This window comes from Loxodonta africana, chromosome 11 (assembly GCF_030014295.1).
Source record: "Loxodonta africana isolate mLoxAfr1 chromosome 11, mLoxAfr1.hap2, whole genome shotgun sequence".
In the NCBI taxonomy this organism is placed as follows: Eukaryota; Metazoa; Chordata; class Mammalia; order Proboscidea; family Elephantidae; genus Loxodonta; species Loxodonta africana.
In genome coordinates this window covers 12,857,704-12,929,792 of record NC_087352.1, presented here as the reverse complement: position 1 = coordinate 12,929,792, position 72,089 = coordinate 12,857,704, and the positions used below count along the sequence as shown (strand labels likewise).

At 45.7% G+C, this 72,089-nt stretch overlaps 1 protein-coding gene across 1 annotated transcript; it reads right to left on the bottom strand.

Annotated features, from left to right (window-relative positions):
• Positions 1–15,114: 15,114 nt before the first annotated feature.
• LOC100654766 (melanoma antigen preferentially expressed in tumors-like) lies at positions 15,115–71,627 on the bottom strand. The gene is made up of 3 exons (XM_064293123.1): positions 70,387–71,627; positions 15,945–16,065; positions 15,115–15,291 (listed from the first exon to the last, which is right to left on the bottom strand). Exons 1-3 carry the CDS (start codon positions 71,625–71,627, stop codon positions 15,115–15,117), a joined length of 1,539 nt encoding a protein of 512 aa, XP_064149193.1.
• Between the last annotated feature and the right edge of the window lie 462 nt (positions 71,628–72,089).

Here is a 72,089-nt window from a genome sequence, read left to right as displayed (position 1 = left end):
TAGTAGTCAAGTGCTTAACCCTTTGTGCCACCCAGGGACTCCTTTCTCACTGGTTGGTCGGGCAAAGCTTGGCTGGGTCCTCTGCAAGGCTGCAATCAAGGGCCCTTGTCAGAGACCTTCCTCGGCTGCCTCTGCTGCACCCTCCTTGAGAGGGGGGAGGGGAAGGAAACTTGAAGGCAGTTTTCCCCACTGTGACTCAGTAGTCAGTACTTTTTCCTCCACTAGCCCTTCCCCAAGGAGTCCCGGTGGTGCACAAGAGTTAGGCGCTCAACTGCTAATCAAAAGGGTGTCAGTTCAAACTCACCTAGCTTTTTCAAGGGAGAAAGACCTGTCAGTCTGCTCTTTGAAAGATTGTTGTTACTAGACGCCATCGAGTCAATTCCAACCCATAGTGACCCTCTGTACAATAGAATGAAACACTGCCTGGCCCTGTGGCATCCTCACAATCATTGCTATGTTTGAACCCATTGTTGCAGCCACTGTGTCAATCCATGTCATTGAAGGTCTTGCTCTTTTTCTCTGACCCTCCACTTTACCAAGTATGATGTCCTTCTCCAGGGACTGGTCCCTCCTGATAACATGTCCAAAGTATGTGAGATGAAGTCTCACCATCCTCACTTCTAAGGAGCATTCTGGCTGTACTTCTTCCAAGACAGATTTTTTCGTTCTTTTAGCAGTCTACGCCATAGTAAATATTCTTCGCCAACACGATAATTCAAATGCATCAATTCTTCTTCAGTCTTCCTTATTCATTGTCCAGCTTTTGCATGCATATGAGGCTATTGAAAATACTGTCGTTTGGCTTAAAAAAAAAAACCTGTTGGGGTTAGGTGCGTCCTAAAGATTACAGCCTAGAAACCCTATGAGGCAGTCCTACTCAGTTATATGGGGTCACTGTGAGTTGGATTCGAGTTGATGGCACCTACCCACCGACCCTTGCACTCTCTCCCACCTCCAATCCTGAAGCCATAAAACCTCAGGAGCCTTTTGTTTGGGGTTCCCTCAAGAGTAAGACGAACCCCATCTGCACTGATCGACCTGACCCTCACCTGGGCACTGTTCCTGGGGAAATATGGAAGGGGTAGGGGGAACAGTGCCTTCTCTCTGGATATCTCTTGCTTGTACTATTTATTGTAGCAAGTGATTGAAGGCTGGAGTCCCCAGGTGGCTCAAATGGTAAGCGCTTGGCTACTAACTGAAAGGTTGGTGGTTCAAACCTACCCAGAGGTGTCTTGGAAGACACCTGTGGCCGCTGAGTTGATTTCAACGTTTTAGTTAGCAGCCAAGCCCTTAATCTCTGCACTACTAGGGCTCCGCCTTGGAAAATAGGCCTGGCGATCTACTTCCAAAACGTCACAGCCATTGAAAACTCCGTGGAGCACAGTTCTATGCTGACACTCATCGGGTCATCATGAGTCAGAACTGACTCGGCAGCTGCAACTGTTTCAGTTACTTTCACTTTGGCTGTTTTCTTAACTGGTTACTCAGACATCTGGCAGTTCAGCTCTGCTCCCTGATGACTACAGTCTTGTGTAACTTAAAACCCTTTCATAACTATTGGGGTATACAGTTGTCCACCCTTTTTTTTGACCTCTCAGATTCACTGAGAAGCTGTTTTCCCATTGATAAAGGATGCTGCCAAAATGTACAGGCCTTTGTGACTGTTTGAAACAAACGAACAAACAAAAAATGGGTAAATACCACAAATTACTGTTTCTACAGGGGATTGTAGGAGGTCTGTGCATTTTTTACGGGAAACATAGAAATTCTGAAAATTTTTCTTTGGGACACCAATGTCCCTCTGAACTCCAGGGGACACTGGGGGAGGCATAGAGTTAGTGGGACAATGTATGTTCCTTGGGACTCAGATGGCAGAATTGTTGGTGAGAGCAAAAAAAAAAAAAAAAATCCATACTACCTGTCATGGATGAATTATGTCCCCCCAAAATGTGTGTATCAATTTGGCTGGGCCATAATTCTCGGTATTGTGTGATTTTTCTATATGTTGTAATTCCTGCCTCTATGATGTTAATGAGGGAGAATGGATGGCAGTTGTGTTAGTGAGGCAGGACTCAATCTACAACACTGGATAGTGTTTTGAGACAATCTCTTGAGATATAAAAGGAAGAAGTGACCAAGAGGCAGAGGACCTCATACCACCAAGAAAGTAGTGCCGGGAGCAGTGCTTGTCCTTTGGACCTGGGGTCCCTGCGCAGAGAAGCTCCTAGTCTGGGAGAAGATTGATGAGAAGACCTACAGAGAGAGAAAGCCTTCCCCTGGACCTGACACCCTGAATTTAGACTTTTAGCCTGCTTTATTGTGAGAAAATAAACATCTCTTTGTTAAAGCCATGCACTTGTGGTATTTCTGTTACAGCAGCACTAGGTGACTAAGACACTAAAAAAAAAAAAAAAACTACACTACATATCAAAAATTCAACAACACTCAAATGATTTAGCATGCTTCTATTAATGAAAACACATAGTATCAACAAAAAATTCAAAGCAGAAAATACTTAGGTCTTGAAAGAGATAATCGCGTGCACACAATGCTGCCCATTTTGTCATCTTTGCCCTCTCCTGTTGGTTAGAAGCTAGTCACAGGTCCTGCCCACACTCAAGGTGTGAAGACCAGGAGGGGGATAGAGGGAAGCACCATGGAGTCTATTCCTTGATCACAGGGATAATGAGAGGACCCACGTCACTGGGCTGTTGTGGGGCCTAAAGAAGGGGCACTGGTAGCTCAGTGGTTAAGTGATTGGCTACTAACTGAAAGGTCGATGGTTTGAACCCACCAGCCACTCCAAGGGAGAAAGATGTGGCAGTCTGCTTCTGCGAAGATTCCAAACCAAACCAAACCCATTGGCATCGAGTCGATTCAGACTCATAGTGAGCCTATAGGACAGACTAGATCTGCTCTATAGGGTTTCCAAGGCTGTAATCTTTACAGAAGCAGACTGCCACATCTTTCTCCTGAGGAGCAGCTGGTGGGTTTGAACTGCCGACCTTTTGGTTAGCAGCTGAGTACTTTAACCACTGTGCCACCAGGGCTCCTTCTGCAAAGATTACAGCCTTGGAAACCCTAATGGGGCAGTTCTACTCTGTCCTGTAGTGTCGCTATGAGTCAGAATTGACTAGAAGGCAGTGTGGAGTGCCCAGAACATTGAACTTGCCCAAATAATGTTGTTCTTAGTAAGACTCATTAACTGTGAGTGAAGCAGCCAGAAGGGTTCAGCCAAGGATCTCAGAGACCTGGAGGGTCACAGGTACAAATGTCCCCAAGCAGAGGAGATGCTGTGTGGCCACCATGATGAAAGAGAGGCTCCTGGTAGATGAATAAGACTGCTCAGAGCATGACTCAAGCGAAGCAGTTTCTGAGCTGAAGAAGAGGAACTGCCTTGTCCTAAGGGCCCCATGCACCAGGCCCTGGTCATGTGTGTGAGCTCACTCAGTTCCCATGACAACCCAAGTATCAGCTCTTTTGTACAGATGCGGAAACTGAGGCTCAGAGCAGCATAGTCACTTGTTATAGTTTCCAAGCGCTGTTATAACAGAAATACCACAAGTGGGTGGCTTTAACAAACGGACATTTATTTTCTCACAGTTTAGGAGGCTAGAAGTCCAAATTCAGGGTGTCAGCTCTAGGGGAAGGCTCTCTCTGTCTGCAGTGAGGGAAATCCTTGTCTCAGCGTCTCTAGCATTCTTTTCTGTGTTCCTTGTAGATCTCCACATGGCATCTGTCTTTCCCCCTTTCCTGCTTGCTTGCTTCTATGCCTAATCTGCTTCTTTCATATCTCCAAGTAATTGGCTTAAGACACACCCTGTGCCGATATGGCCTTATTAACATAAAATAAACAATCCTGTTCCCATTGTCCATTTCAACTCATAGCGACCCCATAGGACAGAATAGAGCTGCCCCCTAGGGTTTTCAAGGAGCTGCTGGTAGATTCGAACTGCCAACCTTTTGGTTAGCAGCCTGAGCTCTTAACCCCTTCATCAGCAGGGCTCCTTGTACTGTATAGTGGGTGTCATTGTTTCTGACAAGGAGCCCTGCTGGCTCAAAAGGTTAAGTACTCAGCTGCTATCCAAAAGGTCAATGGTTCGAACCCACCCAGCAGCTCAGAGGGAGAAAGACCTGGAGATCTGTTTCTGTAAAGATTACCCCTGTTGCTGTTGAGTTTGTTCCGACTCATAGCAACCCTACAGAACACAGTAGTACTGCCCCATAGGTTTTCCAAGGCTGAATCTTTACTGAAGTGGACTGCCACATCTTTCTCCTGCAGAGTGGCTGGTGGGTTCAAAGCGCCAACCTTTTGGTTAGCAGCCGAGCGCTTAACCACTACGCCACCAGTGCTCTTTTCCCCAGGTATAGGGGTTAGGATTTATAACGCATACTTTGGGCTGGGGGGACACGATTCAATCCATAACACTTGCCCAAGATCACACAGCAAATGTCTGGCAGAGCCTGGCTGCAGACCCAGGCCTGTCTGAGTCCAGAGCTGAGCTCTCAACCAGCCCGAGAGTCAGCTCAGTGCTGGGGCCTCTGCTGGCTCACCCACCTTGCAGTGGAGGGAGTGTGGTCAGACCAAGGAGAGGCCAGAGGAACCTCTCACTGGCCCCCTTTGATGGTGCAGGTGCAGTGGAGCCTACTGGGCTCCTCAGCAGCCCCAGTGCCAGGAACACTGGGCAGGATGACCCTCATAATACCAACAACATATGGTCAGTTTGAACAACTTTAGGTCCAGGTAAGGCCCAGGAGGAGCCCTGGTGGTGCAGTGGTTAAGAGCTACAGCTGGTAACAAAAAGGTTGGCAGTTGAAATCTACCAGCCTCTCCTTGGAAAACCCATGGGTCAGTTCTACTCTGTCCTATAGGGTTGCCATGAGTCAGAATCGACTTGATGGCCGTGGTTTTTTGTTTGTCTTTTTAAGGCCAGGAATGTTGGATGTCAACAGTACAAACCATTCCTCCATCATGCAGATATTTATTCAGAAGCCAGGCTTGTGGGTGGAGGAGAGTGCCCCCATGTGGCACGACCAGTTGGACAACTGGGGGCTGAGGGGTAAGGGGAGGGAAATCAGTGGCTGCGAGGGAGACGCTGGGGGGGAGCGGGGAGCACCTGCACGTCCATCCATCCGGCCCAGGGGCACATCACTGGGAAAGCTCCCGAGCGAGGCGGCACACACCCGCGCGCCGCTAGCGCCCGAGGCACTGGACGGGTGCAAGCAGAAAGCTGCACGAGCTTGTGGGGGCGTCTGGGACGGCCCTGGCCCACTGACACTAGGCGCGCCTGGGAGAGCCGCACACCTGCGCACGCGGCCCAGGCTCTCCCTGTTCCCACCGCCTAGATAAAGCCCAGGTAGTGGAAGGGAGCGTGATGCACAGAGGACTGCAGAGAGGCCTGGGGGCTGAACCACCCAAGGCATAGGGAGTGAGTGGCCAGGGCCTGACCTCGAAGATCCTCTCTTGTCTGGAGTTCAAGACCAGGTGCAAGGGCAGGACCCAGAAGACAAGGGGCTGAGGAGGGGAAGGAGACATCACTTGTTCTGAGCCTGTATGTGTTTAATTCCCAGACCTCGGGGCCCTGGTGGCACCGTGGTTAAAGCACTCAGCTGCTAACCAAAAGATCAGTGGTCCAAACCCATTAGCAGCTTCATAGGAGAAAGATGTGGAGGTCTGCTTCATGTAAAGATTACAGCCTTGGAAACCCTATGGGGCAGTTCTACTCTGTCCTGTGGGGTCGCTGTGAGTCAGAATGGACTCGGCTGCAGTGGGTTTGTTTTTGGTTTTCAGGGTGCCTCAGATTTTTTTAGAGTTCACAAAAGGGCCTCACCTGTGCTCAGAGCCACGCTATCCACTAAACGCACTGTGTGTGGCACCCTGTCCACTCAGCTCCCTGGGCTCATCTGAGTGCTTCAGGACCAGGAAAGCCCTCCTGGGCCTTCTCTCAGGGCACAGAGAGCCCTGGGTTCAAATCCTGTCCTTGCACTTTCTCAAGGGGCCAAATGAACTGTTAACAGGCAGCACATTCATCTCCCTGCATAAAGAGGAAAATTCGGTTTTCAATGTCTGACTGACGGCTTTCAGCCCATGCTTCACCACCTTCTGCCAGCATCTCAGTCAGCCCCTAAGAAAACCACATGCTCCCTCCCTTGATGGCAGAGGCAAGTTCAAACCACCCAAAAAACAGCCCTTCTTCCAGTGCTTGCCCCCTTCCAGCCAAAACACAACTAGTGTCAGATACCTGGCTTCCCACTCGCCACTCTCTGGATAGGACTCAAGCCCTTCTCCTTGGGGAACTCCTTGCTGGTTCCTAGGTCAGTAATAAACATTTCGTATACAGTGTGTGCCTGGGTGTCATTGCCCCTGACATTCCTAACAATTCCCAGAGGGAGTGCTGCCCAGTGTCCAGCAGGGCCACCAGGGCCCAGTTTTAAAAAAACTACAAGTCACCGTCCCAGCGATTCCTGCACCGAGTTGTCACTGTCTGGAGAGGCGTCTGGACATAGAGGTCTGTGAGGCGGGGATCGGGGCTGGCTTGGTCAGCGCCATGGACCCTTTTATTGGGAACTATGTCTTCCCATGGCCAGAGGACGCTCAGGGTTGCACTGGAGATAACACTATACTCGAACCCCCATTGGTCATATTCTCTCAGCCCAGCTCTCTGAAGGTCAGAAAGAGCCTGGCACGAGGCCCCAGTGCGGGTCACTGACACAGTCTGCAGTGGACCCAGGGAGCCTGACTTCCAGCCCAGGGACCTCCATCCACCCCTGGCACAGCCCCTCCACTGAGGGTGGCAGGTCCAGATCTCAGACACCCTGGACAAGCCCCAGGTGAGCTCCTCCTGGGGCTCCTGGGCAGAGCTGGGCCCCAGGAGTGTGCAATCAAGGAGGACGCTGGCATTTCGTGCTCTCATGGGCTTCCCCGCTGGCTTCCCTTTGCACCAGGAATAAACAGGCTGATTCTCTCCTGGCAGCGTCAGGGTGTGATTTCTGTCTGCTCTCAGGAATCACTTCCCAGGGACAGGCAGGAATGTGGTGGAATGTCAGGTCTGTGGGGAGAGGGTCAGGTATGTGTAGACCCCTAAGGAGGAGGAGCTGGGGCTCTCCAGTGCCAGAAGGGCCACCCTGTGCTTGCTGACTGGGTAGGGGAGGTTGTTCTTTTGCTGAACTTGCACACCACGGAGTTTTCTCGTTGATCTCTGCTACCTGCAAGGGGGCCTTAGGTGACTGATAATTAATGGGTGGTCAGTCCAGATCCCTCCTCTGCTTAAAACGTTCTGCAGCAGCAGCAGCATCTACAGCAAACAGAAACCACACATGTAACTAGAAGGGCTTTAGTCCAGGGTAGGAGGAGCCCTGGTTGCACAGTGGTTAAGAGATCTGCTGCTAACCAAAAGGTTGGTTAGTTCGAATCCATCAGCTGCTCCTTGGAAACCCTATGGGGAAGTTCTGCTCTGCCCTGTAGGGTCCGTATGAGTCAGAACCGATTCGACGGCAACGGGTTTGGTGTTTTCATTTAGGGCTGGGTGTGCTGGCTTCATGGTGACATACCAGATATGCCCCAAAACAACACTGCTGGACTGGGAAACTGTCATTGTTTCAGTTAAAATAATACAATTAGAATCTATCCAGCAAAAACATAGAGATTCTACCCAATAGGTGAGTCATGTCACCTTCCCATTTCGGTCACCGCCACCACCCATTGCTATCAAGTCAATTCCAACTCATAGTGACCCTATAGGACAGAGTAGAACTGCCCCATAGGGTTTCCAAGGAGCAGCTGGTAGATTCAAACTGCCAACCATTTGGTTAGCAACTGAACACTTAGCCACTGCACTACTAAGGCTCCATCCCATTTGGGTGGGGAACCACAATTAGGTACCAGATGTAGGTAGAGGATAAAACGTGTGGATGTGTACAGGTGACTGAGTGTCCCTATCTTGAGGACAGATATTGAAGGTGGTCACATTATGTGCTGAACCGGGTGATCCCCACTATCACCATCTTCTGAACAAGTGCCAAGTCTGTACAGAGACGCCAGCTCCCTCTTCATAGAGGGACATCCCACTGCTGTAGTCTTTTCCCACTGATAGCGACTCTATAAGACAGAGAACTGCCCCATAGGGTTTCCAAGGCTGTAAATCTTTACGGAAGCAGACTGCCACATCTTTGTTCCATGGAGTGGCTGGTGGGTTTGAACCACCGAACTTTTGGTTAGCAGCTGAGTGCTTTAACCGCTGTGCCACCAGGGCTCCTTACTGCTGAGCGTAAAACCAAAAAACCATACCCACTCCCTTCAAGTCAACTTCAACTCATAGTGGCTCTACAGGACAGAGTAGAACTGCCCCATAGGGTTCCAAGGCTGTGATCTTTATGGAAATGATGGTCACATCTTTTTCCCACGGAGCAGCCAGTGGGTTCGAACTGCTGACCTTTTGATTAGCAGCTGAGCACTTAACCACTGCTCCACAAGGAGATACAATTAAGAGGGAACAGTAATGTAAGAGAACACAGGCAGAGAACGACCTCTAAGAGTTCAGGAAAAATCTTCTGGAGCCTTTAGATAAGCTTGGATCTTTATTAACTTCAGTCCTATGTCTGTAATTTCAGCATATTCTTTTTACAATCCCATGCACATATGTTTTATGAGAGAGTACTCAACTGATCCAGGTTGTTGGTGAGACCTCAATAACTTTAAAAGGACAAGAAATTGAGGAAGTTACACACATAAAGTAGAGCCCTGGTGGTGCAGTGGTTAAGAGCTCAGCTGCTAACCAAAAGGTTGGCAGTTCAAATCCACCAGCCGCTCCTTGGAAACCCTACAGAGCGGTTCTACTCTGTCCTATAGGGTCACTATGAGTTGGAATCAACTTAGTGGCAGTGGGTTTGAAACAGTAGTTCTGGAGCCTTGGTGGCTCAGTGGTTAAGAATTTGCCTGCTAACCAAAAGGTCGGCAGTTCAAATCCACCAGCCGCCCCTTGGAAACTCTATGGAGCAGTTCTACTCCATCCTATAGGGTCACTACAAGTCAGAATCGACTCAATGGCAACAGATTTGGGTTTTGTTTGTTTGTTTGTTTGTTTTTGGCACACCCATAAAAGGTACATCTGGCTAGAAAATGAATGAATGGGAGGATTACTGTGGTCCTTGATCTCTCACAAGACGTGACACTAGCTCTTGTCCTCTCATAAGGTGTGTCACTGGGGGAAGGGAAGAGATGTAGACATACCAAAAAGAGCAAGAGAAACAGAGACAAGAGCTGATGGTCAGAAGACGCCCTGCCCTGTGAGATCTACGCTGACTCTGTAGCCTGGGTATCAACAAGCCAGGATTAAGAAACCACCATTAGATGGACTAAACCAAAAGCAAAGAAGTTTCCTGAATAAACTGAATGCTTCAAAGGCCAGTGTACCTAGGGTGGGGGTTTGGGGACCATGGTTTCAGGGGACATCTAAGTCAATTGGTATAATAAATCTATTAAGAAAATATTCTGCATCCCACTTTGGAGAGTGGTGTCTGGGGTCTTAAACGCTAGCAAGTGGCCATGTAAGATGCATCAATTGGTCTCAACCCACCTGGAGCAAAGGAGAATGAAGAACACCAAGGACACAAGGTAATTATGAGCCCAAGAGACAGAAAGGGCCACGTAAACCAGAGACTACATTAGCCTGAGACCAGAAGAACTAGATGGTGCCCAGCTACAACCGATGACTGCCCTGGCAGGGAACACAACAGAGAATCCCTGAGGGAGCAGGAGAGCAGTGGGATGCAGACCCCAAATTCCTGTAAAAAGACCAGACTTAATGGTCTGAGACTAGAAGGACCCCAGTGGTCGTGGTCCCCAGACCTTCTGTTAGCCCAAGACAGGAACCATTCCCAAAGCCAACTCTTCAGACAGGGATTGGCCTGGACAATGGGATAGAAACAGATACTGGTGAAGAATGAGCTTCTTGGATCAAGTAGACACTTGAGATTATGTGGGCATTTGGAGGGGAGATGAGAGTGCAGAGGGGGTCAGAAGCTGGTGGAATGGACAAGAAAAGAGAGAGTGGAGGGAAGGAGCAGGCTGTCTCATTAGGGGGAAAGCAATTAGGAGTATATAGCAAGGTGTATATAACTTTTCGTATGAGAGGCTGACTTGACATGTAAACTTTCACTTAAAGCACAATTAAAAAAAAAAAGAAACCACCATTAGACAGTGAAGTATTGCAATGCAATCTGGACAAGAAGAGAACACAGAGCATGACTAAGTTTCTAGAACTTGATCTAACAGCTGGTTTCAAGGATTTCTCACAGCAGGCGAGAGGAGGGCATCACAGAGAACTTCATGAGCATGTTGAAGACGGAAGAACAGGTGGTACAGGTGATACAACTATTTTGGACAAGGTAATCACAACTGATTTATGTCCCCAATGGGTTATATATTGTCTTAGACATCTAGTGCTGCTATAACAGAAATACCACAAGTGGATGGCTTTAACAAAGAGAGGTTTATTCTCTCACAGTTCAGTAGGCTAGAAGTCCAAATTCAGGGTGCTGGCTCCAGGGGAAGGCTTTCTCTCTCCGTCAGCTCTGAAGGAAGGTCCTTGTCATCAGTCTTTCCCTGGTATGGGAGCATCTCAGCACAGGAACCTCAGGTCCAAAGGACACGCTCTGCTCCCAGTAATGCTTTCTTTGTGGTATGAGGTCCCCATGTCTCTCTGCTTGCTTCTCTCTTTTGTATCTCAAAAGAGATTGATTTAAGACACTACCTAATCTTGTAGACCTCATCAACATAACTGCCGTTAATCCATCTTATTACATCGTAGTGATAGGATTTATAACATACAGGAAAATCACATAAAATGGTGGACAATCACACAATACTGAGAATCATGGCCCAGCTATGTTGCAGGTATTTTGAGGGGACACAATTCAATCCATGACTCAATATTGATACCTTTTGGGCCATAACAGGAAAATAGAAGCCAGAATATTTCATTTTATTTTTATAACACGGAAAACTACTTGGACACTATCAAGCAGCATTTTTTACTAAATAAAACTACTCTTCCAGAAGAACTAAATAAATGGAAACATATCCTATGTTCATGGATTGCAACGTTTAATATTGCTAAGATGACAATACTCCCCCAAAGTTGATCTACTCATTCAAAGTAAACCCAATCAAAACACAGCTGCCCTTTTGGCAGAAACTGACAACCGGATCCTAAAATTCTGCGAGGGACCCAGAAAAGCCAACACAATCTAGAAAAAGAAGAACAAACTGGGAGGACTCACGTTTTCTGATTTCAAAAGTTCTTACAAACTACAGTAATGAGGACAGTGGGGTATGGGCATAAGGATAAACATATAGACAAATGGAGCAGAACTGAGAGGTCAGCTATAGACTCTTACATTTGTGGTCACTGAGCTTTCCCACAGGTGCCAAGACAATACAGTTAGAGACAGAATAGTTTTTGTAAGAAATAGTGCTGGGAAAGCTGGCTTTCTATATGCAAAAGAACAAAGTTAGACCCAGACCTCATATCACAGTGAATTGTACTCAAAATGGGTCATAGAACTAAATATTAGAGCGAAAAGTATAAAGCTCTTAGAAGAAAACATCAGAATAAAGCTGGAGTTGGGCAACAGTTTCTTAGATAACACTAAAAGAACAAAAGAAAATACATATACTGTACGTTAAGCAATGTTTTTTAAAAATTGCATTTCAAAGACAACTCACCGTTATCTGTGAAACTATTTTCAAATCATATACCTAATAAGGAAATTGTATCCAGAATATAATAACTCAGAATATAACTCAAAAATAAAAACCCAAATAACCAATTTTAAAATAGGTAAAGGATTTAAAGACATTACCCCAAAGAAGATATACAAATAGCTGATAGGCTCGTAAAAGATGCTCAACATCTTTCTTGTTTGTCAAAAGCAAATCAAAACCACAGTGAAATACCATTTCATATCCACTTGTAGCCAAATATTCATAGCTACATTATTCGTAAAAGCCCATAAGTGGAAATCCCAAATGTCTATCAACCGATGAATGGATAAACAGAACGTGGTATATCTATAAAATGGAATACTACAGACAATTAAAAGAAAATACTGATTGATGCTACAACATGGATAAAACAAACAAGCCTGTTGCCGTGGAGTCAATTCCTCCTATACTGACCATATAGGACAGAGTAGAACTGCCTCATAGGGTGTCCAAGGAGCGCCTGGTGAATTCGAACTCCTGACCTTTTGGTTAGCAGCCACAGCTCTTAACCACTAAGACCTTGAAAACATGATGCTGAGTGAAAGAAGCCAGTACCAAAGACCACATATTGTCTGATTCCACTTAAATAAAGTGTCCAGAAGGCACATAAATGGAAACAGAAGGTAGATTAGGGTTTGTGAAGGGATGGGGGAGGGGAGAATTGGCAGTGATTTTTGGAGTCAGGGAAGTTTTCTGGAATTAGATAGTGGTGACGGTTGCACAACACTGAAAGTATATTTTTTAAACCACTGAAATGTACACACTAAAATAGTTAAAGTGCAGAATACTAGTACGAATTTTATCTCAATTAAAAAAAAAAAAAAAAACTAGGCAGAAAAAAAACCCTAGATGGCGCTGTCATCCAAGTTTCTCAGGACAGACAGGCACCTTCAGCTCAGGTGCCCCAAAGGAAAAACTGAATCCTCCTGAGCTCACGTGCACATTTTAAAAAACTGGATTCCTAGTATATGTACGGTTTTATATCCTGGTCCTTTTTTACTTTAACATTATGTGGTGAATATCTTTCATGTCATTAAAAAGACTTGGAAATTTTTTTAAAAATTGGTTAACTCAGTATTGTTGCTTTCGGACCCTGCAATAATACTCAGCCATTAGAAAATCGGAGATGGATCTATAGACCCTCATAAAGAAATAGTTCCAAATGATTATGTTGAAAAGACAAAACATTGACAGATATTTCTAAGTTAAAACAAGCAACGACAATTTTAATTTCAACAAGCACTTGCACGATGCTTAATACACTCCAGGCACTGCCCCAAAACTTATACAAATATTAATTCATTTTATCTGGATTTCTTCACCATTTTACAAATGAGGAAACTGAGTCATGAAAATAACTCACTCAGGGTCAGGAGGGAAGCTGGGAGCTGCAGTGCAGGGTTCCTGTTCTCCCTGCACCTGCTGCCTCCCATCGTGGACATGCAGGCATGCTCATGGGTGCACCAAAGCCCCTGGAAGGTCAACCAGGAACCAGACAGTCTATTCCCTGAGGGGAGGAAGATGAGGCCTGAGCCTGGGGAGGATCTTTGCTTTTCACTGCATTTCTTTGCCGTTTAAAATTTTTTAATACACTTATCATAAATATAATGTAAAAAAACAACAGAAAACCTCAGCCATGCCAAAAGGAAAAGAATGTAAGCATTAAAAAAAAAAAAAGGTTAAAAATAAAGCACTAAGTACTATTATAAAAGAAATATAAACGGACCGTTAAGATAACAATTTTGGGGAAAAAAATCCCATAATGTATGAACAATGGGAGTAATCCAACGACACTGTGACAAAAACCTCTATAAACTCACTATCCAATGCAAGATTTATGATATTAAACGTTTTCAACGAAAATTTTGTATGAAGACGTTTTAAATGCTTTTTTTTTAAGGTTTTTAACTTAAAAATCATCTACTGAAAAAAAATCGTCTACTGTACAAAAGTAGGAGCATGAAGATAAAGAAATGGTGAGAGACCTATCTATGTTTTCACAATTTACAAGTACTGTGGACGTTTGATACCAATAGTTTCAACATATTCCCTACACAAACCCGTGCATCTATAGATATATTACTGTTGAAAAGCAAACACCCCCCCAAAAAATATGAGAGCCCCCAAATGTTACTTTATAACTCGCTTTATCCCCTAACACGGACCATGCAAGGTCGCTGTCTGCGCGCGTCCCCGCCCGACCCGCTGCAGCCGGTGTCATCGTCTCCTTCGCGCCTCAATGCGGACGTTTCCAAATGTCCGTTTTCACTCAAGACCACGATGGAAACACCGTCCGCGCTCCTGGACCCACTCCAGGACGATGCACACGGAGGGAACCCCGGCCACAGGGGGTCTGCTCTGAGACGCCCGAGGCCGAACTTCCCGAAAGAGGGACCTGGGTTCCGGGAGGGGGAGACTCGGGAAGCCCTGTCGGTCACTCGGGAACAGGCGGCTCAGAGCCAGACACAGAGCACAGCCTCCTCTGGGACAAGAATCTGAAAGACACACAGATCCTGCACCAACCTGGTGCAGTCCCCACACTTGGGCATGTATGGACCCCCCAAGCCGTCACAGCCCCCCTCCACCCGCATGCCTACCCCCACAGACTACCAGCTCAGACCACCAGGCGGCCCACATGGCCGGTATAGACACCGGCCTGAAGGCCTTGCAGGAATACATGAACCGGCTGGACACTTGGTTGTGACAGCACAGGGAGTGCTACCCCACCACTCACTCAACTCCCGCTGGGGTACTGCGTGGGGGTGGGACCGGGTGGCCTTCCAGCCCCCCCAGACCTAGCCCCTCCTGGTGCTTGCGGGGGTTCACCAGGTATGAGGCCTCCTCCTACCTGGTGCTGAGGGGGTTTCCAGGTGGGCCCTCGCCTTCCTGCTGCTGGGGGAGTCTCCAGGTGTGATGCCTCGCCCCTCCTGGTGCTGGGGGGCCTCCAGGTGTGAGGTCCTGCTCATCCTGGTGCTGGAGGGGCCCGAGGACCCCGAGCTGCTGTTCCCGACGCCGGGCCGACTCGGTGCAGATTCCTGGGCTCTGACCTGAGACCTCTGGGTTCTGAGCTGTGATGTGGGTTCTGAGCTGTGATGTCGCTTCTGAGCTGGGATCTCCGGGGTCTTGGTTCAGGGTCGGGTCCTCTGGGTTCCGAGAGCACCCTGGAGGACCATGCTGGGGGCAGGGGCAGGGCTGCGGTCTTGTGGGCAGGAGAGAGGGAGGGGAGGCACATGGTGGTGCCAGGAAGAACACAGTTTGAGCTGCACCTTTATTGGAGGAGGACACAGTGGGTGGGCTTTCCGACAGCGCGGGGAGAGGAGCGGTGGAGGGGGGAGTCGGCAGGCAGGGCCTCACTCGCGGTAGTGTGGCCAAGTCTGGATGATGTTGTAGAGCTCGTCGCCCGGGGACGTTGCCTGCTGCACATCCCGGTGTCCTTTGACCTCGTTTCGGGGGCTCAGGGCACCCGATGCCGCGCCGCAGGCCAGCTGATTCTGGGCCGCCCTGAGGGCCCGGGCCGGGGGCACCCGCTCTGGGGGAGGCAAAGGCAGGGGTGAGGCCGGGGTTTCCATGGAGGGTGGAGGCTCAGTGTGTGTGTGTGTGTGTGTGTGTGTGTGTGTGTGTGTGTGTTTCCGGGGGGGCGGTTGGAATCAGGGCCCAGATTAGGGCTCTGCCACTCCCTAACAGTGATTTACCCTTTCTGTGCCTCAGTTTCCTCATCTGTGCCTGGCACAGAGTAAACCCCCACCCGGCAAGCATCATAATGGTTATTGCTCCTTCCCCCTCTTCAGCCTCAGACCTCTGGGTCCCACCCAAAATAATAGCTGACATTTAACAAGCACTTTCTAGGTGCCTCACCTAAAAATAAATAAATAAATAATTTTTTTTTTTTTTTTTTTTAGGTGCTAGGCTGCTAACAAAAGGGTCGGCAGTTCGAATCCACCAGGTGCTCCTTGGAAACTCTTATGGGGCAGTTCTACTCTGTCCTATAGGGCCGCTATGGGTAGGAATCCACTGGACAGGACTGGGTTTGGTTTGTTTTTTTTTTTTTCATCCAAACGAGGAAAGGAGGCTCAGGAAGAGGTTGCAGAGCTTGTAGGTGGCAGAGCCTCTCCACCAACACCCCTGCTGCCGCCACCCCCCAGGCCCCATGGCAACCCCCTGCCCTGCCCCAGTCACTCACCCATGAAGTGCCCATGAAGCTGATGCCAATGAACATGGGGTTCCAAGTGGGTCCTGAGTGGGCGCCCTTGATGTTCCAGCCCTGGCCCTTGTACAACAGCCTATCTTCACCAATCAGGAAGCTGTGGGGGTGGGGAGGGCACAATTAGGGGTCAAGGAGGGCTTCCTGGAGGAAGATTCCATCCCCCTCCTCCATTCATCCCCCTGTTCGTGCCGCTCACACACAATTTCCCCAGCACCCCCCTTCTCATCTCCTAATCTTCCATCCTACTAATAATGGCAGTGGCCATTTGAGTCCCTGCATGTGTCAAGTACGGCCCTACATGCACCTTATTTCATCCCCATAGTCACTACGGCCTCCATTTATAGACAGAATCAGAGAGGTGAAGCCACCTGCCCAAGGTCACACAGCCAGGCAGGGGCAGAGCCAGGACTTGACTCCCACCCACATGGTCATATTTCTTGCTCTTTCCTGCCTCCAGGAGGATTTGTTCAGCTCTGATTTTGCTGAATCGTCACGCAGCTGCCCTCTAAGGTAGGTACTGTTGTTATCCCCATGTTAAGCTGAGGAAGAGGAGACTCAGAAAGTGAGGGGGCTTGCCCAAGGTCAAACCACCCGGAACTCTTCACTGAGAAGCTCTGCCCCCCTACCCCAGCCTGCTTCCTGGCCTCTGGGTCCACCTGGGTGATGGCATCGGGGCCTCAAGGGTTAGGGTTGCACATTCCATTTCCTCCTATTCCTGACCCCCCTTCCTCCTCTGTTGCTCCAGGTAAGTAGACAGCAATTGTTGTGCCTTGGAAGGCTGCTTGCAAGCTCTTAGGATCCCAGGAACTACCCAACATACTAGGAGGTAAACAGAGGCACTAAACATGTTATTAGCCCAGCTAACTGGGATGTCCCGTGAAACCATGACTCTAAACCTCCAAACCAAGGAACAAAATCCCATGAGGTAGTTGGTTGTGCATAAGCAGCCTCAGTAGCTACTCTTTTTTTCTTTTTTGGTCATTGTTGTAAATATGTCTATCACACAACTTTGGCCACCTCACCTTTTTACAGGTGTACAATTTACTGACAACACTTAAAATAACTGACTATGCAATCCTACCCTTAATCAATGTGATTTTTCTATCACCATAAACCATAACTCAGTACTCCATAGGCAATAACCCTCCCTTTCCCCCTCCCTCCCAGCCGTAGTAACCACTAAGAAAAGTTGGTCTCTACATATTTGCCTTTTCTTGTCTTTTTGTTTAAGTGAGGCCATAAAATATTAGCCCTTTTTTGATTGACTTATTTCCCTCAGCATAATGCCTTCAAACTCCATTCATATCGTAGCATGTATCAAGACTTCATTTTTCCTACTGGCTGTGAAGGATAAAATCCTGAGCTGGAAGAGCTGTGAATACCCTTGGAGGCATCTGAACTTCTCTGAGATGGGTTTTCAGATTCCCGGGCCCCACCTTAGCCCTACTGAGCCAGCGCCTAGAGGTGGGGCCAGGGAACCTGCATTTTAAATAAACTGTCCAGGTGAATATGATATTCACCAACGTCTGGGAGCCTGTAGTGTTCCAGCTTCCCCTCCCACCGTGCAAACGCTTGTGCAGGTCCCCAGCCTACTGCACAGAAAGGGAAGCTGGTGGGCGTGGGCCCCAGAGGCAGATCTGACCACCTGGCCGATGTTTGGGCTCTCACCTCCCACATGACCATCAGAGGGCGCCTGTGAAAACCTAAGTCAGTACCCTCTCAAGAATTAAAACCTTAAGTCCTCACCATGGTCCACAGACACTTGGACACAGTGCCCCCCCCCCCACTTGCTCCTGGACATGATGTGAACCCAGCAGGCTGAGGTCTCTGCACGCTGAACAGCCTCCAGAGCGAGGAGGGCACAGGTGAACAGCGTACAGCTGCTGGACATGGCGGGCAAGGCACCCAGGGATGGTCAGGAACTTGCCCTGGCCTGGCCACCTTCATCTGCTGAGGTGGAGCAGCCGGCTGCAGGGGGGTCTTGCTTCACACTCTGGTGGGAGTTCTGGATCAGGTCACCCTGGAACCAGACTCCACTTCCTGCTCTGGCAGGGCCAGAATAGGATGTGGTGCGGTCAGGTCTGGGTGTGGGGGCAGGGAGGAGCCCATGAAAATGCCAGGGGGCCGCTCACCCAAGGTGGGAATGGGGATGGGGAGGAGCGCACAGGCCTCTTGTCACTTTGCCCTGTGGTTTCTGGAAGACCCAGGGCCTGGATTCCCACCCTCTATTCTCTCTTCCATGGGTATGGATTGGACAATTACCAAAAACTTACCACAGAGAGAGGCCCAGGGCATTGGAACATCCCCTACTCTTTCCTAGGGGAGCTAAGGTGACAGTGGCTCCCATTTCTAAACACTTCTGACATGTCCAAGCCCGATGTCATTTAACCCTTGCAGCAAACTGAAGAGGTGAGAATTGGGAAGCCCATTATGTAGCTGGATAAACTGAGGTTGGCAGAGGAGAAGTCACATGCTGAGATGGGGAGGAAGTAGAGCCTGGTGGTCCAGAGCCAGGCTGCCTGTGTTTGAATCGGGCCACTTTCTACTGTGTGAGCTCCCTTAAATGACTTAACCTTTCTGTGCCTCAGTTTCCCCACCTGCATAATAGTAAAGTGTCCAACTCATAGAGTTGATGTGGGGATTTAAGGGGTTGACAAGGGTGGGGTCACTTAGTGCCACATCAGCACCCCTGGGACTCGAACTCCAGTCTGTCTTTGGTATTAAGCCACTAGCAGTTCCATTCTGCAGGGAGAGAAACAGGTCTGGACAGGGACAGCCACTGGCCCAGGGCCACCAAGTGGGTTGGATCATCTGTTGGGGCAGAGGGCTTTCCTGGGGCTTCTGCCCCGCCCAGGCCCCCTTTCCCAGTCCTTCCTGCAGCACCACGATGAATACAGACCCTGAGTCCCAGATCAGGGAGTACTGATTTATTCTTCTTTCTACTTTAGTGGATTAAAGAAAATGACAAAAGTAACACATGCTAGCTGTAACAAGTGGGATTGATACAAATGTTCATCACTTGTGTCCCACCCCTCTAGCCCCGCCCGTCTGAGGTAACCAATGAGAACAGTGCGGTGTGTTTGCTTGTATGGTATTTTCCATGATCCCGTAGATCATGCTCATACTTATGTTAGCAGGGAATGGTGCACCAGGCATCGGCATCTCTAAGCCCTTTGTATAAACCTCTCATCACATGCTCACAACAAGCTTGTGAGGTAGAGGTTATTATTAATCCCCTTTTACACTCAAGGAAACTGAGGCCAAGAGGGTTATCACACCAGGGGAGGAAATGGAGGAGCCAGGATGTGGCTACAGACTTCCCGGTGTCAGAGATTAAGCTCTAAACCATATCCTGCTTCCTACAAACTTATATAAGGACATATCTTTTTTAAAAAAACAAAATCAGAACCATGCTCTGCAATTTACCTTTTGTCACCTAATATTTGATGGACATCTCTCTAGGTCTACATATTTAATTTTAATCTACTTTTCTAAGTGTTGTTCTTGTTAGGTGCCATCGAGTCAGTTCCAACTCATAGTGACCCTACGTACAAAAGAACGAAACCCTGCCTGGTCCTGCGCCATCCTCACAATCTTTTCTATGCTTGAGGCCATTGTTGCAGCCACTGTGTCAATCCATCTCGATGAAGGTCTTCCTCTATTCTGAAGACTCTCTACCAAGCATGATGTCCTTCTCCAGTAACTGGTCCCTCCTGATAACATATCCAAAGACTGTGAGATGCAGTCTCACCATACTCGCTTCTAAGGAGCATTCTGGCTGTACTTCTTCCAAGACAGATTTGTTTGTTATTTTGGCAGTCCATGGTATATTCAATATTCTTCACCAACACCACAATGCAGAGAGGTCAATTCTTCTTCCGTCTTCTTTTTTCATTGTCCAGCTTTCACATGCATATGAGACAATTGAAAGCACCATGGCTTGGGTTGGGCACACCTTATTCTTCAAGTTGACATTTTTGCTTTTTTAACACTTTAAGAGGTCTCTTGCGGCAGATTTACCCAATGCAATGCGTCTTTTGATTTCTTGATTGCTGCTTCCATGGGTGTTGATTGTGGATCCAAGAAAAATGAAATCCTTGACAACTTCAATCTTTTCTTTGTTTATCATGTTGTTGCTTATTGGCTCAGTTGTGAGAATTTTTGTTTTCTTTATGTTGAGGTGTAACCCATACTAAATGAAGGCTGTGGTCTTTGATCTTCATCAGTGAGCCTCTTCACTTTCAGCAATCAAGGTTGTGTCATCTGCATGACACAGTTTGTTAATGAGTCTTCCTCCAATCCTGATGCTGCATTCTTTTTCACGTAGTCCACCTTCTCTGATTATTTGCTCAGCATACAGATTGAACAAGTGTGGTGAAAGGGTAGGACCCTCACACGCACCTTTCCTGACTTTAAACCAAGCAGTGTTCCCTTGTTCCATTTGAACAACTGCCTCTTGATCTATGTACAGGTTCCTCATGACCACAATGAAGTGTTCTGAAATTCCCATGCTTCACAATGTTATCCATAATTTGTTATGATCCACACAGTCGAATGCCTTTGCATAGCCAGTAAAGCACAGGTAAATGTCCTTCTGGTGTTCTCTGCTTTCAGCCAGGATCTATCTGACATCAACAATGATATCCCTGGTTCCACGTCCTCTTCTGAATCCGGCTTGAATTTCTGGTAGTTCCCTGTCTATATACTGCTGCAGCGGCTGTTGAATGATCTTCAGCATAATTATACTTGCCTGTGATATTAATGATGTCGTTCAATAATTTCCACATGCAGTTGGATCACATTTCTTAGAAACTGGCATAAATATGGATTTCTTCCAGTCAATTAGCCAGGTAGCTGTCTTCGAAATTTCTTGGCATAGATGAGTGAGCACCTCCAGCGCTGCATCCTTTTGTTGAAATGTCTCAATCGGTGTCTTGTCTGTTCCTGGAGCCTTGTTTTTCACCAGTGCCTTCAGTGCAGCTTGGACTTCTTCCTTCAGTATCATTGGTTCCTGATCATATGCTACCTCCTGAAACACTTGACAGTCAACTTTTTGGTTATGTATTTCTTCCATCTTCTTTTGATGTTTCCTGCTTCATTTAATATTTTCCCTGTAGAATCCTTCAATATTGCAACTCGAGGCTTGAATTTTTTCTTCAGTTCTTTCAGCTTGAGAAACACCAAACATGTTCTTCCCTTTTGGTTTTCCAACTCCAGGTTTTTGCACATGTCATAATAATACTTTATCTTCTCGAGCCGCCCTTTGAAGCCTTCTGTTCAGCTCTTTTACTTAACCATTTCTTCCATTTGCTTTATATCTACTTGACATTCAAGGGCAACTTCCAGTCTCTTCTGACATCCATTTTGGCCTTTTCTTTCTCTTCTGTCTTTTTAATGACCTCTTGCTTTCTTCATGTATGATGTCCTTGATGTCATTCCACAACTCGTCTGGTCTTCGGTCATTAGTATTCAAGGCATCAAATCCATTCTGAAACGGTTTCTAAATTCAGGTGGGAAATACTCAAGGTCATACTTTGGCTCTCGTGGTCTTGTTCTAATTTTCTTCAGTTTCAACTTGAACTTGCATATGAGCAATTGATGGTCTGATCAACAGTCAGCCCTTGGTCTTGTTCTGACTGATGATATTGAGCTTATCCATTGTCTCTTTCCACAGATGTAGTCTTTCTAAGCAGTTACACAATATTTCATGGTATAAGTTCACCATAGTTATGTAATCTTTTCCTTTTTGAAGGCTTTCCATTAAGCACAAAATATTCTTGGGCATAAAGCCTTACAAGCTGGAGCATTTATTTATTTGTTTTGTCTGTTGTCTATTTTTTTTTTATTATTATTGTGCTTTAGGTGAAAGTTTACAGAGTAAATTAGTTCATCATTAAATGGTGTTATGGATTGAATTGTGTCCCCCAAAATGTGTATCAATTTGGCTAGGCCATGATTTCCAGTATTGTGTGATTGTTCACCATTTTGTCATCTGATGTGATTTTCCTATGCATTGTAAATCCTACCTCTATGATGTTAATCAGGTGGGGTTAGAGGCAGTTATATTAATGAGTCAGGGCTCAATCTACAATATTAGGTTGTATCTTGAGTCAATCTCTTTTGAGACATAAAAGAGAGAATTGGGTAGAAAGACAAGGGGACCTCCTATCACCAAGAAAGCAGAGCAGGGAGCATGCACATCCCTTTGACCCAGGTTTCCTGCCCCAGAACCCAAAGAGAGAAAGACTTCCCTTGGAGCTGGTGCCCTAAATTGGACTTCCAGCCTATTAGGCTGTAAGAGAATAATTTTTTTGTTGTTGTTAAAGCCATCCACTTGTGGTATTTCAGTTATAACAGCACTAGTTGACTAAGACAAACAGTTAATACACAAAATGTTTTGTGACATTGGTTGCCAACCCTGTGATATGTCAACACTCTCCCCTTCTCCACCCCAGGTTCCCTGCTTCCATTCGTATGGTTTTCCTGTTCCTTCCTGCCTTCTCACCTTTGCTTTTGGGCTGTTGTGAACTATGAAACATGTCCCTCATGTGTGTTATTCTCGGCCCTATAGACCTGTCTAATCTTTGGCTGAAGGTTGAACCTCAGAAGTGACTTTAGTACTGAGGTAAAAGAGTGCCCAGGGGCCATACTCTTGGGGTTTCTCCAGTCTCTGTCAGACCAGCAAGCCTGGTCTTTTTTTTTTTTTTGTAATTGTGAATTTTGTTCTACATTTTTCTCCTGCTCTGTCCAGGACCCTGTATTGTGATCTCTGCCGGAGCAGTTGGCAGTGGTAACCAGGCACCATCTAGTTGTTCTGGGCTCTGTCTGGTGGAGGTTGTGGTAATCGTGTGGAGCACTTATTGATTATAGATATAGATGTTCTGGGTCAGAGACTATACATGTTTGGAATGTTAATAGATATTACCAGATTGTTTTCCTCCAAAAGGCTGTTAACAATGAATGTTTCCACCAGTAATGTATACAAAGTCTCTCTGCCCCTCTCCAAAAAGTGGGTGTTAGGACTCCTTAAATTTGTAGGTAGAATGTGATATCTCATTGTAATCTTAATTGGCTTTTTTTTTTTTTTTTTACCACACAGGAGATTGAGCATTTTTCTATGCTTGCTGCCCATTTTGATTTGCTCGTCTGTCAATCGTGTGTTTATAGCCATTGCCCATATTTTTCTGTTGGGTTGTTTGTCTTTTTGTTATTAATTTGCAAAATAAAAAAAAAGAGCCCCATAACTAGGATTGTTGAGTTGTTGGGTCCATACATTAAAATATTTTGTGCATCCGTCTACCACGGCCTCCACCAGACTGAGTCTAGTATAATGAAATGGTGCCCAGCTACCACCACTGACTGCTCTGACAGGGATCACAATAAAGGGTCCCAGACAGAGCTGGAGAAAAATGTAGAACAAAATTCTAACTCAAAAAGAAAGACCGAACTTGCTGGCCTGACAGAGACTGGAGATATCCTGAGAGTATGGACCCCTGACACCCTTTCAGTTCAGCAATGAGGCCACTGCTGAGGTTCACCCTTCAGCCAAATATTGAAGAGGCCCGTGGAACAAAATAAGACTAAAGGGGCGCACCAGCCATGGGGCAGGGCCTGGAAGGCAGGAAGGAAGAGGAAAGCTGGTAATAGGGAATCCAGGGTTGAGAAAGGGGGGTGTTGACATGTCATGGGGTTGTTAACCAATGTCTTAGAATAATGCGTATACTGTTTGATGAGAAACTAGTTTGTTCTGTAAACCTTCATCCAAAGTTCAATAAAAAAAAATTTTGTGTGTGTGTCTCAGTTATTTTTAAAAGTAATAAAGTACAATGTACACATAGAAAGATGCACAAAGTGTAAGTGGAGAGTGCTATTAATTTTTACTAGGTGCATATACCCATATATTCCGCACCCAGGTCAATAAATGGAGCTACACTTTAAATTTTCATAGATATTGCCAAATACCATCCCAGAAAGGTTTTAGTATTTATCTTCTCTTGCAATGTAATCAGTATTAAAATGCTTCACCAGTTCAAGTTCAAGGGATAGAGTCTTATTATTGTTTCAGTTGCATTTCCCTAAGAATTAGAGAGGTGATTTTTTGTTTGTTTACACATTTATGGCTGATTGCATTTCTCTTACTATTAACTATTTCCTTTATTTCCTGTTGGGCTGTTGTATACTAGGGATATCAACCCTATGTCTGTCAAATATGTTGAAAACCTTTTCCTCCTAATCCTATTTTTTCATTTTATAATTTTTATTGTGCTTTAAGTGAAAGTTTACAAATCAAGTCAGTCTCTCACACAAAAACCCATATACACCTTGCTACACACTCCCAGTTACTCTCCCCCTAATGAGACAGCCTGCTCTCTCCCTCCGCTCTCTCTTTTCGTGTCCATTTCGCCAGCTTCTAACCCCCTCTACCTCTCATCTCCCCTCCAGGCAGGAGATGCCAACATAGTCTCAAGTATCCACCTGATCCAAGAAGCTCACTCCTCACCAGCATCCCTCTCCAACTCATTGTCCAGTCCAATCCATATCTGAAGAGTTGGCTTTGGGAATGGTTCCTGTCCTGGGCCAACAGAAGGTCTGGGGGCCATGGCCACGGGAGTCCTTCTAGTCTCAGTCAGACCCTTAAGTCTGGTCTTATGAGAATTTGGGGTCTGCATCCCATTGCTCTCCTGCTCCCTCAGGGGTTCTCTGTTGTGTTCCCTGTCAGAGCAGTCATCAGTTGTAGGCGGGCACCATCTAGTTCTTCTGGTTTCAGGATGATGTAGCCTCTGGTTCACGTGGCCCTTTCTGTCTCTTATCGCCTTGTGTCCTTGGTGTTCTTCATTCTCCTTTGATCCAGGTGAGCTGAGACCAATTGATGCACCTTAGATGGCTGCTTGCTAGTGTTTAAGACCCGAGACGCCACTCTTCAAAGTGGGATGCAGAATGTTTTGTTAATAGATTTTATTGTGCCAATTAACTTAGATGTCCCCTGCAACCATGGTCCCCAGACCCCTGCCCCTGCTACGCTGGCCTTCAAAGCATTCAGTTTATTCAGGAAACTTCTTTGCTTTTGGTTTAGTCCAATTGTTCTGACCTCCCCTGTACTGGGTGCTGTCTTTCCCTTCACCTAAAGTACTTCTTATCTACTATCTAATTAGTGAATATCCCTCTCCTACCCTCCCCCTCCCCCTCTCATAACCACAAAAGAATGTTTTCTTCTCAGTTTAAATTATTTCTCAAGTTCTTATAATAGTGGTCTTATACAATATTTGTCCTTTTGCAGCTGACTAATTTCACTCAGCATAATGCCTTCCAGGTTCCTCCATGTTATGAAATGTTTCACAGATTCCTCACTGTTCTTTATCGATGCATAGTATTCCATTGTATGAATATACCATAATTTATTTATCCATTCATCCGTTGATGGACACCTTGGTTGCTTCCATCTTTTTGCTATTGTAAACAGTGCTGCAATAAACATGGGTGTGCATATATCTGTTCGTGTAAAGGTTCTTATTTCTCTAGGATATATTTCAAGGAGAGGGATTGCTGGATCGTATGGTAGTTCTATTTCTAGCTTTTTAAGGAAGCGCCAGATCGATTTCCAAAGTGGTTGTACCATTTGACATTCCCTCCAGCAGTGTAGAAGTGTTCCAGTCTCTCCACAGCCTCTCCAACATTTATTATTTTGTGTTTTTGGATTAATGCCAGCCTTGTTGGAGTGAGATGAAACCTCATTGTAGTTTTGATCTGCATTTCTCTAATGGCTAATGATCGTGAACATTTCCTCATATATCTGTTAGCTACCTAAATGTCTTCTTTAGTGAAGTGTCTATTCATATCTTTTGCCCATTTTTTAATTGGGTTACTTGTCTTTTTGCAGTTGAGTTTTTGCAGTATCATGTAGATTTTAGAGATCAGGCGCTGATCAGAAATGTCATAGCTAAAAACTTTTTCCCAGTCTGTAGGTAGTCTTTTTACTCTTTTGGTGAAGTCTTTGCATGAGCATAAGTGTTTGATTTTTAGGAGCTCTCAGTTATCTAATTTTTCTTCTATGTTCTTTATAATGTTTTCTATACTGTTTATGCCATGTATTAGGGCTCCTAAGGTTGTCCCTATTTTTTCTTCTATGATCTTTATCGTTTTAGATTTTATATTTAGGTCTTTGATCCATTTTGAGTTAGTTTTTGTGCATGGTGTGAGGTATGGGTCTTGTTTCATTTTTTTTGCAGATGGCTATCCAGTTATGCCAGCACCATTTGTTAAAAAGACTGTCTTTTCCCCGTTTAACTGTTTTGGGGCCTTTGTCAAATATCAACTGCTCATCTGTGGGTGGATTTATGTCTGGATTCTGAATTCTGTTCCATTGGTCCATGTATCTGTTGTTGTACCAGTACCAGGCTGTTTTGACTACTGTGGCAGTATAGGTTCTAAAATCAGGTAAAGTAAGGCCTCCCACTTTGTTCTTCTTTTTCAGTAATGCCTTATACATCCGGGGCTTCTTTCTCTTCCATATGAAGTTGGTAATTTGTTTCTCCATCTCATTAAAAAATGTAGTTGGAATTTGGATCGGAATTGCATTGTATCTATAGATTGCTTTTGGTAGAATAGACATTTTTACGATGTTAAGTCTTCCTATCCACGAGCAAGGTATGCTCTTCCACTTATGTAAGTCTCTTGGTTTCTTGCAGAAGTGTACTGTAGTTTTCATTGTATAAGTCTTTTACATCTCTGGTAAGATTTATTCCTAAATATTTTATCTTCTTGGAGGCTACTGTAAATGGCATTGATTTGGTGATTTCCTCTTCGATGTTCTTTTTGTTGGTGTAGAGGAATCCAACTGATTTTTGTATGTTTATCTTGTATTCCAATATTCTGCTGTAGTTTCAGTAGTTTTCTGGAGGATTCCTTAGGGTTTTCTGTGTATAAGATCATGTCATCTGTAAATATACTTTTACTTCTTCCTTGCCAATCTGGGTGCCCTTTATTTCTTTGTCTAACCTGGTTGCTCTGGCTAGGACTTCCAGCACAACGTTGAATAAAAGCGGTGATAAAGGGCATCCTTTTCTGATTCCCGATCTCAATGGGAATGTTTTCAGGCACTCTCCATTTATGGTGATGTTGGCTGTTGGCTTTGTATAAATGCCCTTTATTATGCTGAGGAATTTTCCTTCTATTCCTATTTTGCTGAGAGTTTTTATCATGAATGAGTGTTGAACTTTGTCAAATGCCTTTTCTGCATCAATTGATAAAATCATGTGATTCTTGTCTTTTATTTTATTTATGTGGTGGATTACATTAATTGTTTGTCTAATGTTGAACCATCCCTGCATACCCGGTATGAATCCCACTTGGTCATGGTGAATTATTTTTTTCATATGTTGTTGAATTCTATTGGCTAGAATTTTGTTGAAGATTTTTGCATCTACATTCATGAGGGATATAGGTCTATAATTTTCTTGTGGTGTCTTTACCTGGTTTCGGTATCAGGGATATGGTGGCTTCATAGAACGAGCTTGGTAGTATCCTGTCCTCTTCTATGCTCTGAAATACCTTTAATAGTAGTGGTGTTAACTCTCCTCTGAAAGTTTGGTAGAACTCTGCGGTGAAGCCACCCGGACAAGGGCTTTTTTTTTTTGTTGGGAGTTTTTTTATTTCCTTTTCAACCTCTTCTTTTGTTATGGGTCTATTTAGTTGTTCTACCTCTGTTTGTGTTAGTTTAGGTAGGTAGTGTGTTTCTAGGAATTCATCCATTTCTTCTAGGTTTTCAAATTTGTTTCAGTGTGGTTTTTCATAGTACTCATATATGATTCTTTTAATTTCAGTTGGGTCTGTTGTAATATCGCCCCTCTTATTTCTTATTCGGGTTATTTGCTTCCTCTCCTGTTTTTCTTTTGTCAGTTTGGCCAGTGGTTTATCAATTTTGTTGATTTTTTCAAAAACCCAGCTTTTGGTCTTGTTAATTCTTTCAATTGTTTTTCTGTTTTCTATTTCATTTAGTTCAGCTCTAATTTTTATTATTTTTTTTCTTCTGGTGCCTGTGGGTTTCTTTTGTTGCTCTCTTTCTATTTGTTCAAGTTGTAGGGATAATTCTTTGATTTTGGCCCTTTCTTCTTTTTGGATGTGTGCATTTATTGATATAAATTGGCCCCTGAGCACCGCTTTTGCTGTGTCCCAAAGGTTCTGATAGGAAGTGTTTTCATTCTCGTTGGATTCTCTGAATTTCTTTATTCCATCCTTAATGTCTTCTATAATCCAGTCTTTTTTGAGCAGGGTGTTGTTCAGTTTCCAAGTGTTTGATTTCTTTTCCCTGCTTTTCCTGTTATTGATTACCACTTTTATGGCCTTATGGTCAAGAAGATGCTTTGCAATATTTCAATGTTTTGGATTCTGCTAAGGCTTGCTTTATGACCTAATATGTGGTCTATTCTAGAGAATGTTCCATATGCACTAGAAAAGAAAGTATAGTTGGTTGCTGTTGGGTGGAGTGTTCTGTATATGTCTACAAGGTCAAGTTGGTTGATTGTGGCATTTAGATCTTCTGTGTCTTTATTGAGCTTCTTTCTGGATGTCCTGTCCTTCACCAAAAGTGGTGTGTTGAAGTCTCCTACTATTATTGTGGAGCTGTCCATCTCACTTTTCAATGCTGATAGAGTTTGTCTTATGTATCTTGCAGCCCTGTCATTGGGTGCAAAAATATTTAATATGGTTGTATCTTCTTGGTGTATTGTTCCTTTAATCATTATATAGTGTCCTTCCTTATCCTTTCTGATGGATTTAACTTTAAAGTCTATTTTGTCAGAAATTAATATTGCCACTTCTGCTCTTTTTTGATTGTTGTTTGCTTGATATATTTTTTTCTGTCCTTTGAGTTTTAGTTTGTTTGTGTCTCTAAGTCTAAGGTGTGTCTCTTGTAGGCAGCATATAAACGGGTCTTGTGTTTTAAATGCATTCTGTCACTCTCTGTCTTTTTATTGGTGCATTTAGTCCGTTTACATATGAATTTAGTGCTGTCATTTTGATATCTTTTTTCGTGGGTTGACAGTTTCTTTTTCCCTCTTGATTTTATGTGCTGAGTAGATTTTCTTTATATATATATATATATTTAATGTTACATATAACAAAGCCAAGACACACAACAGAGTGGTTTAGATACTATCAGTAGATAGCATTAGTATTTTGATAACTGTATCCAGGGAACACTTGGTCTGGGTTGTTCTGTTTGTGTTTCTTCCTGTCTTCTGAGTGTTGAGTCATCTGCTGATCTGTGTCAGAGTCAGAGTGCTGGATCACATCCTGCACTAAGCTTTATTGATTACTTTCTGGAATCAAAGCCGATTTTCTACTTAAAGATAATTTTGTCTCCTTGTGCAATTGTTCAAAATCTAATGCCTTAAATGTAGACTGAATCTTCAATTTTATTTATATGCATTGTGCTGACCATTGCATAAATGGTTAATGTGCTCAGTTGCCAACCAAAAAGTTGGAGGTTCAAGTCTACCCAAAGGTGCTTCAGAACAAAGGCCTAGCAATCTATTTCCAAAACATCAGACACTGAAAACCCTATGGAGCAGAGGCACACATGGGCTCTCCGTGAGTTGGAATCGACTTGATGGCAACTGTTCAACTGGTTTTTAGTTTTTTTTTTTTAATAATTTTTATTGAGCTTTAAGTGAACGTTTACAAATCAAGTCAGTCTGTCACATATAAGCTTATATACACCTTACTCCGTACTCCCACTTGCTCTCCCCCTAATGAGTCAGCCCTTCCAGTCTCTCCTTTCGTGACAATTTTTCCAGTTTCTAACCCTCTCTACCCTCCTATCTCCGCTCCAGACAGGAGATGCCAACACAGTCTCAAGTGTCCACCTGATACAAGTAGCTCACTCTTCGTCAGCATCTCTCTCCAACCCATTGTCCAGTCCCTTCCATGTCTGATGAGTTGTCTTCGGGAATGGTTCCTGTCCTGGGCCAACAGAAGGTCTGGGGACCATGACCGCCGGGATTCCTCTAGTCTCAGTCAGACCATTAAGTATGGTCTTTTTATCAGAATTTGGGATCTGCATCCCACTGCTCTCCTGCTCCCTCAGGGGTTCTCTGTTGTGCTCCCTGTCAGGGCAGTCATCGGTTGTGGCCGGGCACCATCTAGTCCTTCTGGTCTCAGGATGATGTAAGTCTCTAGTTCATGTGGCCCTTTCTGTCTCTTGGGCTCATAGTTATCATGTGACCTTGGTGTTCTTCATTCTCCTTTGATCCAGGTGAGTTGAGACCAATTGATGCATCTTAGATGGCCGCTTGTTAGCATTTAAGACCCCAGACGCCACATTTCAAAGTAGGATGCAGAATGTTTTCATAATAGAATTATTTTTCCAATTGACTTAGAAGTCCCCTTAAGCCGTAGTCCCAAACCCCCACCCTTGCTCCGCTGACCTTTGAAGCATTCAGTTTACCCCGGAAACTTCTTTGCTTTTGGTCCAGTCCAGTTGAGCTGACCTTCCGTGTATTGAGTATTGTCCTTCCCTTCACCTAAAGTAGTTCTTATCTACTAAGTAATCAGTAAATAACCCTCTCCCATCCTCCCTCCCTCCCCACCTCATAACCACAAAAGTATGTGTTCTTCTCAGTTTATGCTATTTCTCAAGATCTTATAATAGTGGTCTTATACAATATTTGTCCTTTTGCCTCTGACTGATTTCACTCGGCATAATGCCTTCCAGGTTCCTCCATGTTATGAAATGTTTCACAGATTCCTCACTGTTCTTTATCGATTCGTAGTATTCCATTGTTTGAATATACCACAATTTATTTAACCATTCATCTATTGATGGACACCTTGGTTGCTTCCATCTTTTTGCTATTGTAAACAGAGCTGCAATAAACATGGGTGTGCATATATCTGTTCGTGTAAAGGCTCTTATTTCTCTAGGGTATATTCCGAGGAGTGGGATTTCTGGGTTGTATGGTAGTTCTATTTCTAACTTTTTAAGAAAACGCCAGATAGATTTCCAAAGTGGTTGTACCATTTTACATTCCCACCAGCAGTGTATAAGAGTTCCAATCTCTCTGCAGCCTCTCCAGCATTTATTATTTTGTGTTTTTTGGATTAATGCCAGCCTTTTTGGAGTGAGATGGAATCTCATCGTAGTTTTAATTTGCATTTCTAAATGGCTAATGATCGAGAGCATTTTCTCATGTATGTGTTAGCTGCCTGAATATCTTCTTTAGTGAAGTGTGTGTTCATATCCTTTGCCCACTTCTTGATTGCGTTGTTTGGAGTAGATTTTCTTTATATATTGTCCTTTCCTCATATTTGTTGTTGTTGATTTTGTTTCTGCTGAGTCTCTATTTTTCCCTTGTATTTTATTTTGATGAGTAGGATAGTTTGTCTCCTTTGTGGTTACCTTATTATTTACCCCTATTTTTCTAAATTTAAAACTAACTTTTATTTCTTTGTATGACCATATCTTCCTCTCCATATGGAAGGTGTATGATTACATTTAGTCCCTCTTTATTATTTTAATGTTGTCTTCTTTTACATAATAACATCGCTGTTACCCTGTTTGGGGCTTTTTTTTTTTTTTTAATAATCTTGCTTTTTTTTTTTTGGATTTCCCTGTCTGGGTTGACTTCTAGTTGCTCTGCCCAGTGTTCTAGTCTTGGGTTGATACCTGATATTATTGATTTTCTAACCAAAGAACTCCCTTTATTATTTCTTGTAGTTTTGGTTTGGTTTTTACAAATTCCCTAAGCTTGTGTTTATCTGGAAATGTCTTAATTTCACCTTCATATTTAAGAGACAGTTTTGCTGGATATATGATTCTTGGCAGGCAGTTTTTCTCCTTAAATTTTTTAAGTATGTCATCCCATTGCCTTCTTGCCTGCATGGTTTCTGCCGAGTAGTCCGAGCTTATTCTTATCGGCTCTCCTTTGCAGGTGACTTTTCGTTTATCCCTCGCTGCTTTTATAATTCTCTCTTTATCTTTGGTTTTGGCAACCTTGATTATAATATGTCTTTGTGACTTTCTTTTAATATCTACCTTATGTCAAGTTCGATGAGTATCTTGGATAGCTATCTTCTCATCTTTCACAATATCAGGGAAGTTTTCTGCCAACAAATCTTCAACACTTCTCTCTGTATTTTCTGTTATCCTTCCCTGTTCTGGTACTCCAATCACTCGTAGGTTATTCTCTTGATAGAGCCCCACATGATTTTTAAGGTTTCTTCATTTTTTTTTAATTCTTTTATCTGATTTTTCTTCAAATATATTAGTGCCAAGTGATATATCTTCAAGTTCAGAAATTCTAGCTTCTACTTGCTCAATTCTGCTCCTTTGACTTTCTATTGAGTTGTCTAATTGTGTAATTTTATTGTTAATCTTCTGAATTTCTGATTGCTCTCTGTCTATGGATTTTTCCAGCTTATTAAGCTTTTCATTATGTTCCTGAATAATCTTTCTAGTTTCTTCAGTTGCTTTATCTGTGTGTTCCTTGTCTTGTTCTGCATATTGCCTCATTTCCTTCCTGATGTCTTGAAGGGTTCTGTATATTAAACTTTTGTATTCTGCGTCTGGTAATTCCAGGAATGCACTTTCATCTAGAAGATCCCTGGATTCTTTGTTTTGAGAGCCTGTTGAGATGATCATGGACTGTTTCTTTATGTGACTTGATCTTGACTGTTGTCTCCAAGCCATCTATAAGTTATCGTATTAGTTTATGCTTGTTTACTATGTCGTAGCTGCTTGCTTTGTTTGTTTTGGTATACCCCTATAGGTTGCTTGAGTGAGCTAGCTTGATTATTTTCGCCTTTGGAGCTCTGGTGTCCTGTCCCCAGCTGGCTAGAGCTGTTATGAAGTACGTCAGTCTAGAAGCCCATTCAGTTTTCTTGTATGAATTCAGCTCAGGTTTCCAGGTAGCTGATCATCAAGTGTGTAGTATAGGCTCTGTCCTACAGTCTTAGAGGGGCAGGGGTGATTGGCGTATATACTGGTATCTGATTGCAGCAGGGGGGTCACGCTCTGAACAAGGCAGGGGGCTGAGAACCAACCCCCAAGTGTCTCTAAGGGAATCGCGTCTCTGTTCCCTAGAGCTGCTGGTGGGTGGATTCTGCAGAGGGACCATGGGCACCCCAAGTTTTTGGTTGTAAGGACTAGGAGGTACCAGCTATCTTTGGACCTCTGTTGCGGGTGGCTGCGTGACCTGCGTGGAGCTACCAGTCCTTAGGTCCATGATGTGGGTAGGTGAGGACCTTGTTTAATAGGCAAAGCAATGTGAAACACCCACCTCTCCACTGCACAGCTGAAATGGTTGGAGTTTGCCAACAAGGGCCTATTCTCCCAAAATAGGCCCACACAGGTCCATGCAGAAAGGAAAGGTGCTCAAGGTCCACGGACGGTTTATGCCTGGACAGGAGCTGCTTCTGTCCTGAGCTTTCCCAGTTAATGGAGCCAGCAAATTATCTTTTCCCCCCAGTTCCAAATTTTTTCTTTCCCCAAGGCCGGGAGGATGGCTGTAGATGCTCACCAGGGTCTATCTCAGGCCTAGGGATTCAGCCACTAAAGCTGGCTTGGGGTTGGTGGGGGGTGCGGTAAAATATCCGCAAGTACTTAGCTTTTGTTGAGAGCGCCCTTCTGCTCAGGTTCTGGAGGTGTGAGTGGGCTGTGTGGCTGGCTGCTTCTCCCTGAGGAAACTGCGGCCCAACGCTAGGACCAGCCTGCTGCCACCGCAGCCTCTCCGGGAATGGTGCCTGAGGGCTCCCTGCGATTCAGGTCTGGCAACTCCTCTCCGCTTCTGAACCGGCTCTTCCTTCCCCTGCCCCTCAGTTCGTTGTCTAAGCTTGCCTTTGAAGCTCAGGGCTCCCAGCTTGTCACAAAAATACTCGTTTCACTTGTTTTTTGGGGTCTTTGTGGTAAAGAGGGCTCGATGGAAGCGTCTGTCTATTCCGCCATCTTGGCCCCGCCTCTTCTAATCCTATTTTTAAAATCTATTTTTCTGTTATTGTTTCTGTGTTTCCTGTATTGCCTTAAGAAAGATAAAACCCTGTAGTTATGATCCCAAATGCTGGTATCCTTTGGAGTTCTCTGAGTCAGAGATTCTCCATCTTGTTGCAGAAAGATACCACCCAGGCATGTGATCCCCCCTCCTCCTCTTCCCCAGGAGTTTCCTTGTGCTCTTCCCCTTGTGGCTGACCCCCTGCACCACTAGCCTCTGGCAGACCTCCTGCTGTGGTGGGTCACCCCCAGCACGTGGCTATCAATGTGCCCGCCCCAATTAATAGCTTTTTGTGCAACACTGCTATCTCCTGGTCATATCGTTTTCCTTCGTGAGCCCCAAACTCCCTCACTACAGCAAGTACAGGTGGGATCACAGGTGAGACCAGCTGGGATGGGGAGACAGAAAGAAGACATCTTTAGGAAGGGAGATGAAGTCCACCTGGGACCACAGCATGGCTGCTGTCTTGCTTCCCTGGGACCAACACAAACTCTGTGTCTCCCATATACCCCTGTGGGCTCAGGGCTATTGCTGTGCAAGCCAGCGCCGTGTGTGGGGACAGTATCTACAGCTTCTTGGAGCTGTGGTGTGATGAAGAGACCATCCTGCCCTGAACCAGAACCTCCTGAGTCTTATGTCCCTCAGGAAAAAAATATATATATATATTGTGAAGTTGAAAATTCAGAATGTAAAGTCTCTCCTTGCCCATCTCCAGCATCTTCACTAAATGAAGACCTTGGATCCCCAAGGGGAGAACAGGAAGAGGAAAAAGTGGCAGGGAGGGCATCTAGATGCCTCCCTGGAGCCTGGCAACACTGGAATTCTAAGGTATAAGGAGGAATAAGAGGTATTGTTCTGTAATAAAGCAGTATTAAGATATCTGTCTTAGAGTGTGATGAGGTTAAATCTCTCCTTTCTAGATTTCTTGGATTCAAAAAGTTGGATAGTTATCAAAGAGGAACTTTTATCTGCCTTTGTGGAAAAGACAAGCATCTAGTCAGTGAATTCGGCAGTGGAGGTAGGACCACAGAGCCCTGATTCCCATCCACGGCCACCACCTCATTCAGGGTCCTTGTCAACTTCCAACCAGATTTCTGTGATTGTTTGGTTTCCTAGGTCAGGACTGTGGCCTTCTGTGGAAAGTGAGCTGCCTGCCTTGTCGCCCAATTCACTCAGGCCCCCCAGGGGCCCAGGGGCCCATTCTGCTTCTGTTGTTGTTAGTTGCTGCCAAGTCGATACTAACTCCTGATGACTCCAGGTGTGCAGAGTAGAACTGCTCCATAGGGCTTTCAAGGCTGTGACCTTTCAGAAGCAGGTTGCCAGGCCTGTCTTCTAGGTGCTTTTAGTTGGTTCGAACTGCCAGTAGTCGAGCTGCTAGTAGTTAAACACTTAGCCAGGCCTGCACATAACAAACACCACTACCCAGGGACTCCTACTTCGCCTCTACCCTAGACAAAAAGGGCCTCCCAGTACTCTTGCTTCTGAGCCATATGGCTTCCACAAAGAACAAGGCAGAGCTGTTCCAGCCTGCTTCTCATTAGGAGAAAGTCAGAGACATGAAGGGAAAGTCCTGCAGGTCTGAGGCCTGAGTCACCTGTCAGGATTCAGACACCCCAGGTGTGGACAGGTGTCTCAGGTGCCCCTGCCTGTGATCTGCACCTCCTCAGGCAGCCTGAGCACTCTGCCTTCTTGGGCTCCAGGTCGTTCTGTCAACACGTGGGAAACGTTGGGAGCTAGAGAGAGAAATGTCCTCTCGAGAGGTATAGGAAGCCTGAGGCACCCAGCCCCATGTAGTTCCTGCACGTGCTGCAGTTTGGTGGGGGGTTGCAGGTGCCACCACTGGAGTAGGGGTGAGGTAATGAAATCTCTGCGTCACTGAAGAACAGCTTTGTTACTCTGAGCCCCTACTCGGCTTCAACCACTCCCCAGAAACTCCCATTTCTCGTAATTCTTTTGATGGCCTGATGTCTGTGATTATATCATCTTTTTATTCAAACATGGCTTCATTATTACAAAATGTGAATTGATGATTCTTGAAACACACACTTATGAGTATGTGGATTACCATTTTCGAGTCAGGGCTTAGTACTTGATCTGGTTCTTGTCCTTTTCAAAATGAAGACAGTCCAAAGAGATTTGTGAAGTCCTGGAGTTGTGAGCAGAGTCCCAGTGGTGCAGTGGTTAAGTGATTGGCTGCTAACCGAAAGGTCAGCAGTTCAAATCCACCAGCTGCTCCTTGGAAATCCTATGGGGCATTTCTACTCTGTCCTATAGGTTAGCTATGAGTCGGAATTGACTCAACAGCAACCAGTTTGGTCTTTTGGTTTGGAGTTGTGGGGAGGGGTAGCCCTGGCCCTTGACATCTAACTTTCCCAGGGCTGTAGAGAGGGCCTCCAGCTCAGATCCTATCTTCCTTCTCTCTATTCATCAGCTCAAAGCCTGATCCACCAGAATGACGACCAGCAGCTGCAGGCTGGGTAAGTAGGACTCCATCCTGCCTCCCCCAGGCTGCTCAGATCGACTTCCCCTGCAAACTCTCCCCACCCCCACCCCCACAGCAGCATCTGCCCCAGTGTCTTCAGCTGCTCCTGTGCCTCCTCTCCTACCTCTCCCTGTGCCTTCCATCTCTCCTCTCCCAGCCTCTCTCTTTTCTCCCTGTTTCTCTTCATGTCTCTCTGCCTCTTCTTTTTCCATCTCCACATCCCATCCTACTTCCCACTCTGCCTTCTCCTCCCACATTTCCTTGTCTCTCTCAGTTTCTCCCTAACTTGAATCTTCTCTCCTGTCTTTTCTCTTCCTCTTGCCTCTCCTTGTCTCTCCCACTCTCTTCTTCTCTACCATACTCCCTCCACCCCATATCTGCGCATCCAGTGCTTTTACAGAACCACAGTTAAGATCCTCTCTCTCACCCACTGATTCACAAGCCCAACCAGGAGAACGGTGACCAGCAGCTACTTGTTGAGTAAGAAGGACCCCAAAGGAACCCATGTCCAGACTTCACAGATTCTTCCCAGCCTGCAGGTCCAACCATACCTCTCCCCTGCTCCCCTCACACACAATATACAGCATCTTCCCAGTCACTGCTGCCCTCCCCACTACTCAGAGAGCATCTCTTCATCTCACTGCAGTCTCTTCACCACTGAAAACTTAGGTGCACACCTAATGCTCAGCTCATTTCAGAACATCACTGCCTTCTCTCCATTACCAGGGTTGCAATTTCCTAGGTGCCACAGCTCATATACGCCCGAGGTGCTAGATCCCACCCCAAAATAGCTTCAAACCTCTCCTGAATCTTAGCCAGAACCAAATCCAACCAAAGTCTTTCCTGCCTTCCCTCTCCCGGCTTCATCCTCATTGCCCTTCCTCCCCCACAGCTGCTGTTGGCATCCTCACCCTTCTGTGGGCAGGTACAGGTGTACTCACAGGTGAGAGCAGTGGGAATGAGGGGAAGGGAGGTGGGGGAGGGGATTCACGTGGACCACAGCATGGGTGCTGTCTTGCTTTCTTGGGGCCAACACAAACTCTGTGTCTCCCAGCTGATCCCAAAGACTCAGAGCTGTGGCTGTGTGAGCAGGCACCCAGTTGCAGAGGCCGGATCTACAATCCCTTGGAGCACTGCTGTGACTATGGAATCATTGAACCCCTGAACCTGACCCGCCACTGTGGCCCCAGGTGCACGTTCTGGCCTTGCTTTGAGCTCTGCTGTCCTGACACTTATGGTTCCCAGAGGATATATGTTGTGAGGTTGAAGGTTCGGGGTGCAAAATCCCAGTGCACCTCCTCACCTATCTCCAGGTTCTGTAAAAAGTAAAGACCCTACCTTATTCAAGGTGAGAACAGGAAGAGGGGGTGTAGCAGGGAAGGGATCTGGATGTCAGGTCCCTCTGGCATGATGACCCCAAGCCCTGCATGTCCCCCTCCCTCTCTGTATTTCTCTAGTTTCTCAGTCTCGATCTCTCATTTTCTGCAGCTGAAGATGGACGGCCACATTACCTACTGATGTTGCCTCCCTGGAGTCTGGTGACACTGGAAGTCTAAGATAAAAGTATTAACGGGAGCCGTGGTTCTGTAACAAAGCAATAATAAAACACACGCCCTAGAGGCTGGTGAGGCTGCATGTGTCCTCTCTGGATTTCCTTGCAGTAAGTTGCTGGATAACTAACAAAGAGGAGATTTTTCTGCTTTCGTGGGATAAGCAAGCACTTAGTCAATGAATTTGCCAAAGGAGGTAGGGGCACAGGGCCCTGACTCTCATCCATTCCCTCCACCTCATTTAGGGCCCCTGTGAGCTTTCTACTAGTTTTCTGTGATTCTTTTGTTTCCTAGATTAGGGCTGTGGCCTTCTACTGACAATGAGCTGCCTCCCATTGGCCTCAGCACACCCTGCCCTGCCTGAGTCCCCATTTGCTTGTACTCTAGGACAAAAAGAGCCTGGAGGCCGAACATGCCCAATACAGGTAGGGGTGCAGGACATTGTTTGATAAAGAGTTTGAATGGCCTTTGTGTGGTTCCTGGGAGATAACCACTAAACCTGTACAATGAAGAATTTGGCTGGCCTTTGTCCCAGGTTCCCAGGAGGTAACATCTAAATCTTAGGTTTTCCTGAGTGACTAGGCTGTCTTTATTATTCAAATTGGGCCCTTCAGGCCACACTTGATAATTTACACTACCCAGGTGACTCATGGTTGGATTACCCTGGATAGTTTTCGCTAAGGAGATGACTCAAGACACAAAATTGTTGCACCAGAAAGACCAACTATATTACTAGAAGGTTGCAGCTTTGATCTACATGATATTTAACGCAACCCATGCAAAGGGCAGGGGGCTGGAGATTGAGTTCAGTCACGTAGCCAATGATTCAATCAACCGTCCCTATGTAATCGAGCCTCACTAAAGACTCTGCCAATAGAAGTGCAAGTGAGCTTCCATGATTGGCAGTATTCTGTATATTGGCACACAGTAATGTGCTGGAAGAATGACGGTGATATCTTATGACTCTTCAGGGTGAGGACAATGGAAATTTTTTTGTTTGTGACCCTCCTGGGCCTTGCTCTATTTGTATCTCTTTTTGACTGTTTGATCTGTATTATTTTGCTATAATAAACCTATGGTCATACATATAGGGCTTTTCTGTGTTCTGTGAGTCCTTTCAGAGAATTATCAAACTTGAGGGAGTCGTGGGAGCCCCTAATTTCCTGCTGGCTGATCATAATTCAGCGTGGCGCTGGGGGCCTCTGAACTGTGGCTGGTGTCTTAAGTGAGGGCAGTCTTGTGGAAGACTGTGCCCTTAACCTGTGAAGTTTGGCCTAATTCAGGTAGAGCAAGATCTGCTAGAACAACTCTCACTGAAACATGAGGTTTGGAAAGAGAAAGAATGAGAGGCAGGGGATGAGGAATCTTTGATTCCTGGGTGGCCACAGGGGCATCCACAGTATGGAAAAGCAGGCAAGCTGCAATCAGTCACTGGAGGTAAAAGTTACCTATAGATCCAGGGCAAAGTCATAGAAGCTTCACAGAGACATCCAAATTCCCTGAAGAACCGAGCCACTGGGCTGAGGGCTAGGGACAAGGGTCTCAGGGGACATTTAGCCCAACTGGCATAACATAGTCTATAAGGAAAATGTCCTACATCCAACTATAGTGAGTAGTACCTGAGGTCTTAAAAGCCTGTGAGTGGCCATCTAATATACACCTACTGATCCCATCCTGGCTGGTGCAAAGGAGAATGAATAAAATCAAATACACAAGGGAAATTTTAGTCCAGAGTACTAATGGATCACAACTACCACAACCTCTACTAGACTGAGCCCAGAACAACTAGATGGTGCCTGGTTATTACCGCCAACTGCTCTGGCAGAGATCACAATAGAAGGTCCCGAACAGAGCAGGAGAAAAATGTAGAAAAAAGTTCCAATTCACACAAAAAAAGAAAAAAACAGGCTTGCTGGTCTGACAGACTGGAGAAACCGCGAGGGTATGGCCCCCAGACACCCTTTTAACTCGGTACTGAAGTCACTCCTGAGGTTCACCCTTTAGCCAAAGACTAGACAGGTCTATAAGGCCAACGATAACACACAAAAGGAACATACTTCGTAGTTCAATTCATTTATATGAGGCTAAAATGGGCACACCAGCCCAAAAGCAAAGATAAGAAGGAAGGAAGGGATGGGAAAACTGGACAAATGGAAACAGGGAGCCCTGGAGAAGGGGAGAGTATTGACACATCACGGGTTTGGCAACCAATGTCACAAAACAATTTATGTATTAACTGTTTAATGAGAAACTAACTTGCTCTGTAAACTTTCACCTAAAACACAATTTTAAAGTTACCAATAGAATTTAGAAACAAAGGATCCAACTCCAAGGGAGTTGGCTTATTGGATGCATAAGGCAACTCAAAGAAACAAGAAAAAAGCAAGAAATTTAGACCCTGGCTTCCCAGAAGTACATTTTCAAAGGGAAAATAGTGCCATTTTCAAAGGGAAAAGTTATGCTGGAACAACAAATAGCAAAGAGGCCTGAACTGATTCTTAAGAGACTAGGGAAACGCAAAGAGGAGATTCAAGGAATCATTCCTGTAGGGAGGAAATCTTTAATCAGTTATTAAGGAATGGGATGAATAAAGCAAACATCAGTGTGTAAAGCAAACAAAAGATAAAGTGAAAGGGGAGAGTCAAGGCGCTCATCCCAGCAGAGTGGAGATCTTTAATGGGTTATTAAGAAATAGGATGAATAAAGCAGACGTTAATGAGATCACGAAAAGGTCTTAATGCAGCACTCCTGGAGTTTGGGTGGGCTAGTGGAAGCCCCTATAGGCACCATAATATTAAAGTGGCCTTAAAAAATCTGCTTATTCACTCTAGTTTGGAAGAATTCAAGAATCTTATCCTCCAGTCAATGTGGGTGTTGCTCTCACAATATGATCAGTACAGAACTTATCTTCACAGCACTCATTTCTTCCTGTAGGTCTGGGCTCCAAGCAGGGATCCTTTTCCTTCACTCTGAAGAACTTCCTTTAGCATATCTTGTAGTATACGTCTGCTGGCAACAATTCCCCTCATTTTCTGTGTGCCTGAAAATGTATTTTGCCTTCATTTTTGAAAGGTATTTTCATTTATAGAGTTTCAGGTTGACATATTTTTTTCTCTTTAAATCTTAATTTAGTCTTGTGCTTTTTTGGACTACATCCTTAATTTACTTGTTACATTGGTATTTTGATATTTTGTTGTATGGAGTAAGAAAAAGGTCAAAGTTCATTTTGTTATATATTCCTTTTGGATATCCAATTGTTCTAGAAATGTTTATTAAAAATACTTTCACTTTCTTATTGGACTGACTTGGCCACTTGACCAAAAATCAATTGACCCATGTACATATGGGCCAATTTCTGGACATCTCTAAAATGGTGAAAGTAGTAGCGTCTAAACCTGACTGACTTCAAGGGGGTAGGTAAGGAGAATCACCATTAGCACAAAGTTGATTCTCACAAGGTGGAGGTCAGACATACCTTCACTCTCCAGCCTTTTTACCAATTCTGACACCAGCATCTCTCCCATGGCACTTTCTACTTCTTGTCTGGGTTCAATAATCTATTGCAACCGCCACAAAGAACTCACAGATCATACTTACAGTTAAGTGGTTTATTAAGGGAGTTACAGGGTACAACTCAGAATCAGATCAACAGGCTACAACTCAGGATTGGAATCAGGAAGCATGTAGGCAAAGTCTCCCTTCAGTGCAGGACAGTTCTCACCTCCTCTCAACTGTGCAGGCCTCCTCTTGGCCCCCTCAGGACAGGACCCTCTGGGCCTGTTGCTGCCACCTCTGTCACTGGCCCCTTCTGGGCCTCTAGCTGTTTTCCGTGTTGCAACCCTTGACCAGTGTTACAGCTCTTTTAGGAGGTTCCCTGCCTCCTCTCTCTCTCTGCTTCTTCTTTCTTCTTCTTCTTCCTGCTGCTCCTCTTCCTGCTTCTTTCTGTCTGTAAAACTTCTGTGGCGCTGGCTGCTTAAATATACCAACTCCTTGTCAATTCCAGGGTCACCAGGGGCACAAACTGACCAATCCCTTCTTGGTAGGCCACAGACACTTCATTTGCATAATAGGCTACAACTCCTCCTCGTCCACATAGTCTATTGATCAATCCCTGCAAGTTACATACCAATCACAGGGCAGGCTGCAGCCAAGGACCACACAAAAAGTGTCAAAACCAAGTTGTTTACAGCTTACCCAGGAAATGTCAATCAGCCTGGACAAAAGTAAGAAGCCCTCTGGAGTAAACTACCAGGGCAAAGGTAACTCCTCAGGACTTAAGGGAAAAGTCTCTCAAGCTGTTTTCCCAAAGAACCAAGGCAAATGGCCACATAAAGAAACTCATTTCACCATTTGTCTATATTAACAGCATTAAAATATGCAATCGAAGAGCTATATGTAGCCTTCAGTTGGAAGTGATTAATATGCAATGTCATGACATGCTAAAAGGCAAATATGAAGAGAAGAATTTAATGGAATTTTATCAATTCCTCCCAGGGTATGAATATACTTAGTTGACATCTGCTTGTGGATTGATACCAGTATTTGGCATTAACTAGGTGTGTATGAAAACATAGTCAAAGATGAAATATGTAAAATCTCATTGCAGATCAGCATTAATAGAACAGTTGCAATAGCGAAATATTATACACCCCAAAAGTTAATTACATTCTTATTAGAACCCTATTACAGAAAATAGTACTTTGAATTTTAACAAAAATAGTTTTGTGAAAATTTGTTTTCTCTCTTCTTACATAAGATCCTCCTTATATCCTCAATTTTTGTCTCTTGGCATGCAAAGTCTAAACTCTTTACTATCTGACCCTTTTAGAAAAATTTGCTAACCTCCAGAATCCAGAGGTACAAAACACATTGCCATCAAGTCGATTCTGATTCACAGCAACCCTACAGGACGGTGTAGAGCTGCCCCATAGGATTTCCAAGGCTGTACATCTTTATTGAAGCAGATTGCCACAGAGGACAGGTGGGTGCAAATATGGAAGAGAGCAAGTATTCTCCTGTGAAGCATCTGTATTGGATGAGGATTCTTCATGGTTTCCAAAGGCAGGCTACATCCTTTAGAAAGGGAAACGGACTTGGAAGAAGGAACCAGTTGAGATTTAAAAAATGAAAGAAGTAGGGGAAAAATGTGCCCTGTTACTTTGAATAAAAACTAGGCAAATGTCTTGAATGCTTGATTAAGAAAAATGAACACGAGAAAAAATAGACATTATTGTGAATGAGAAAATTTCAATCACTTGAGACACCAGTACCAGTTGCTGTCAAGTCAGTTCCGACTCAGGGCGACTCCATGTGTATCAGAGTAGAATTGCACTACATAGGGTTGTCAGTGGCTGATTTTTTTGGAAACAGATCAGCTGGTCTTTCTTCTAAGGCACCTCTGGGTGGACTCAAACCTGTCTGACCTTTTGGTTGGCAGCTGAGCATGTTAACTGTTTGCACCACTCAGGGACTACAAAAACCCAAACCAAACTCATCGCCATTGAGCTGATTCCAACTCATAGCGACCCTATAGGACAGAGTAGAACTACCCCCATAGAGTTTCCAAGGAGCACCTGGTGTATTCCAACTCCACAGCACTTAACCACTACACCACTAGGGACTACAGAGGATGTTAAAAGAATAAGAGATTACTAGATGCAACTGTAAGAAAAGAGTTGAAAACCTGGAGGCCTGGAGAAATGGAAAAGGGAAAGACAAGGGGAGGGACTGAAAGAGAGGGGGAAACAGGAGCGTGAGGAGAATCTAGGAGGTAGGAGAGAAGCCGGGAGAGACTGAAAGGGGCAGGATGAGACTCTTCACACCTGGGAGAGAAGAGAAAGTGGAAGAAAGAGACAGGAAAGAAATGGATAAAATGGAGTGGCTGGAAGAATCAAGAAAAGTGGGAAAGAATGGGTGAAAGGGGTAAGGCAGGGACAGACAAGGAGAGGTGTGGACAGACCAGAAGACTGAGGGCTGAGGGGGGCAGGAGGCTGGGAGAGACCTGGAGAGGTAAGAAGAGGCCAGGATTCCTGACCCCGGTGTCCTTCAAAAGATGAATGGACACACAGTGGTACATCCATACAATAGAAATCCCACTCAGCAAAGGAAAAGAAGGAATTACTGATACACACAAATGCATTATGCTAAGTAAAGGAAATGAGTCTCAAAGCTCATAGAACTTGACACTAAAAGGATGAATTTGCTGTATGTAAACTTTACCCCAATAAACCTAACAAAAAGTTATTAAGCTTGACCTTCCACATTAGAATATTTTTCTTGTACTTGACCCTAGCTATCTATTGGCAAAAAAAGAAATAATGTCAAGATCCCAATGTAAACAGTAAATTAAGAATGAACTCCAAAATACCCTCCCCCCCCAAAAAAACCCCACAAAATAAAACTCTGAGAGAAAAATATCTGTTAACCTAGAACTCTTTAAACCCATTAAAGCCCATTGTCGTTGAGTCAATTCCGACTCATAGCAACCCTATAGGACAGAGTAGAACTGCCCCATGGAGTTTCCAAGGAGCACCTGGTGGATTTGAACTGCCAATCTTTTGGGTAACAGTTATAGCTCTTAACCACTATGCCACCAGGGTTTCTGAACTCTTTACCCACTGAAAATACTTTTCAAAATGAAGGCAAAGTAGGTACACACAGGCATGAAAGTTGAGAGAAATCGTTGGCAGTGAACATCTACTACAAGATCTTTAAGGTGGAGGGAAATGTCAGACAGGAGCCCAGATCTGCAGGAAGAAACAAAGAGTACTGGAAAGGTAAATATGTAGGTAAATATAAAAGATCATTTAAAAGTTCTTTATTAAAATGCCAATGTTTCAGTGAAATGAGTGTCCTCTGGGCCCTCCTCATAGACACAGGGGAATGGGACTGGTTTCAATATGACAAGTTAGGCCTTCACTCATGTATGTCGTTGTTGTTGTGAGTTGCCCTTGAATCAGTTCTGACTCATATCAGTGCCACCTGTGCAGGGTAGAACTGCTCCATAGGATTTTCGGGGTTGTGACTTTTCAGAAGCAGATCACCAGCCTTGTCTTGTGAGGTGCCTCTGGGTGGGTTTAAACCACCAATCTTCCTCCTAGTAATTGAGAACTTAACTATTTGCACCATCCAGGGACTCTGCCCATGTATGTATGGATAGCTATATTTAATAGATTCTGTCTTAGGCTGGGTTCTCTAGAGAAGCAAAACCAGTAAAGCATATAAATACATAGAGAGAGATTTATATCAAGGAAATGGCTCATGCAGTTGTGTAGAGGTTGGAACGTCCCAAGTCTGTGGATCAGGATATAGGTTTCTCTTGGTTCACGTAGCCACAGGGGCTGGCAAACCCAAGATTGGCAGGTCAGACAGCAGGGCTTCTGCTCTCAGGCTGTGAAGATTGACGAATCCCAAGATCTGCAGGTCAGCTGATAGCTCAAGTCCCAAGAGCCAGAGGTCAGATAAACAGAAGGCAGCTACGAGATCCAGAGAGAGCAAAAAAGCCAGAGCAACTGCTTATATTCTGATGCAGGCCACACCTCCAAGGAAACTCTCTTTCAGCTGATTGACTACTCACAGATTCAATCATGGGAGTGATCGCATATAAACACTGAGAATCACGGCCCAGCTGAGTTGACACACAATCTTAACCATCACAGAGTCTATCTTCTAGCTTTTGTGAGCTGAGTGTGCTCATTAGAAGGAGAAGCTGACTTCCATTCCGAAGAGAGGAGTGAGTGAGGCTTTGCCAAGGGGAGGATTAGCCTAGGGCCTTGAGTGGAAAGGAATTTCCCACACGGAGCTGAAAGGGACCAAATGCCATGCCTGCTCACCATGCAGTGGTCTGCCTGTAACACACAACGACTAGGCTGATCTGTATAAAGGCCTCCAGTTCAGATCTTCACCCAGTTCTGTCTATTCATCAGCACAAAGGCTTATCTAGCAGAATGAGGACCAGCAGCTGCATGTTGAGGAAGTGGGACCCCAATCCTGGTCACTTAAGACAGCTCATAGTCTCCCCTCCTGCAAGGTCAACTTTACCTCTCCTCCTCACAACCCTTACCCACATCCAGAGTCAGATCAGCCATCCGCACCCTTCTCTCTACCCAGAGAGCACCTCTTCATCCCTCTCTAGTCACTCCCCCCAAAACACATAGATAACCAACCTAAAGCTAAGCTCAGCTCAAGGACATTTCTGCCTTCTGTCTCCTATCAGGGGTATATTCTCCCAGGCTCAGCTCCTCAGGACACCTGTGAGGTGCTGGCCTCTCCTCCCATTCCCCACCCCCCAAAAAGAACAGCTCCAACCCTCTCAGTCTTAGCCAGACCAACCTCAACTTCAGAGCTTCTCACCTGCCTTCCCGGGAGTTGTTCCCCTCAGCCCATCCTCATTGCCCTTCCTCCCACACAGTGCTGGAGTGAGGTATGTCCAAAATGGGTCCGACCCCCAAAGGGCTCTGGGAATGAGCAAGAGTGACTGACCAGACAGAAACCCCACCCCATAGTTAGAGATATTAACCGGACTCCCCTCTCTTTTCTCTGCCCCCTGTAGTTAACAGCTACTGATTAGCTGCCTTTAAGTGCAAATCCAACCATCAGTCAGCAAAGCAAACTCCCCCAGACTTCCTAAGATCATTTCCCCAGCGGTTTCCAGACTTAGCTTTTCTCTCCCACCCCCCCACCCCCTCCCCACCCCTCTCACCCCCTCCCAGAGTCACATTCCTTTCATCCCTTGTAATTCACCACCTCTTTGAATTTGTGTTAGAGCAAAGCGGCCTCCCGCCTCCCCATGCACCAGTATTATGACCTGGGTAATTGTCAATGATTCGAGGTGGCTTCGCTGTGGGATTCAGCTCTATTCTTTGTACATAAGTTTCTCCTTTAGTCCAATCAACGTGTCTTTTGCTTCCTCTTTTTTCAGAATCCAAACCAATTCTTTCCAAGAGAGTTTTTGGGCTGCTTTATTTACCCTACCCGCCCGGCCCGTGACGCTGGCCTCCACCCTTGTTGTTGCCCCGACTGCTGGCCAGGAGGACACTGTCACGTATGGTCAGTATCCTCACCCTGCTGTGAGCAGGTTCAGGTGAACCACAGATATTACCATATGAATGAGCCAAAGACAGCCTCTGTGTATTGGCCCCAAGTTGTTTACTTCTTTTTTTTTTTTTCATAGCAAACCGATGCCTGTGAGCCAACCCCTGCCCCCCGCCCCAAAAAAAGACCTCCAGCTCCAAACTCAAATTCGTACACTTCCAAGTTTTTAAAGAAAACCCTGGTAGCGTAGTGGTTAAGAACTATGGCTGCTAATCAAAAGGTCGCCAGTTCGGATCCACCAGGCACCCCTTGGAAACTACTGGGGCAGTTCTACTCTGTTCTATAGGGTCACTATGAGTTGGAATTGACTCAACGGCAATGGGTTTTGTTTTTTTTTTTGTAATTGTTTAAAAAATAGCTCAAATAAGCAGGTGTGTATTCACTTGGAGCCTGCCTTCTTTACATACTCTGGAACTTCCCCCAACATCTGCCAGTCATAGTTAGATAAAACCCTGTAGTTATAATGACCCCCTGGTGCTGCTGTCCTTCGGCATTCTCTGACCCAGAGACTCCCCACCTTGCTGCAGAAAGACTCCCGTGGTGTTCATGACCCCCACCCACACAGCCAGCACCTTTCCGCAGGAGTTTCCTTGTTTTCTTCCTCTTCTAGAGGAGACCTGGTGGTGTAGCAGTTAAAGCTCTCAGCTGCTAACCAAAAGGCATGAACCCACCAGCTGCTCTGAGGGAGAAATATGTGGCAGTCTGCTTCCATAAAGATTACAGCCTTGGAAACCCTATGGGGCGGTTCTATTTTGTGCTCCAGGGTGGCTATGAGTCGGAATCAATTTGATGGCAGTGGATTTGGTTTTTTGTTTTTGTTTTCTTTCCCATTTGGTGGTTTCCTGAGCCACACAGACGTCTTACTGTGGGAAACTGCCCCCTGCATGCTGGTGTCAACATGTCTGCCCCAATAAATAGCTTGTTATGCAACACTGCTATCTCTTGGTCCTATCTTTTTCTTTGAGCAGCTCTGAGCTAACTCAGACTCACTACATTAGGTCAGGTGGAATCACAGGTGAGGACCGCTAGGATGGGAAGAGGAAGAGGAAAAGGAAGTGTGATGGGTTCACCCATAGCATGGGTGCTGTCTTGCTTCCCTGGGACCAACACAAACTCTGTCTGCCAAAAGCCCTCACAAGTGTGGGAACCAGGTCTATAACACCTTGGAGCAGTGCTGTGATGAAGAGACAGTCCTGCCCCTCAATGGAACCCTCCTTGTGGCCCCAACTGGACCTTCTGGCCCTACCTTGACCACTGCTGTCCTGAGTCTTTTGACCTCCAGAGAGTGTATGTTGTGAGGTTGAAGGCTCAGGGCATGAAGTCCCAATGCCCCTCCTCTCCCATCTCCAGGGTCTGTACCAGGTAAGAACCTTGCCTTACCCAAGGTTAGAACAGGGAGAGGAGGTATGGCAGGGAGGGGATCTGGATGCTGGTCCGTCTGGGATGGGGGCCCGGAGCCCTGCATGCCCCCCTCCCTCTCCAGGTCTGCATCTCTCCAGTTGCTCAGTCTCGGAGTTTCTGGTTTTCTGCAGGTGAAAGTGAACGGCCAGCCCACCTGCTGGGAAGCTCCCTGCAGCCTGGCAACACCAGGATTCTAAGACATCAGGTGGAAGGGGCAACATTGTTCTGTAATAAAGCACTATTAGCACACATGTCTTAGGGTGCAGTTAGGTTAAATCTCTTCTTTCTAGACTTCTTGGTTTCAAAAAGCTGGGTAATTATCAAAGAGGATCTGTTCTCGGCTTTGTGGGGAAGACAAGCATCTAGATGGAGGTAGGGGTGCAGGGCCCTGGCTGTCACAGGTGCTCATCACCTCATTCAGTGCCCCGCCACTTCCAACTGGTTTTCTGGGATTCCCACCCCACCACCCCCACCCCCACCCCACCCCCACCCCCACCCCCGGATTAGGGCTGTGGCCTTCTTTGGAAAATAAGCGGCCTGCCTTGTCCACCAAGTCACTCAGGCCCTAGATGGGCCCTTTCCACCTCTGTTGTTGGTGTTAGTTGCCACTGGGTCGATTAGAACTGCTCCACAGGGTTTTTCAAGGCTGTGACCTTTCGGAAGCAGATCACCAGGCCTGTCTTTGAGGTACCTCTGGGTGGGTTCAAACCACCAACCTTTTGGTTAGTAGTTGAGCGCTTAACCATTCACACCACCCAGGGACCTCTATTCTTCCTCTACCCTGTGACAAAAAGGGCCTTCCAATACTCTTTTGCTTCTGAACCATATGACTTCTGCAAAGAACAAGGCAGGGTTGTCCCAGCCCACTTGTCACAAGGAGAAAGTCAGAGTCACAAGGAGAAAGACCCGCAGGGCTGATGAGGCCTGAGTCATCTGTCAGGATTCAGAGCCCCACAGGTGTGGTCCCAGGTGCCCTCTCTGCCACAGCAACCTGCAACTCCTCAGTCAGCCCAAATATCTGGCATCCTCCTGAGCTCCGGGTCCTTCTGACAAAATGTAGGAAAGGTAGGAGGCTGGAGAGACAAATGTCCTCTTCCAGGGGTTGTAGGAAGCCTTAGGCACCCAGGCCCGTATGGTTCCTGCATCTCCTGCTGTTTAGTGGTGGTGGGGGCACAGTCGTCCCAGGGATGCTGGAGTGGGAGTGCAGCCCAGGAATCTCAGCATCACTGAAGAGAGGATGTTTCTAGTTCTCAGCCCCCATCTGTCTCAATCGCTCCCCAGCAACTAATCCTTTTGATGGCTTGATGTCCATGATTATGTCATTATTCTCATGTGGCCACACTCTTATAAAGTGTGAATTAGTGGTTTTCGAGGTACACACTTATGAGTATGTGAGGTACCATCAGTACTTGGAGTCTGATCTACTTTTGGTCTTGTTGAAAATGAGGATAATCCACAAAAAAATTGTCGGATACTGGAGTTGTAGGGATGGGTGTCCCCTAGTCCCTGACATCTGACATTCTGGGGCTCTCGACTTCCCTGAGGTCCCTGGGAGGTACAAATAGTTTGTGCTTGACTACTAACCAAAAGGTTGGTGATTTTGGAATCCACCTAGCAGTGTCGTGGAAGAAAGGCCTAGCCATCCACACCTGCAAGGTTAAAGCAATTGAAAACCCTATTGAGTTTAGTTCTACTCTGACACACATGTAGGGTTGCCATGAATCAGACCAGGTTTGGTTTTGCCTGCCCTGGGCTCAGTCCCCTAGAGTCTCTGAGCCTCATGCTATGCAGCCCAGGGCCCCCAGCCACACCCAGCCTCTGGCTTTAGCGAGCTGTGGTCCCTCCTCTCTCCTCTAACTCCTAGGTCTCTCTTTTCCCCTGCCTCCCAGGCTGTCTTCACTCCCCCATTCTCCCTTCTCCTAGACCCTCCTCTGCCCACCTCTCCCCGGCTCCTCCTCTCTCCCCTTTCTCAGAGCTCTTCTCACTTCCTGCACCCCTGTCTGTTCCTGACTCTCCCCTCCGCCCTGTCTCTGTCTCTGACTCTCTCCCCCTCCTACGCTCTCTCCTGTTTCCACTGTCTCTCCTAGTCTGTCCTTGCCACCTGTCTGTCCTCCATCTGCTGCCCTCTCCACTTTCAGTCCTCTCAGGTGTCTCCCAGCACTTACTTCTTTGATCCCTGCCTTTCTCTCCATCTCTCCAGGATCAAGGTGTCTCTATCACAACTCCAGGTGTCTCCCAATCTCCCCTTTCCCCATTACCCAAACACGCTCTGGCCTCTCCTCATCTCTCCTGGTAATCCTCCTCTCTTCCTGTCCAGTCTGTCCTTGCGCCTCCCTGTCTCACCCAGCATTTCCTCATGTCTTCAGAAAAGCACACCTTCTCTTCCTGTCTTTCTGCTTGGTCACAATCCCTTTTCCCAACCTTCTCCCCAGACTCTGCACACCCAAGCTGTAGTGAGGGCCCCCAGCTCAGATCCTATTTCCCTTCTGTCTATTCACCAGCTCAAAGCCTGGTCCAGCAGAACTACAACCAGCAGCTGCAGGCTCGGTAAGTAGGACCCCACCCCCCGCCAGGCTGCTCAGATCCTACTCCCCCTGCAAACTCAGGTAGCTCTCTCCATACCCTCACCCCACAGTCAGCATCTGCCCCAGTGCCTGCAGCTGATCCTGGGCCTCTTCTCCCACTGCTTCTGTCCCAGCCTCTCTCTTTTCTCCCCACTTCTCTTCATCTTTCCCTGCCTCTTCTTCCTCCATCCCCAAGTCCTATCCTCTCTCCCTCCCTCTCTTCCTTGTCCTCCCGCGTCTTCTTGTCTCTTCCAGTTTCTCCCTGACTTGAATCTTCTCTCCTGTCTCTTTTCTGTCTCCTCCTGCCTCTACTTGTCTGTCCTAGTCCCTTCTCCTCCTCTCTCATACTCACCTCTAACATGCCTGCCTGTCCAGTGCTTTTTAAAGAACCACAGTTAAGATCCTCTCTCCCTCACCCTCTGATTCACAAGCCCATCCAGGAGAATGGTGACCAGCAGATACTTGTAGATTAAGAAGGACCTCAAACCAGCCCATCTGCAGATTTCTCAGAATCTTCCTATCCTGCAGGTCCAACCATACCTCTCCCCTGTTCCTCCCCACCGCAAATCCCACGTCCAGCATCTGCCCAGCCATGTGCTTCTTCCTGTCCATCCAGAGAGCATCTCTCCATCTCACTGCAGTCTCTTCGCCACTGAAATGTTAGCTACACACCTAATCCTCAGCTCATTTCAGGACATCACTGCCTTCTTTCCATCATCAGGGATGCAATCTCCTAGATTCCAAGCCTCGTACACCCCAAAGGTGCTAGACTCACTTCAAAATAGCTCCAAGCCTCTCTTGCATTTTAGCCAGAACCAAATCCAACTTAATAGCTTCTCTCCTGCCTTCCTGGAGGTTGTCCCCCCAGCCTCATCCTCACTGCCCTTCCTCCCCACAGCTGCTCTCGGCGTCCTCACCTTCTTGTGGGCAGGTACAGGTGTAATCACAGGTGAGGACGGAGGGAGAAAGGGGAGAGGAGGCACCTCTAGGGAGGGGAGGGGGTGTATGTGGGACTACAACATAGGCGATAACTGTCTTGTATTCCTCTAACCAAAACAAACCCCATGTCTCCCAGCTGACGCCACTGGCTCAGGGCTCTGGGTGTGCCGGCCAGCACCCAGGTGTGGAGACCAGATCTACAACCCCTCACAGCACTGCTGTTATTATGGGACCATTCTGACCATGAACCAGACCCGCCCCTGTGGTCCCAACTGCACCTTCTGGCCCTGCTTTGAGCTTTGCTGTTCCGAGTACATTGGCTTCCAAAAGAAGTATGTTGTGAGGTTGAAGGTTCAAGGTCTAAAATCCCAGTGTTTCACCTCACCCGTCTCCAGTAACTGTAAGAAGTAAAGGCCCTGCCTTATCCAAGGTGAGAACAGGAAATGGGGAATGTGGAAGGGAAGGGATCTGGATGCTGGGTCCTTCCAGATTGGGGACCCTGAGCCCTACATGCCCCCAACTCTTTCCATGTCTGCATCTCTCTTAGTTGCTCAGTCTTGGTCTCTCTCATTTCCTGTAGATAAAGACTGACAGCCAGACCACCTGCTGATATAGCCTACCTGGAGCCTAGCACACTGGAATTCTATGATATAAGTAGTAATGGGTGTCATGGTTCTGTAACAAAGCAATAATAAAGCACGTGTCCTAGAGGATGATGAGTTAAATATGTTCTTTCCAGGGTTTTGAACCGGTTTGTTCCAGTTTGACCCCTGCTGAGAATTTGCCTTTTCATCCCAGATATACTGAATCTGAACCTACATTTTAAGAAGATCCCCAGGTGATTCTTATGTATACACAAGAATTACCCAGCAGGTACATGGTTAAGTGTCTCGGCCAACTTTTCTTGAGTTCCCCTCCAGTGGCTTCTGTTATCCATCTTCCCTTCTGGTATTTGAAATGGTTCATCATGGTTGGTTGGTTGGCTTTCATGGGAGGGTGTTTTTTTTTTTTTTTTCCTGAGTGTATTTACTGTAGCCATGTGTATTGCCTTGGGGAATTGGTTAGGAGGAAGAGCAGGGGCCTTGACACAATCAGAAATGGCTCAAAATTGAAAGTTTCAATACAGGCAGCCTGCTGGCTTTGCTAAAAACCATTCCCAAGGTTGAACACAATTAGCCTTATCAAGTTCTATATATTTAACTTTATTTTATTTTTATCAAGGTATCAGATGGGGCTGTGATCTCATCCGAGGCTCATCTTCCAAGCTCACTGGTTGTGGGTAGAATTCAGTTCCTTAAGGTTGTAGGATTGAGGCCCTCAGCCCCTAGAGGCTACCCCTCTTCATAGACAGTTTACATCAGAGCTGTAGCCTTCCATGGAAAACGAACCACCTCCCATTGGCCTCAACACACTCAGGCCCTCCTGGGCCCTCATTCACTTGTAACCTAGGATAAAAGGGGTGTGGAGGTCTCACAGGCCCAGTAGAGGGTAGGGTACATGGCCCTGTTTGACAAAAAAAAAAAAAAAAAACTGGCTAATCTTTATTCTAAATTCCCTAGAGGTAACTTCTGAAAGTATGTAATGAAGAATTTGGCTGGGCTTGGTCCCCGGTTCCTGGGTGGTAACATCTAAATCTCAGATTTTCCTCAGTTATTAGAGTGTCTTTGTTATTCAGGTTGGGCCTTTCAGACCGCACCTGACATTTTATACTAACCAAGTGACTCAAGGTGAATCCTGGATAATTTCTGGTGAGAAGATGACTCATGATGGAAGTTGGCCACACCAGAAAGACTAACCATGTGATCAGAGGATTGGAGTTCTGAACCAGATGATGTCAGTTGAGCCTCTGTGGAGAGGAGAGAGGCTGGAGATTGAGTCCAGTCACATAGGAAATGATTCAATCAGTGGTTCCTCAGTAATGAACCCTCAGTAAAGACTGGCCACCGAAGCCCAAGTGAGCTTCCCTGGTTAGCAATACTCCCCCTGTTGTTATGCGCATCAATGTGCGGGGAGGGTGGTGGCGATTTGTTCTGATCATCACTCAGTGGCCACCTGGATACATGAAGTAAGTGGATATTGGAGAGCTGCAGCAGTACAGAGATTGGCTGAATCTAAGCATATTCCTCTTGAGCTCTGTGAGGCACAAAATGCCAATAAGAACTTTTCTGTCTGACAAGAGACACAGAGAATGCATATGGCTGTAGGAAGATCCCCTGGGAAAAGGCTCTGCACATAACTCACAGATTGGATTTATGCCAGTAGCCCTGGGAGGCTACAAATGGATCTTTACAGACATAGACAGTTTGGACTGAGATTTGTTTTCCTAGTGGTAAGTACAAATGCTCAGAATATTGTAAAAAGAACTGGAGCAGAAGATATTGCAGCAATTTGGACCACTGAGTCATGTTTCCTCAGATCAAGGAACACACTTTACGGCCCATCATGTCCAACAATGGGCAGAGAGGTATCATCCTCAGAGTAAAGGTTTTATACAGAATTGCATCGAGCATTTGAAACACTGTCTAAAATGAGATTGAGTGTAGGTATAGATGCTGACTTACACACTTCCACTAGTGTGTGATCACACTCAACATGAGAAGGGTCCAGGGAGGGTCCTCACCAGATAGGGAGCTCTTTGTTCAATCTGCAGACTTCAGCGTTTCACGTCTGATTCCTGCTACCTGCAACAGGGCATTAGGTGACCACTACCTGAATGGCCCCAGTGGTTAAGAGCTCAGCTGCTAACCAAAAGGTCGGTAGTTCAAATCCACCAGCCACTCCTTGGAAGCCCTATGGGGGCAGTTCTACTCTGTCCTATAGGGTCACTATGAGTTGAAATTGACTCAGTGGCAATGGGTTTGGTTTGGTTTTTTACCTTGATGAGCAGGTTAGATCTGTGCCTGCTTACAAAGACCTGGAGCAGCAGCAGCATCTGCAGCAAACAGAAACCACTCAAACCAATACAAATAGAAGTGGTTTTAGAACAGGTATGAGCATTGACCAACACTCTGGCAGGGCCATATGTTCTGGTTCCATGGTGGAATTCCAGAGATGACCCAGAACAACCTTGTCAAACTTAGAAGTTTAATTTAAAAAAATACAATTGGAATCCATTCAGCAAAAGCAGAGAGAAGTACCCCAAATGCATGAGTTACTCACCTTCCCATTTGCATAGGGAACCACAATTACATACCAGACATAGGTAGAGGATGCAACATGTGTGGATGTGGGGGAATACGTTGGAAGTGGCCACATTGTACACTGGTCCAGGTTATCGCCACTATCACAATCACCTGAGCACAGCACCAGCTCTACACAAAGAGACCCCAACTACCTCTTCACAGAGGGATGTAAGAAAATAGAACCAGGAAACACCAGTAAGTAAAAGTAGACAGAGAATGACCTTTGAGATATCACCAAAAATACTTTTGAGCTCTAGGTAAGTTTGGATCTTTATTAACATTCCACTTATAATCCCATGGACATGACATCCCTTTCGTAACCATGTTTTTTCTAGTTACATTTTTTTTTTTTTTTTTTGGTGGCATGTGTTTTCAGTTGGAATGCATGCTTATTAATTGAGTGCGTTTAAATTTTTGGTTGGTAATATGGAAGCCCTGGTGGTGCAGTGGTTAAGAGTTATGGCTGCTAACCAAAAGGTCAGTAGTTTGAATCCACTAGCTGCTCCTTGGAAACCTTATGGGGCAGTTCTACAGTGTCCTATAGGGTTGCTATGAGTCAGAATTGATGGCAACATTTTTTTTTTTAATATGGATTTTGAGAAATATTATCTGGCAACACAACCCACCAATGAGGCAAGTGGCACTTTGGCACCACCGATCTGTGGCATGTCAGTATGCCACTGAGACCTAGGTATATAATTTATTGCAGGCACCTTTCTATTATGTTACATGGGGAACCTCTGGTTTTCCAAATAAGATGAAAAACTAAACTATCAGGGCTCCCTAACTATCACATTGGAAACCCAAAATTATGCTTACAAGCCTTATCTCACAGAAACAAAAGGGAAAAAAGCAAAAATTTACAAAACTAACAATCCAGGAAGCATCACCTAATAGAATGCTCAGCCTACACAACAATGAGGCTCCAACTCCAGTCTGCTGAGCTTTACACATTTCAAAAGAGACCCACCTTGAGGCTAAATGCATTAAAACAAGAATAACACTGCACTCTGTGGTGCAGAGGCATAAAAAGTGGCTGGCATACCACTTAGGCTGACAGTAACAAAAGGGTTATATTTATGAGAGAGTACACAACCAATTCAGGATGATGGTAGGAACTCAATAATTTTAAAAGGTCTGAAAATTCAGGAAGATACACTCATAAAAAGTTGCATCAGGCCAGAAAATGATGGGCAGGGTAGTGTGGTCCTTGTCCTTTCAAAAGTCAAGGCAGTAGGTTGTGGTGAGATGTAGATTCACCAAATACAGAGCAAGAAAAACAGAGATGGTCTGATGGTCATAAGACTCATGACCCAGTGAGATCTACATTCACTTGGCAACCTGGATATCAATAAACCAGGACTAAGAAAACATCATTAGAGAGTGAAGTAGCGCAGCCTGAACAAGAGGAGAAGGCAAAGGACTAAGTTACTAGAATTTGGCCAAACAGCTGGATTCCTAGAGGTTGTCATGGAGAGCTTCATGATCATGCTGAAGACTGAATAGCTGATACAGCTATCTTGGACAAGGTAATCACAACTCATTTATGTCCCCAGTGGGTTACATATTCATATCTCCTTCACCATAACAGAAAAATAGAAGCTAGAATATTTTATTTTATTCTTATAACACAAAGAACTACCTGGACAATGTCAAGTGACTTTTTTTTAGGAAACAAAACTCTTCTTCCAGAAGACCTAAATAAATGGGAAGATATCCCATGTTCATGGATCAGAAGATTTAATATTGTTAAGATGGCAATATTCCTCCAAAATGATCTACAGATTCAATGTAAACCCCATTAAAACCCAGCTACCATTTTTTCAGAAATTGACAACATGATCCTAAAATTCATAAGGAAATGAAATTCATAAGGAATCATGAAGTGTTCACAGAGTATTGAAAAAGAAGGACAAAGATGGAGAAGTCGCACTTCTTGATATCAAAACTTCAAGGCTATGATTAATTCCGTTTTACAGAAGAGGAAAATGAGATGAATACACATGCTCATGGCCATGCATTTGGTAGCAGCATAGCCAAGAGTCTAACCAGCTCTGCCTACTCTGAAGACAGGTACCTGGCCGCCTTTATTCTGTGATGATGATGATGTCACCATCTCCTCAGTCTGCCCTGGTTCAGCCCCCCTTGTCACTCTCTTGGGGACAAACAATGCCTTCCTATGTCTCCCTAACTCAGTCTCACTCACTCCAGCCCAACCTCCTCAAGGCAGGTACTATGATCTTTCTGAAGCACCAGTATAACTTGATTTCTCCCCTGCTTTACCCCTTCCAGAATTTCCAGAGCCTTAGGGTGGTTTTCACACCCCTCACCATGGCCTACAGGTCCTATGTCATCTGATCCCTGCTGACTTATCCACCCTGTCCCGTCTGGTGATTCCCATGCATGCCATGCTTTATTCCTCTCCATGCATTTGCCCATGCTGGCTCTTCTACCTGGAATACCACCTACCCACTCCCATTTACCTGGCTTAAGCCTACTCACCTTTTAAACTAATCTCAGAGGTGGGCTCCACTGTTGGGTATTTCCCTAATAACTCTTCAATTGGCTCAGTTAACATATATTAACTGAGTGCTTCTTTTGTGCCTTGACCTGTGCTGGGGACAGCAGTAGCTGTAACAGCCCTGGCCCTTCCCTCTTGGACCTCACAGTCCAGAGGAGGACATAGACCCATCCCCCGACAGTAGTGACCCAGAGTTGGGCAGGGCTGGGGTAGTGGAGCCCAAAGGATCAGAGAAGGCTTCCTGGAAGAGCCATGAGATCAACATAGGCAAAGGCCAAGGGATAGATTAAGAAGGCCTGTAGATAGAACTCAAAGGTGTTGCATCTGGTCCAGAGGTTACTCATGGAGCAAACACTCGGTGAGGCTCAGGGCCCTGTGGTGGGGACAAAGCTGTGACCAGGCCAGCCCCAGTCCCTGCTGAAATAGAGCCCATACACCAGTGGGGGGTACTGCAAAAACAAGCAAATAAAACCACACAAGTGAATAAAAATAATAACAGATTGTAATATGAGCTAAGAAATCAAACAGGTGTTGAGCAATATGGGGGACCTAGTTAATTAACACGGTTAAGACCCAGAAGGAGGTGTCTTTTAAGAGAGATTTAAAGAAGCCAGCCATTAAAAGAACCACAGGAAGAAACTTCTAGGCTGAGGGAAAGACAAGTGCAAAGGTTCTGTGCCACACCCACAAACGTTGTTATGCTTGAGCCCATTGTTGCAGCCATGTGTCAATCCATTTCATTGAGGGTCTTCCTCTTTTCAGCTGACCCTGTACTTTATCAAGCATGATGTCCTTCTCCAGGAACTGATCCCTCCTGATAATATGTCCAAAGTATGTGAAACGTAGTCTCACCATCCTTGCTTCTAAGGAACATTCTGGGTGTACTTCTTCCAAGACAGATTTGCTTGTTCTTTTGGGAGTCCCTGGTATATTCAATATTCTTCACCAACACCCCAGTTCAAAGGCATAAATTCTTCTTTGGTCCTCCTTATTCGTTGTCCAGCTTTCACATGCACATGAGGCGATTGAAAACACATGGCTTGGTCAGGCATGCCTTAGTCCTCAAGGTGACATCTTTGCTTTTCAACACTTTAAAGCGGTCTTTGCAGCAGAATCGCCCAATGCAATGCGTCTTTTAATTTCTTGACTGCTGCTTCCATGGGCGTTGGAAATGCAAATCAAAACCACAATGAGATACCGCTTCACCCTGACTAGGATGGCTATGATCAGAAAAATGGAAAACAACAACTGTTGCCTAAGACATGGAGAAATTGGAATCCTTACACATTGCTTGTGTTGTAAAATGGTGCAGTTGCTGGGGAGAACAATTTGGTAGTTCCTTAAAAAGTTAAACACAAATTACCATATGGCCCAGCAATTCCACTCCTAGGTATATACCCAAATAATTGAAAGCAGGAATGCAAACAGATACTTGTACACCAATATTTATTGCAATACTATGCACAATAAGCAAAACCAGCCTAAATGTGCACCAACAGATAAATGGATAAACAAAATAGAGTACATTCATATAATGGAGCATTAATCAGTCATCAATGAACCCTGAAAACAGTATGCTGCATGATCCTACTTATATGAAATATCTAGAATAGGTAAATATAAAGGCCGGGCCTGGGAAATCACACATCAGCTTTAGCCAGGAGTTGGACTCCTCGCTGGGTACCCTTCCTCCCTTTCCTCTCTTCAGGTCTCTAAAGGTGTTAATCCCAGGCTTCTTCACCTACTGCTCAGATTATGGGGCATACCCCAGCCTCTCTTTCCAAGATACCTTAGGGAATGTTGATTTTCCTCAACATCTTCTCTGGGAAAACAAGAAGAAACCAAGAAATTATGAAACACAGACAAGGAGATGAATGGCAAGGTTCAAGTAACTGTCAGAGTTAGAGTACAGGTCAGAGGAGTCTCAAAAGGAGTGGCCCAGATATGCAGACTCCCCTCCTCTTTTCCCCTCCCCACCCACCATAGCCAGGGGAAGGGTGCTCACCTAGCTGCAATCTCTGGAGATGGGGCAGGAGGAGCACTGGGACTTTACTCCAAGAACCTTCAACCTCACAACAAACTTTTGAAGGCCATAAGACTCTGGACAGCAGAGCTCAAAGCAGGGCCAGAAATTGCAGTTGGGGCCACAGCAATGGGTCCTGTTCAGGGGTAGGACAATCTCACCATCACAGCACTGGTCCAAGGGGTTGTAGATCTGGTCCCCACATCTGGGTGTTGGTTGGCACATCCACAGTCCAGAGCTAGCAGAGGAGTCCGGGCAGACATTGCTGATGTGAGCCCAAGGAGGACCAGGCACTAAACCCCAAATGGGAGCTCTCCATAAGCCACACACCCCCTTCCCAATGCAGCCTCTTCATTCTTTCCCATCCTTGTACTCACCTGTGATCACCTTTGAACACAGGAGATGGAAGACTGATAACACACAGACAGGAGCTGGAAGAGAGAGGAAGTGGGGGGGGCACATGATCACTTCAAAAGATGATCAAAAAGAAGAAGATGTCAAAAGAAAAAGCATTTGACAAAATCCATCACCCTTGCATGACATTGATGGATGAATGAATAGGAAGAGAATTTTCTCAACCTGATGAGGGGCAACTACGGTAAGCCCATAGCTCACATCATACTTGATGTTAGCTCTCTCCCTAACATCAGAACCAGACAAGCATGTTCACTCACCACTTCTATTCAACATGGTACTAGAGGGTCAAACCAGGAAAACTAGGTAAGAAAAAGAAGTAAAAGACATCCAGATTGGAAAGGAAGAATTGTAACTCTTTCTACTTGCAAATCCTGGGAAGCCACTAAAACTACTGTTAGAACTAATAGACAAGCTCAGGAAGATTATAAGATAAAGATCAACACACGAAAATCCATTATATTTTATACACTAGCAAAGAACAGTCCAAAAATGAAAATAAGAAAACAATTACATTTACAACAGCATCAAAAAGAATAAAATACTTAGGAACCCCTAACACTCTGACCCCTGACACTCTGAAAACCCAGAACTGAAACCACACCCGAAGTCCATTTCTCAGACAAAGGCTGGACAGGCCTATAAAACCATAACACACGTGAAAAATGTGTTTCTTAGTTCAAATATACGAGAACAAATGGGTAACTCCTGTCCAAAAGCAAGACGAGGAGGCAGGAAGGGACAGGAACTGGACAAATGGACACAGGGAACCCGGGGTGGAGAGGAGGAGGGTGCTGTCACATTGTGGAGATTGCAACTAATATCACAAAACAGTATGTGTATAAATTTTTGAATGAGAAATTAACTTGAGCTATAAACTTTCACCTAAACACAATAAATTTTTTTAAGAAAGAATAAAATAGTTGGGAACAAATAAAGCACAAAATGTGTGCACTGAAAATGATGAAATGTTGTTGAACTACATTAAGGAATATGTAAATGAATGGAAAGGCATCCACATTCATAAATTGAAAGGCTTAACATTGCTAAGATGGCAGTACCTCTTAACTCTCACTTAACTGTCTGATTCTGAGAATCAAAGGACTCAAGGGCCGGAGGATGCATTTGGGGCCACAGAGACACATCCAGTTCAAGCACAGACTAGCCCTCTCATCCAACTCTGCTCCAAGAGGTTATAGATCTGGTCCCCACAACTGGGTGCCAAACAGCACATCCACAGTCCAGAGTCTGGGGGAGTCAGAGCTGGAGTAGGCTCCCAGGACCGGCCCGGTGTCTCTGGGAGTCCCCATCCCCATCCATACTGCTGCCTTCTCCCTCCTCCCCTTTCTCCTCATGACACCTGCCCTCGCCTGTGACTCCTTCCGAGTCTGAGTCTCGAAGTTCAAAAGTGAAGATGGGAGCTGAGAAGTGAAAGGGCAATAAGGACGATGCTGAGAGTGTAGCCATCTGTTCACCTTCACGGGGCACAGGATGATGTCACTGAGCTTCGTTGCTGGTGACAGCTCAGTGTGGGTTTTAAGACCAACTCTGGTGGGAGTCTTGACAGATATGGAAATACAGGAAGGGCTCTGGGAAGAGTTAAGAGTCTGAAATTTGCAGACTGGGAGAGAGATTGCAGTTCAGTCAGATATGACACAAAGGTGATTACGAGGCGGGAAGTCCACAACTGAATAGAGGAGAGAGAAGTAGGTTTGAGGTTTGGAGGTATATGAGGGATGCAGTGACACTTAGGCAGGACTGGGGGCTGGCTGACTTCCCCAGGATTCTGGGCATCTTGCTTCTGAGAGAGGCTCCAGGGCAGTTGATGGGAGAGCAGTGGGAAAATGGGGCGGGGACCTTTACTTTGGTTTATATGCGAAGTGATTTCAGCCACACCAAAGGAACATGACTGTGTCATAGCACAAGCAGTCCCAGGTTACAAACATCCAATTTACGAACATCCCGTAGTTACCAACCAACCCCCCAAAATTCAAGGTACAAACAATAATTCGAAATAATGAACAGGCACAACTTCGTGACTCACATCAAAACATTATTTTTATTATTACAGTACACCCACTTCTCACTTATTACCATGATTAGGTTCCAAAGGCCAGGTTGTTAGGTGAAATCAGTGTTATGTGAGAGTCGATGACTGTGCCTCATCTTCCGTGCCAGTGTTTCTCCCCCCCGAACCCTCGCCTGTCACTCACCACTTCAGATGTGCATGAAGCGCTAGGCCCCCCTTCCGCACCACACCTTTCACACCACCCCAGGAGCCCATGGGGGTTGTGGATGGTGGTGGTAATCCGGTGTTGTCCACTGCCCACTCCGCCCTCCACCTTCTACCTCCAGCCCTGGGTGGGGACCCCGCTCTTCCTCCATCTACCCCATCCCAGCAGCCCCATGTGACCCCTTCCCTCTCCCCCCTTTCCTTCCTCCACCTACCGACCTCCGAGGCACCTTTGGCTCTTGCCCGGCCTCTCCCTGCCTGCCAGTGACCTCGCTTCATCCTGCTCCCCCTTCATCCTGCTCCCCCCTTGGCCAGACAAGATACTGAAGATAAACAGGAAAAGGCACCCTGCGACCAATCAGCCACCAACCCTCGAGTGGCCGGTCATCACCAGGGCCTCTGGCATATCGTTTGGGGTGGCCCATGGAGGGCACCCCAGCCTGGTCACAGCCCGCATGGGGTCCAGACCAATGGAGGCGCCACCTGAGAATTTTTTTCAGAGTTGTCTTAAATTCAAAGTGTCAAATAACATGAGAGTCGATAAGTGAGGAGTAAGTGTATCATTATGTTAAAGATGTTTTAGTGCAGCTCCAAGTGTTACTTCAATGTTTTTTATGCATAGGAAAGTACACCGTATACTATATATATGAAGACAAACATTTGACTACTGAAGTTAGATATGAACTATACCTAGATGTTCCAATTTAGGAACAAATTCGATTTAGGAAAGGAACTCGATGGCAATCTGGTGCTGCCTGAATGTACTACATACAATGTTGCAACACAAAAATTTCCTGATGTTATCATTCTCAGCTGTTTAGATGTAATGTTTCCAAAACCCAGAGACAAATAAAAATTAGAGTTATAAATATACTGGTAATGAATGGCGATAATAATGTAAACCTTTTAAAAAATGAGATATTTGACTTATGTCAGAACCGACTTACAACACAGTCGTTGGAACAGAGCCCCATGGTAAGTCAGGGACTACCTGTGAATTCATAGAAAACTAAAAAAAAAAAAATTTACAAAAATTATAAGTGTATGCAGGTAAAATGAACAAAGTCACCACATGTAAGGTCAATATGCAGAATCAATTACATTTCTCTATCATAGTAAAACCCAACCTGAAACCCAGTGCCGTCGAATCGATTCTGAAAGGCTGCAGGAATTGATGGAATACCAATTGAGATGTTTCAACAAACAGATCCGGCGCTGGAAGTACTCACTCATCTATGCCAAGAAATATGGAAGACAGCTACCTGGCCAACTGACTGGAAGAGATCCATATTTATGCCTATTCCCAAGAAAGGTGATCTAACCAAATGTAGGAATTATTGAACAATATCATTAATATCACATGCAGGAAAAATTTTGCTGAAGATCATTCAAAAGTGGCTGCAGCAGTACATCGACAGGGAACTGCCAGAAATTCAGGCTGATTTCAGAAGAGGATGTGGAACCAGGGATATCGTTGCTGATGTCACATGGATCCTGGCTGAAAGCAGAGAATACCAGAAGGATGTTTGCCTGTGTTTTATTGACTATGCAAAGGCATTTGCCCATAGTCCAAATGCCGATAGTTTCCACTCCTGTCACATTACTTTCCCCCTCTCAGTGTGCACCTATGGCCTTATGGGGAGTTCTTTACCATCAGTTGACTGAGGAAGAGAAAACTCATGCCTGGTTTACAGATGGTTCTGGGCAATATGCAGGCACCACTTGAAAGTGGACAGTGGCCGCACTGCAGCTCCTGTCTGGAACCTCCCTGAAGGAAAGTGGTGAAGGGAAATTCTCCCAATAGGCATAACTTAGTGCGCCCGATTGTTCACTTTGCCTGGAAGGAAAAATGGCCAGATGTATGACTGTATATTGATTCATGGGCTGTGGCCAATGATTTGGCTGGATGATCAGGGACTTGGAAGGAACATGATTGGAAAATTGGAGACAGAATGTACAGGGAAGAGGTATGTAGATAGACCTCTCTGAATGGGCCAAAGAAGTGAAGATATTGGTGCCGCATGTGAATGCTCACAGAAGGATGACCTCAATAGAGGAGGATTTTAACAATCAAGTGGATGGGATGATGTGTTCTGTGGAAACCAGTCATCCTCTTTCCCCAGCCACTCTCCTCATTGCCCGATGGGCTCATGAACAAAGTAGCCATGGTGGCAGGGATGCAGGTTATGTGTGGGCTCAGCTATATGGATTTCCGCTCACCAAGGCCGACTTGGCTGAAGCCACTGCTGAGAGTCCAAACCGCCAGCAGCAGAGACCAACGGTGAGTCCCCGATATGTCACCATTTCTCAAGGTGATCAGCCAACAACCTGGTGGCAGGTTGATCACTGGACCACTTCCATCATGGAAAGGGCAGTGTTTTATTTTTAATGGAATAGGCATTTACTCTGGATACAGATTTGCCTTCCCTGCATGCAACACTTCTGCCAAAACTACCATCCATGAACTTACAGAATGCCTTATCCAGCATCATGGCATCTTACACAACATCACCTCGGATCAAGGGACTCACTTCACAGCAAATGAAGTGAAGCAATAGGCCCATGCTCATGGAATTCACTGGTCTTATGATGTTCCCCATCATCCTGAAGCAGCTGGCTTGATAGGATGATGGAATGGCCTTCTAAAGGCAAAATTATGGCACCAGCTAGCTGGCAAAGCCTTGCATCCAAAATATGGTGCTGTTTCTCTCACAGCCAGGATTCATCATAGGCCCAGGAATCAAGAGGTAGAAATAAGAGTGGCACCACTCGCTATTACCCCTAGTGATCCACTTGCAAAATTTTGGCTTTCTGTCCCTACAACCTTATGCTCTGTGGGTCTAGAGGTCTTAGTTCCAATGGGAGGAATGCTCCCACCAGAAGACACAACTCTGAATCAATTGAACTGGAAGCTAAGAATGCTACCTGGTCACTTCAGGATCCTTATGCCTCTGGATCAACAGGCAAAGAAGCGACTTACTGTGTAGGCTGGTGTGATTGGTCCTGATTACCCAGAGGAAATCGGACTGATACTACGTAATGGAGGTAAAGAAGAGAGTGTCTGGGATCCCTTTAGGGCTTCTCTTACTACTACCATGCCCTGTGATTAAAGACAATAGAAAACCACATCAACTCAATTTGGAGATGATTACTAATGACCCAGACCTTTCAGGCAAAGAATTATGACTAGTTTTAATGTACTTGTTGAGAGTAAAGGGAATACAGAATGTATGGTGAAAGATGGTAGTTCTAAATACTAGCTATGACTACGTGACAGTTATAGAACTGAAGACTATAATTGTTATGAGTATTTATTTCTTGTACATGTGCATCAGGCATTTTTGTTTTCTTCACTTATAAAATATAAGATGTAAACAGGGCTAGTGCATTTTTGGTTGTACACATGTTAATTGTATCACGTTAGGCACAAGTATGACTTTATTATCGTCTTCATTAGAGATGTATACGGGTACAAGTTGACAAGGGGTGGACTGTGATGGCTAAAGCTGTGTGTCAACCTGGCTGGGCCATGACTTTCAGTGGTTTGGCCGTTATGATGTAGTTTGGCAGCTATGTATGATGTAATCTCCCACGTGATAAGATCTGAAATAATGTAATCACCTCCATGATAAGATCTGTCATAAACAGCCAATCAGTTGAAAGGAAGCTTCCTTGGTGGTGTGCCCTGCATCCAGTATAGGTGGACTGTCTTACAAACTTGCTGATTTTACTCACCCTGGATCCTGCAGCTGGTTCTGGTTCATCTTACCTCAGATTCTTAGGACTTGAGCTAGCGGCTTACCTGCCAATCTTGGGATTTCTCAGCCTCCACAGCCTATAAGCAAGAAGCTTGCTGTCTGACATGTCAATCCTGGGTTTGCCAGCCCTTGCTGCTACATGAGTCAGGAGACTCCTCCAGTCTGACCTATGGACTTGGGACTTTTCAGTCTATAAAACCATGTGAGCCATTTTCTTGATATAAATCTCTCAGGTGCTCCTTGGAAACCCTATGGGGTGGTTCTACGCTGTCCTATAGGGTCTCTATGAGTCGGAATCGACTTGATGGCAACGGGTTTGGGTTTTTACATATTATCAATATCACACGCAAGCAAAATTTTGATGACAATCCTTCAAAAATGGCTGCTGCAGTATATCGACAGGGAACTGCCAGAAATTCAGGCTGGTTTCAGAAGAGGACGTGGAACCAGAAATATCATTGCTGATGTCAGATGGATCCTGGCTGAAAGCAGAGAATACCAGAAGGATGTTTACCCATGTTTTATTGACTAAGCAAAGGCATTTGACTGTGTGGATCATAACAAACTATGGATAACATTGGGAAGAATGGGAATTCCAGAACACTTAATTGTGCTCATGAGGAACCTTTACATAGATCAAGAGGCAGTTGTTCGAACAGAACAAGGGGATACTGATTGGTTTACAGTCAGGAAAGGTGTGTGTCAAGGTTGTATCCTTTCGCTATACCTATTCAATCTGTATGCTGAGTAAATAATCCAAGAAACTAGACTATACAAAGAATAGGGCATCAGGATTGGAGGAAGACTCATTAACAACCTGCGTTACGCAGGTGACACAACCTTGCTTGCTGAAAGTGAAAAGGACTTGAAGCACTTACTAATGAGATCAAAGACCACAGCCTTCAGTATGGCTTGCACCTCAACATAAAAAAAAAACAAAAATACTCACAACTGGACCAATGAGCAACATCATGATAAACAGAGAAAAGATTGAAGTTGTCAAGGATTTCATTTTACTTGGATCCACAATCAACAGCCATGGAAGCACAGTCAAGAAATCAAATGACTCATTGCATTGGGTAAATCTGCTGGAAAGGCCCTCTTTAAAGTGTCAAAAAGAAGGGATGTCACCTTGAAGGTTAAGGTTCACCTGACCCAAGCCATGGTATTTTCAATCACATCATATGCATGTGAAAGCTGGACAATGAATAGGGAAGACTGAAGAATTGAAGCTTTTGAATTGTGGCGTTGGCAAAGAATATTGACTATACCATGGACTGCCAAAAGAATGAACAAATCTCTCTTGGAAGAAGTACAACCAGAATGCTCCTTAGAAGCAAGGATGGTGAGACTGCGTCTTACATACTTTGGACATGTTGTCAGGAGGGATCAGTCCCTGGAGAAGGACATCATGCTTGGCAAAGTACAGGGTCAGAGGAAAAGAGGAAGACCCTCAATGAGGTGGATTGACACAGAGGCTGCAACAATGAGCTCAAGCATACCAATGATTGTAAGGATGGCACAGGACCGGGCAGTGTTTCGTTCTGTTGTGCATAGGGTTGCTATGAGTCGGAATCAACTCAGCAGCACCTAACAGCAACAACATATATATATATATTATATATATATATATATATATGCTTCACTGGTTTTGCTTCTCTAGAGTACCAGCCCAAGACAGCCACCCTGCCCCCCAGCCCCAGCCATAGCAGAACTGGCCCCCTCCATGTGCCTGGCCCTTCCTTCTGCCCTCCCCTCCCAGTACTCACCTCCTTCTGAGTCATATCTCATCTCTTTGTGTATCAGTTACTAATTTGCTCCAGCTATATCATTCTACCTGGTGTGGGAGGTGGGGAGAGCTGTAGGTGGGGCTGAAGGAGGCTGGAGCAGGCAGCCTGAGAAACATTAGGCCTCTTTCGGCCCTGCAGGCTCCCCACATGAACAAAGCCTGAAATGGAGGCTCCTTCAAGATCCTCAGGCCTGACAGATGGGGAAACTGAGGCCCAGGGAGGAGAAGGTGCTTGCCAAGGGCACACAGTGGTCAGTGTTTGATGGATCCCAGGCCACTAGAGCTTTGGTGCTGACTCTCTCTTCTGCGCTTGAAACCCTCATTCTGTCACTCTAATGGACCCAGATACACCCAGGGGATGCTCTCCAAACATGGGAGATCAAATGAGGTTTCCGAGGTCACAAGCAAGTGATACAGAAGGCAGGAATTGCACCCTCGTTGCCCAAGACACAGCCTTTCTCTCATGGAGCCGCTGGATGGGTTTAAACAGACAACCTTTCAGTTAGTAGCCAAGCACTTACTCATGGGTGCTGTAAGAATAGAAATTTATCGTCCCACAGTTCTGGAGGCTAGTAGTCTAAATTCTGGCTGTCCATGAGGCCATGTTCTCTCCAAAGTCTCTAGGAGAAAATCCTTTCTTGTCTCTCCAGGCTCCTGGTAGCCCCAGGTGTTCCTTGCGATGTAAATGCGTGTTCACGTGGCCATCTTTCCTCTGTCTGTCTCTCTGTGTCTCTTCTTCTCTTTTATAGGACAGCATTATGATTGTATGAGGAACCACCCTACTGCAGTATGAACTAAGATTAATTTAACTGACAACATCTTCAAAGATTCTATTTCCAAACAAGGTCACATTCACAGGTACTGGGAGTTAGGACTTCAGCATAAGTTCTGGGAAGACACAATTCAATCCATACCAAAGGCTCTGCAGAACCCTTGGATGGGGCAAGCCGAGATCCTCCTACTCCATTACACGCACACACACACACACACACACACACACGTGTGTGCAGCTGTTGAGTGAGAGGGTGAGCGAGATGCTTGGGGAATGACCCCAAGGGACGAGAATCTGGGCTTCCTGGTGATGCCCTCCCTGGCTGTGAGGCTCAAGTAAGGCACTCATCCTAACAGGCAGGATGATGGATTAAAAATTACTAGGGCTTTGGGGCCCTGCAGACCTGATTTCAAATCTAGCCTCCACCCACCGCTTGCTTTATCAACTATAATAACCCTAATAAATAGTTACCATGCATGGAATCTTCCTAAAAGCCCATCTCAAGTGTTGTCTCATGCAATCCCTGTTTTTCAGATGAGGAAACTGAGGCTCAGAGACATTTAGTCACTTGCCCAATGTCACACACATTATTGGAATCTCTGTCAGCCTGGCTCCAAAGCCCACGCTGTGCTGCCTCTAGGAATAAATCACACCTCTGGGCCTCAGCTTCCCCAGCTGTCAGTGGGGGAAATAAGGTCACTTCTTTCTCAGGCTTGTTATGAAGAAAGTTCCTCCACATGATACCTGGTACATAACCCCAAAAAAACCCTTTCCAGTGAGTTGATTCTGACTCATGGGAACCCAATGTGTTATAGAGGAGAACTGCTCCATAGGGTTTTCTTGTCTGTAATCTTTACAGATGCAGCTTGCAGGAACTTTTCCTGCATAGCCACTGAGTAGCCAATGGCAGAGTTTACCCTGGATCTTTTGGTACAGAACAGGAGGCCAATAAATGGCAGATGTTCTCCATCCTTCTTCTGGATCCTACCCTTAAAAATAGGATGAAGCCACTACCCCTGTCTTCTCCACCAAAATGGACCGGACTCTTTAGGCCCTCACTGTTGGGAAGCGCTAGGGTCTGCAAGGGGTGGGAGGTCGGGGGGTGTCAATCTGTCCCCAGGTCCACAGGCTGCAGGCTGACCTCCCTGCTGCAGCCACAGACAGCTTCAGGTGAGGACTGGCTCTAAAACACACTTGTAAGGCTTCCTTTGCCTTCCTATTTGTGAAACTGAGTTTTGAAATGCGAGTGGTCAGATGACAATAAATATTGTTGGAATCCACAGCTCGTAATGGTTTATAAATTGTGACTCATACTTCTACTGGTGCCTGGGTCACCGGCTTCCTCCCTGCCTCCAGCTCTCCAGCTCTGTAGCCCGCGAGAGGCCCTGGTGAAGTCATCAACTGGGAATAAGGGACGCCCTAATAACTAAATTTCACTTGTCAGCTTTCAGCTCTCATGTTGGATGTTAAGTTCACAAAAATATCACAAAGCATATATATACATATTTATATACACACACACCAAAACCAATCCACTGACGCTGAGTTGATTTCAACTCGTAGAGACCCTATAGGACAGAGAAGAACTTCCCCATAGGGTTTCCAAGGTTGTAATCTTTACAGGAGCAGACTGCCACATGTTCTTCCTGAAGAGCACCTGGTAGGTTAGAATCCCAGAATTTTCAATTAGCAGCTGAGCACTTTAACCATAATTACCATGATTTGACTATAATTACATAATAGGCACAGGAGCTGTCACTGAACAATAAGACCGAATTGGGCCGCCCTAAGTCCTGCAGTATCAGTCTCAGCTCGGCCAGAGACTGTCGAAGGTTGCCCAGGTCAACAGTGCCTTGGAGGCCCACATAGCACTCCAGAGGGACAGGAAAAAGTCCGAGTCTGAACCTGCTCAGCAGGACGGTGTGCCGCAGCAGGCTCTGCAGGGCCGCCACGGAGACTGGGTTTCCACGGAAGCTGAAGCTGGTGAGCTGGGAGCAGCGGCCCAGAACAGGCAGGATGGACATGAGCTGGGAGTCCCTGATCCCGCACCCATCTAATGCCAGGCGGTGGAGGGTGGCTGAGGCTCTCTCTAGCACAACTTGGAGGAACTCGGGACTTAAGGCCATCATGTTGACCTCACTCAAATTCAGGTACCTTAGGTGGCTGGTGTTCAGGCAGGACGCCAGGTGGGTCAAGTCGGACTCCAAAAGCAAGCAATTAGTCAGCGAGAGGGTCACCAAAGGGGTCTTCGGGCACCTGAGCACCTGGTCGAGGTGGCCTTCCAGCAAGAAGACAGAGTCCAGGTGGAGCTGGTGCAGACAGAGCAACTGAGTGCTGAATTGGGAAAGTAGCTTGTCCACTTCCTCCGCCGCCCGGGGAGTGAAGGAGATCGTCATGACGTGAGAGACTCGCAGTCTGCTCAGATTCACCATCTGGCTCAGGTGAGGAGCAAAGCTGGCCAGGGTGAGCAGGTCCCAGTGGCCATTCACTTCTACCTCTTGGACACAGTCCAGCTGCACCATTCTCAGGATCTTCTGAATGTGTCCGAGTGGCATATCAAGAAACTTCAGCTTCCTACAGCACAGCTGTGGCAGACCTTTTCCCTGCTTGACCCTCTTCATGAGGAAGGTGAGGAATTCATCGGGGGCGGCTTTATTAAGGCAAAAGTCTTCTAGGAGCACCTGTATGGGGGCCAAGTTTTGCTTCTCCTCCTTCCTTGAATCATCCACTTTTTGCCTCTTAAGCTTAGGCTGGGCAGCCTCCGGCTCCTTGGATGAGCACATGGAAAACCTGTCCCAGGTTCCAGACCATATGTTCCGGAAGTTGGTATTAGCATTCACCCATAAATCCAGCCCTTTCAGCTTCCATCTCCTGGGGGGGATCTTCCCGGCAAGCAGGATATCGAGCTCATCTGGTGCAGCTTTTAGGATGTCCTGGTGAGGCTGCTGAGCCTTCATCAGAGCCCCAGGGGAAGGTGGGTGAAGGGCCAGGTCTGCACCATTGTCTGTAGTATCCTGCTGTGTCTCCTAGTGACAGCCTCCATGGACAAGGGTGAGAAGGGTTCTGTGGGCGGCTATTCCAGAGCTGTAATGGCCAAGGCTTTGTCCCACAGCAGGCTGTGGTTTGCAAGGTCCAAGAACCTGGGTAAGCTCCAGTTGTTCATGCTGATAAATCTGCTCCAAAAGGAATCCTGATTTGCAGTTGGCAGGACAAGTCTTCTAAGACCTCAGGGAGAGCCAAGGTGATGACTCCAGTACTCCAGGTTCTGGGTACCTCCTTAACCTTTATAGACCTTTCCGTTCACACTCCTCCCTTTTTCAGCTAGCAAGTCTCAGGACAAGTTCATAGACACATCCAAACTCCGTCAGTGATCGAATTACTGGGTTGAAGGTGGGGGACATCTAGCTCAATTGGCATAA

Excerpts from the sequence above, each read along its gene's own strand:
- LOC100654766 (XM_064293123.1), bottom strand. The coding sequence starts at position 71,627 with ATGAAGGCTCAGCAGCCTCACCAGGACATCCTAAAAGCTGCACCAGAT. Across the intron at positions 16,066-70,386 it reads GTAATTATAGTCAAATCATG|CTTCCTGATTGGTGAAGATA; the intron begins GTAATTATGGTT and ends CCACCCCCACAG. Across the intron at positions 15,292-15,944 it reads GCTTCATGGGCACTTCATGG|CGGGTGCCCCCGGCCCGGGC; the intron begins GTGAGTGACTGG and ends CCTCCCCCAGAG.